Source organism: Benincasa hispida, chromosome 8 (genome assembly GCF_009727055.1).
Source record: "Benincasa hispida cultivar B227 chromosome 8, ASM972705v1, whole genome shotgun sequence".
In the NCBI taxonomy this organism is placed as follows: domain Eukaryota; kingdom Viridiplantae; phylum Streptophyta; class Magnoliopsida; order Cucurbitales; family Cucurbitaceae; genus Benincasa; species Benincasa hispida.
The window spans coordinates 1,998,430-2,070,518 of record NC_052356.1 but is presented as its reverse complement, the minus strand read 5'-3'; the positions used below and the strand labels follow the sequence as shown (position 1 = coordinate 2,070,518).

Here is a 72,089-nt window from a genome sequence, read left to right as displayed (position 1 = left end):
GGGTGTTGATACAGAAAAATCCCAAAAACTCTCCCTCTCCTCTCAGTCTTTCTCTCTTCCCCAAAATTCACAAAGCCCGTGATTTTCATCCAAAAGAGAATACAAGAAGCTCCAATTGGTGGTGGTTATCTTGGTTCGAGGGATTGTTTTGTTCGTGACCAATTTTGGAGAGGAGGAAATTCGAAGAAGATCAGTCTTCAAAGGTAAGGGTTTCTTATCCCTAATTCCTATTTTCCTTTTCTCAATTTTTTGGCATGCTATAAATTTTAATTTTGTGTTACTGCATAATTTTGTTTCTGTAATTCAATTTTGTGGAAACCAAAAATTGGGACGATCCATGTTTCCGCTCAGGTCCTTCACAGGTTCTTTCAATTGGTATCACAGCAGAAGTGGTGTGGGCCCATAACCCATAGGTCCCAAGATCATAACCTAGCTCTGATGCCAATTGAAAGAATCGGTGAAGGTTCGCAACGAAAGGGGATTACCCCAATTTTACAATTTTCATGGAATCATAAATGTACAGAACAATCAAATTATCCATTACAATAAAATTACAACATGCTTTTAAGAATAATTAGGGAAGATGCAAAGACCCAATCCAACCAAAATCTTAAACTAACTCAACCTAACCTCTTATAATTTGGGTTGGATAGGCCAAATTGTTTGGGTTGTCGGGTCATTTGAACACCCCTAAGTTGTGCTATTAAACTAAGAAAATTTAAATGGAAAGTATCTCCCCATTTTCTAACTGCTCCCTCCATATCTCTTTCTTTTCAAATTTTCTCAAAATTTCCCTCTATTTCTCACTCATCTATTCCCGTTGTCTCAACTATCTCCATTCCCTCTATAATAGTTGAATTATATATTGAAAGTGCAAAAAGGATTCCTCGATTTGGCAAATAAATAAATAAATAATAATAATCGTGCAATTAAAGTACATAACCAAAATAAGCACTTAAATTGTTTTATTGAGAATGTTTGTTTTCTTGAAGATGTTACCAATGGTCCAATGAAAGTGTTAGTGATTAGCATTATAACTTGACAAGAACGAAAAAAAAAACAAAAAGCACACATGGTGGTTACCTTTGTTTTGAAGGGATGAATTTCCCATAAAATCTCTAATCCCTCCTCACGAGATTAAATACATTATTGAATGAAAAGATGCTTTGTTGGAAAGATGAGTGACACTTTTGATACGTGAGTTTAAATAACTAACTAGGGGTATAGAAAAGGTATAAATCTTGTTTTGCTAGATGAAAGGTTGCTTTGTTGGAAAGAATGAAGGTTCACGTATATATAACTAACTAAAGGTATAGTAGTTATATATTTAAAAAGGAGGGGCAAAAAGGAAACATTAAGATTCTCCCACTTTGCCCCTTTGGGATATAGTATAGATATATGTATTTTTATTTGTTTGAGAGCATATGAGTGAAGGATCCCATTCAAGGAATCTTGAGAGGAAACGGGATCGTCCCAAATCCCATTTGTTTTGAAAAACAAATTTTACAGAAAAACAAAAGGAGAAAGATCATGCGTTTACAAAAATAATATAGCATGCCACAAAAAGGGAAAAAGAAGGAAAATAATTTAGGGTTTTAGAAACTCTTATCTTTGAAGACTTTCTTCCAAGATACCTTTCGATTTCCAACCGGCACTACCACGAATGCAACCTCGGTATCCTTTAGGATGAGGGATTCAGGAGTGGTGGGTTCTGGCTAATTTTTGGATTGAGGGAATGAGAGTCAAGAATTACATAGAACCCTTTTCTGCGTATAAAAAAAAAAAAAAAAAAAAAAAAAAAAAAAAAAAAATCTCACCCTTTTTTTTCTTGCAGGAGAAGGAAGAGAAGTTTTTTTTCAACTTTTGTCAACCACCCACATTATACGTGGGTTGGAGAGAAAAGAGGGGAGAGAAGTCCAATAATTAAATTAAATTAATTTTAAAAACAAAATTAATTTATTTAAAATAATATAATTATATATATATTATATAATATTTATATATTATATATATATATATATATATAATAAACTAATTTATCATATAATATATATATATTTAAACTTATATGTTATATCAAATATAACATATAACCTATAGTTTTAGTGTATCATATACAAATATAACATATAGTTTCTTTTATTAACAAATGACATTTAATATAAATCACATTTACAATAAATTCAATTATATGAACCTAATTCACATAATTAATATTGAATTATATTCAAATATCTATTTTCTCTCATAAATGATACAATGTATCAAATACATTGTTATAATATCATATATTAATTAATTTAACTTAATTATATCATATTAATTAATTTGAAAAAATTCAAATTAATCCAAAAACTGATCCTCATTAAATCCGTTGAGCTACTGAGGGGACCTCATAAACGTGTAACTTGAAACTCAACTTGTACGTGAATAATTAACTAAACTCTTTTAATTAAATTATTCACAATCTGTTAACTATCGGGTATTCCACTAAAGATCGATAGTTGCACTCTTTGCACTACAGATATATTTCTTTTTCCATCGAATATAACCAATCAATAGTACGATGACCCTTTATAAATTGCTCGTAAGTACAGTTGGGCCAAACTTACCGTTTGCCCTTGTAGTTAAATCTAACTCCTTAAGTACCACTGATCCCTCTAATGAACAATAAATCATAGATCAACTATGACTAAACCCCTCGGGCTAGGAGAAGGTGTGGTGCCAATATGTTTCAAGCCCCGGAATCAGCCCTTAAGGGAGTAATTTATCTACTTACCCTAACATTGGGGAAAGAGTGAATTCCTTCTTATGTAGCTGTGTTCCCAACTCCCCAATCAGATGAATCCCCAAAATGGTAGGCTGATTGAGTCGACGATCTGGCCACTCTTACCCATACAAATCAAATGACCGCTGTCATAGGTAGGAGTTCAAACTCACTCAGGATTCAGGTCATGTTACCTATGGTCATCTTGGTGAAATGTAAGCCTTTATTATGAACGACGTTATATAATGAGACTAAACATTTTGTGGTCCCGTCTTATACAAACTCCTTTGTATAGAATATCCCCGCTCACATGTCTCCACACGAATGATCAGGATCATACCATTTGTAACACTTTACAACAATTGTAACACCTACAAAGCGGGCCATACTCGTAGTGTCACTAGGATAAGGTATCCGGTCGTATCCATCTACTAGATCATTTAAGTTATTACTTAAACATGATCCACTCGTATGTCTCTACATACATGTTTAAGCTACAAGATAATCCTGGATGTTAGTTTATTGGTTTGTGATTAATGCAACTAATTTAGAAATAAAACATCATATATTTTATTAAATAAATAATCAGTTTGTACAATACAATTACAAACTATAGGACCTATGAGATTTAAGGCATCAACCCCAACAATCTCCCACTTGACCTAAAGCTAATGGGGTGTACAATGTAAAAGTCAAACTATAATACAAAGTACACAAAACAATAAACTAGGGCACAAATCATCGAGTACAAATCTCTCAATTGCCCTAGTCTAAACATGGCCTGTCCATAGACCCATACTCTACAGGTGACCCTCAAACACCTTAGTCGTGAGGGCTTTTGTAAATGGGCCAGCAACGTTATGCTCTGAAGAGAATTTCCTGAGCTAAATAGCTTTCTTAGCAGCTTCACAAGCCGCTACATACTCGGCCTCCATAGTGGAGTCAGCAATGTACCCTTGCCTGATGCCTCTCCAGACTACTGCCTCTTCGTTAAAAGTGAACACTGATCCTGATGTGAATTTCCTAGAATCCTTATCAGTCTAAAAATCAGAGTCTCTGTATTTAGTAAAGATCAGATCCTAAGAACCATAAACGAGCATGTAGTCCCCCGTTCTCCATAGATACTTGAGGATATTCTTAACGGCAGTCTAGTGATCAAATCCTGGATTAGACTGATATCTACTGATTATCCCCACCACATAGCAGATGTCAGGTCTCATACATAACATCGCAAACATCAGGTTGCCAACAACCAATGCATAAGGAATCCGTCTCATTTCCACAACCTGTTGAGGTGTCTTAGGACACTATTCCTTAGACAATATAACTCCGTGCCTGAAAGGTAGTAAGTCTCTCTTGGAGTTATGCATCAAATACTTGAAAAACATCTTGTCAATATACGATACTTGAGGCAAAGCTAGCATTTTGTTCTTTCGATCTCTAAAGATCTGAATGCCTAGAACAAACTGAGTTTCTCCCAAATCTTTCATTTGGAATTAGGTCGCTAGCCAATTCTTAACTTCAGTCAGTAGACCTACATCATTCCCAATGAGTAGGATATCGTCTACATATAACACTAAGAAAGCTACTGAACTGTTAATGATCCTCTTTGATATACAAAGTTCATCAACATTTTGATCAAAGCCATAAGATTTTATCGCAGTATCAAACCTTATGTTCCAAGATCGAGAAGCTTGCTTCAGTCCATAAATGGATTGATTAAGCTTAGAAACTTTTTGCTCTTGACCTCGAGTTATGAATCCCTCAGGCTACTCTATATAGATGGTCTCCTCAAGATTGCCATTCAGAAAAGTAGTCTTAATGTCCATTTGCCAACTCTCATAGTCATAATATGAGACAATGGACAGGAGTATCCGGATAGACTTCAACATGACAACAGGTGAAAATATCTCCTCATATTCGACTCCCTCAACCTGGGTATAACCCTTTGCCACCAGTTTAGCCTTGAAGGTTTGCACCTCTCTATCCGCACCCCATTTTCTCTTGTAGATCCATTTGCAACCTATAAGTTTAACCCCATCAAGTAGATCTACAAGATCCAAACAAAATTAAAATACATTGATTCCATTTTGAGATCTATAGCTTTGATCACTCATCTTTGTCAACATCCTCCATTGCCTTCTTGTAAGACAATGGATCCTTGACATCTCTGTCAGCTACCATAGCTAGGATTTTGGTTAAACCTATGTAACGGATAGGTGGGTTCGCAACCCCCCACAGCGCCGAGGTTCCCTCAACACTTGAGGTGGATTGGACCCATTAGATGATCCAAGCTCAACAACTCTTGTTGAGGTGTTGGGTTCTTCATCAACTCTTGTTGAAGGTTCAGTAGTTTCTTTGGAAAGTTTTTTCAACATAATTTTACTGCGGGACCTGTGTTCCCTTATATGGTCATCTTCAAGCAAAGTAGCATTCGTCGACACAAGCACTTTATTTTCTTTAGGATCAAAGAAGTAACCACCTCTCATTCCTTTGGGATAGCCGACAAATAGGCACAATTTTGAACAAGGTTCTAGTTTCTTAGGAGTTGCATCAAGCACATGTGCTGGGCAACCCCAAATTTTGAAATGATGTAAACTAGATTTATGACCATTCCATAATTCTAAAGGTGTTCTAGCAACACACTTGGATGGAACACAGTTCAAGATATACGCAGCAGTCTCTACTACATAACCTTAAAACAAGTCAAGTAAGGAAGCATAACTCATCATAGACCAAACCATGTCCAACAGGGTTTGATTTTTCCTTTCTGATACACCATTTTGCTGAGGTGTATTAGGTGCTGAGAGTTGGGATACTATTCTATGCTCTATCAAATAATTCTGGAATGTTAAATCCATAAACTCTCCACCTCGATCATATCGAAATGTTTTAATCATTTTGTTTAATGCATTTTCAACTTCGACCTTGAATTCTTTGAACTTTTAAAAAGATTCAGACTTATGTTGCATTAAATAAACATACTCATATCTTGAATAATCATAAGTAAATGTGATGAAATACTCATAACCTCCCCTTGCTTTAACATTCATCAGATCACATAAGTCTAAATATACTAGCTTTAGAGGTTCTTTGGCCCTGTGACCTTTTTTAGTAAAAGGTCTTTTAGTCATTTTGCCTTCAAGGCAAGTCTCACACACTGGCAAAGAATTTTCTTCTAATTTGCTTAAAAGTTCATTCTTCACCAATCTCTCGATCCTATTGAGATTGATGTGTCCTAATCTTAGGTGCCAAAGTTGGGCATTTTCTTTGGGAGAAATTTTAAGTCTTTTATGTTAAGTTACTACAGTCATAAACAATTCAGTGTTATGGAGTGCCTTAGTAGCTAACGGTCTTAATACATAAAGGTTGTTTTCCAGTTTTGCAGAACAAATATCAACACCATTTTTGGAAATAAACACTTTATTAACAATGAAGTTGATAGCATAACTTTGTTCAAGCAAACACTTTACAGAAACAAGGTTTCTTTTTAAATTAGGAACAACATATACATTTTCTAAAATAAGAAATTTGTTCTGTAAAGTCAATCGGTGACCTCCCACTGCCACAGCCAAGACGACGTGGCCATTTCCAACCCGCATCATCATCTCACTAGTATCTAGTTGTTACCAGGAACTAATTCTCTGAAATGAAGAACAAACGTGGTTAGTGGCCCCAAAATCTATAATCCAGGTAGAATCATCATTCTCCATTAAGCAGATTTTCAATACAAGTAAATCATATTTACCTTGCTTGGCCTTCTTGTTTTCTGCCAAGTATTTAGGGCAGTTCCTCTTCCAATGTCCATCTTGGTTGCAATGGAAACAAATTCCCTTTGCAGCCTTGACTAGCCTTCTGCCTCTTTATGCAACAACTGCAGGGCTAGCTTTCCCCTTCCCACCTTTCTTGTTCTTCCACTTTTTGGCGTCGGAGGAAGAAAGTACAAACTTAATTCTAGAGGTCAAACCTCTGTGGAACTTCTTGAAAGATGAAGTAACATTTGCCTCACCTTTCTTATCCTTGTTTTTATGCAAGGATTGGAAGGTCTATAGCTCATTGAGTAAGGTGGTCAAGTTGTAGTTAATCCTATTCAAAACAGCACTACTACAAAAGTGGAGGAAACTTTCAGGTAAAGATTCCAAAATAAAGCTAACCTGACTGGCTTCATCGATGCTAGATCCATTCATCTCTGCCACGTTGAAGTGGACCATCATGTTGAGAACATGTTCCCGAACAAATGCCCTTTCTTGCATACAGGATTGAAGATGTGTTTCAGAGTGTCATGCCGTGAGTTGTGCTGACGGTGTCCGAACATTCCCTCAGGACTCCATGATCTTCAACGGGTCGTGAGGCATGGCTCAATGCTTCTTGGCCAAGACTTCGGGTAAGACTAGCTAAGATATACCACTGGCCTTTTCATTCGCCCCTTGTCCAGTGTCCGTATGCTCTCGAACGTTGCGAGGAGCATTTAAGTAGAGAATGGGAAGACAATCCTCCATCAGGACGGAATAAAAGATCATCAATTGATCAAATTGTGTTGATCGTATTTTTTTCTAAGATGTATAGTTTTCGCTAGTTAATTGATCAATGGCAAGCAAGTTTAGAAGTAGCAGAAGCCATTGTAATAAAAAAATGTTGAAACCATACAAATATATAATTAGTTTACTTGCATTAAAACCACTAAGACAACTAATTATATCTTTAGAAAAATATTTATTATGTACCCTAAGTGACCATCCATTTGTAATGATATTTCAGTGAGGCAGGACAAAAGTCACCTTTAGGATGATCAAGTGCTCTTTCACTTTGGGTGAAATGGAGACATTCTCAACCATTAGACAGAAACAACACCTTGTCATGCAACTTACAGTTACCATTGTCGTGAAGGAAATCAGACATGAGGATTTCCATGGCAGGGACATGATCATTCTAAATTCCATTCAAAATTGAATTATAAACCAATTATGTCAAGACAATGGAAACTAACCAATTCATGCAGTAATTACGAATAACATTCATGCTTTACAATAAGATCAAGGGATAATATACATTACCTTTGAAGACTCATGCTTCAAACTCCCTCGATCACGAATGCTCGTTCAATCTCCAAGATAGCAACACATGAACGCTCGAACACTACGACTACAATAGAGCACGATCAACAGCAAACACAAACTCAATGATCTCCATGATCACGAACCCAACGAACGACCTCCAAAACCTCGAACTCAATCGAGTTGAGTGAGGACACCACCACAATGGCTACCTTGGTATTCTCGGTGTGAGAATCCAGAAGTGTGAGCTCTGTGTGGATTTGGTTAGAGGATGAGATCAAAGGAATAACAATTGTGTAAACGATTGAGCAAGTAGGAGATGAGAAGAGTCTATCTAATAGACAAATGCTCAATCGTTTAGGCAGTCTATCATATAGCAAATGCCCCGCGATCGTTTAGCTACGACCAACTGAGTGAACTATCGTATAGTGTCACTCCAGATCGTTTAGTCTCTCTTTCAGCTATCGTTTAGTGAAACAATTTTCACTTGACAACAAACTGTGAATTTCTTTCCGAGAATAATAACTCTTCTCAATTTAAGAAAACATTTTTCCTTTTTATCTCACGGTTACAATAAACCACCAATAACTTCCCACTCAATTAGTTATTAGAGAAAAAGAGATAATTATCCAATAATTAATATCATTATAAATATATATGCTAACCAACTTACCATGTTATATTTATAACCTATGGTTTTAATATTTCATCTCATGAAACATATAAACCATAGTTATTTTTCTATTTTATGGTACTTAATGTAAATCTCATTTACATTAATCTTCCACTTGATGTATCTCATACATAATATTGATCATATCATATATAATCGAATTTTCTTTTGTCAATTTGAACATTTCAAATCAATCCCAAGAACTTATTCTCAACTTGAATCCATTGAGCTACCAAGGGGACCTTATGGACCTGTAGCTTGAAGATCCAAGGGTACATGAATAACTGACTAAACTCTTTAGTCACGAGATCCACCATCCGTTAACTTCCAGGCACTCCACTAAACACCGACAGCTGCACTCTTCTGACTACAGATATATTTTGTGTCCATATTTACCAATCAACAGTACGATAACCCTTCATAGATCGTTCGTAAGTACAACTGGGCCACTAAACCGTTATGCCCCTGTAGTTACATCTAACTCTTTAAGTACCATTGATCCCTCTAATGAACATAAGTCATAGTCCTACTATGACTGAGTCCTCCCTTCCAAAGAGAAGTTGTGGCCACTATATTCAAGACCCGGAATCAGCCCTTAAGGGAGCAATCTATCTACTTAACCCTGTTTCAGGGAACGAGTGAATTCCATCTTGTGTAACTGAGTTCCCATCTCCCAAAAAGGTAGGCATGTTGAGTTGGCAATCTGGACACTCTCACCATACTAATCAAAGGACCGCCCTTAAAGGCAGGAGTTCCCAAAACACTCATGATTAACGTCATGTTGCCTATGGTCGTTTAGGTGAGATGTAAGTCTCAAGTATCAACGGCGTTATATGAAGAGACTACTCATCTCATGGTCCGACCTTATACAAACTCTTTGTATAGGACACCCTCGCTCGGATGTCTCCACATGAATGGTTAGGATCTACGATTTGTAGTAGTTCACAGCACTTGTAAACCTTTACAAAGCGGGTCGTATCTGTAGTGTTACCAGGATCAGGTATCCCTTCTTAATCCTTATACTACAAACTTATTTAGGTTATCACTTAAGGCATGATCTACTTGTATATCTCATATACATGCTTAAGTTTACATATAATAACCATGGAGCTTTGTTTATTGGATATGAGTAAATGCCAAATAAAACAACGTTTATTGTATTCATAACAATGTGTATAGTTTACAAACTACGAGCCTCTGAGAAAATTAGGACACCAATCCCAACAATCTCCCACTTTTCCTAATGCCTCAAGAGACTAATGTACAATACATGAAAAATACAAGTACAATATACAATAAACTAAGGCATTCTCTATACCCCAATATCATCTCCCACTTGCCTTAGACAAGATGTCGTATGTCCCATAAACCCAGACTCTCCAAATGACCCTCGAACACTTTAGCCGTGAGAGCCTTTGTAAACGGATCGGCAATGTTGTGCTTCGATGTGATCTTTGTGACTATCACATCATCGCGATACATAATCTCCTTGATCAAGTGGTATTTTTGTTCGATATGCTTGCCCCTACGATGACTCTAAGGTTCCTTCAAATTTGCCATAGTCCTACTATTATCATAATAAAAAGTGATTGACAAATCCATATTTGGAACAACTTCCAAATATGTAAGGAATTTCCTCAGCCGGCTTCCTTAGCTGCTTCACAAGCGGCTACGTATTTGGATTCCATAGTGGAGTCCGTGATGCATCCTTGCTTGATGCTTCGCCACACTACAACCTCTCCATTCAGAGTGAACACTGACCCCGATGTCGATTTATGAGAATCTCTATTAGTCTAAAAGTCAGAATCTGTGTATCCTATAAGGATCAAATCCTTATCTCCATACACGAGCATGTAGTCCCTCGTTCTCCGAAGATACTTGAGGATCGTTTTGACCACCATCTAATGATCTAATCTGGGATTGGACTACGACTGACAATCTCTATTGAATAGCAAATTTCGGGTCTAGTACACAATATTACATACATTAAGCTTCCAACAGCTGAAGCATAGGGAATCCATCTCATCTCCTCAACCTCTTAAGGTGTCTTAGGACATTGATCCTTAGACAAAACGATTCCATGCCTGAAGGGTAATAAACCCCTCTTGGAATCCTGCATCCTATACCTGATCAACATTGACCGATGTACGATGCCTGAGACAAGGCTAACTTCTTATTTTTATGATCCCAAATGATCTGGATCCCTAGAACATATTGCGCCTCACCCAAATCTTTCATTTGGAACTAGGCAGCTAACCATTTTTTAATGTCAGTTAGAAACCCTACATCATTCCCAATGAGTAGGATATAATCCACATACAGTACCAGGAAAGCTACTGAGTTGTTGATGATCTTCTTGTAGACACAAGGCTCGTCAACGTTCTGATCAAAATCAAACGATTTGACTGCACTGTCAAACCTAATGTTCCATGATTTAGACGCTTGTTTTGGCCCATAAATGGACCTATTAAGCTTACAAACTCTTTGCTCTTGATCTGAAACTACGAACCCTTCTGGTTGAGCCATGTAGATGGTCTTCTCAAGATTAACATAAGAAAGGTAGTCTTGACATCAATTTTCCATATCTCATAATCATAAAATGTGGCTATGGACAGGAGTATCTTGAGACTTTAACATGACAACAGGTGAGAAAGTTTCCTCGCAGTCCACTCCCTCGACCTGGGTATAACCCTTTGGCACGAGTCTAGCCTTAAAGTTTTGCACCTTTCCATCTACACCTTTCTTTCGCTTGTAGATCCACTTACACCCTATAGGTTTTATCCCATCAGGCTGATCCACAAGCTTCCAGACTTGATTGAAGTACATAGACTCCATTTTCTGGTTCATGGCCTTAATCCACTCATCTTTGTCAACATCTTCCATTGCTTGCTTAAAAGACAATGGATCCTCAACCCTATTATTAGAAATGACATTCTGGGCTTCAGTCAAACCCATGTAGCGATCTGGTGGGTTCATAACCCTCCCACTACATAGAGGCAGTCTCAACTCTTGAGATGGTTGACTAAATGTACCAACCTCAACAACTCTTGTTGATCTGTCAATCTGTTCAACAACCCTTGTTGAACTCTCAGTAGTCTCAGTCTCACTAGAAATCTCACGTAAAACAAGCGTACATCATGGTTTGTGATTCCTTATGTGGTCTTTTTCCAAGAAGATAATATTTGTAGAAACAAATACTTTGTTCTCACTTGGATCATAGAAATATCCACCCCTCGTTTCCCTGGGGTAGCCTACAAAGAGGCAAACTTTCAAACGTGGTTCCAACTTCTTCAGGTTAGTCACAAGCACGTAGGTAGGACACCCCCAAATCCTGAAGTGGCGTAAACTACCTTTATGGCCTCTCCACAACTCAAAAGGTGTTTCAGAAACACTTTTCGAGTGAACGTTGTTCAAAATATAACATGCAGTCTCCATTGCAAAACCCTAAAACGAGTCTGAAAGATGAGCATAACTCATTATAGACCGAACCATGTCCAATAAGGTTCTGTTTCTCTTTTCTGAATCACCATTCTACTAAGGTGTACCTAGGTACGAGAGTTGGTACGTAATCCCATGTTCTATTATATAGTTCTGGAATTGGAGGTTCATATACTCTCCACCACGATCAGATCGTAATTTTTTTATCTTCTTACCTAACAAGTTTTCAACCTCAGCCTTATACTCCTTGAACTTGTCAAGGGCTTTAGACTTACATTGCATTAGGTAGAGATACACATACCTTGAATAATCATCTATGAAAAAGATGAAATATTTATACCTACATTGAGCCCTAACACTCATGGAACCACAAAGGTCAGAATGTACAAGCTCCAAGGCTTCCTTGGCTCTGTAACCTTTTCCAGTTAAAAGGTCGTTTGGTCATCTTGCCTTCGAGGCATGATTCACACACTGGCAAGGAGTTTTCTTATAAACTCTTTAGAAGTCCACATTTCACCAGCTGCTCAGTTCTATTGAGGTTGATGTGACCTAACCTTAGATGCCAAAGATGAGTGTTTTTCTTAGGAGAAACCTTTGGTCTTTTAGTTATTGTCGCTGTACTGAACATTTCAGTATTTAGCGAGGCTTTTATGACTAACAACCTTAGTATATACAAGTTACTTTCCATTGAACCAAAACCAATCTTCATACTATTCTCGAAAATAAACACTTTACTCTTAGAAAAGGAGACGGTATAACTTTGTTCAATGAGACAAGAAACCGAGATTAAATTCCTCTTGATATGAGAAACTACAAAAATATTATCCAGTAATAGATAATGTTTCTTGTCCAAAAATAACTTCACCCTGCCTACAACAACAGTTGAAACAACCTCACCAATACTGACTTGAAGAGTCAACTCTCCCCTTGTGGCAATGTTGGCCAGGAACTAAATCCTTGGTAAGAGGAACTGACGTGATTAATAGCACCCGAACTAAGGATCCAAGCAGAATCATCATTCTCTACCAAACACATTTTCAAGGCCAATAAATCATATTTACTATCTTTAGACATCATCCTCTTTTGGAGAGCAGTGTGATCAGGATCATAACCTAAATAAGCTCCATGTTCAATGTCAGAGAACACTTCTCGTCGATGAACTTCAACAGAGTCAACAACACTTGCTTTCTCTTCCTGAAGATTAACTTAGGAACTGACACTACTAGTATTGTCATCCATCCGTCTGTGCTCGAAAAGTAAGAACTGACGTTCAAACAATTTCTTGCAACGAGTCCATGATCTCACGTGAAATGACCATGTTGTCAACCCTTTTAGCCAAAACATCTGGTATGCTAGCCAATATGTGAAGTCGGACCAAAGAATTAGCCTTCATCTACACCTCATATGCATTATGAACACTTCATGGTGCATCAAGGGTCGAGACTTGAGGACATTCCTCAACCATGACAAACTCGAGGTCGTTTACCACGAAATATATTTTTCAAGACTCTTTCCACTGTATGAAATTTTTTAAACTAGAGGCATTTAACGGAAAATCAAACATGTTACTGAAAACAAAAACACATTGACCTACGTTAGGTTTTAAGCAAATACTCGTTGAAAAAACATACAACATCCAATAGGTTTAGGAAAACTAACATGAACCCTGTGTGACATCTAGTTTCGCAATGATGCTTCAAAGGTTTAGGACAAAGGCCGCCGAAGGGTGGTCAATTTATCCCTCCTCTGAATTGAGACATTCTCAACCACTTATTAATACCAAAACTACTCTTTCTCCTATAACGACTAACCATCATTGATTTGGTCAAGAAATCATTAACTTACTTAACAATTTCTCATAAGTGTGACCCTCCATTTTAGGCCCTAGAGTTCCACCCCAAGCAGCCAATCCGAAGGGAAAAAACTACTCTTACTCCTATAACGACTAGCCATCATTGATTTGGTCAAGAAATCATTAACTTACTTAACAATTTCCCATAAGTGTGACCTTCCATTTTAGGCCCTAGAGTTCCATCCCAAGCAGCCAATCCGAAGGGAAAAAACTACTCTTGCTCCTATAACGACTAGCCATCATTGATTTGGTCAAGAAATCATTAACTTACTTAACAATTTCCCATAAGTGTGACCCTCCATTTTAGGCTCTAAAGTTCCACCCCAAGCAACCAATCCGAAGGGAAAAAATCCGATTGGGGCAAAAACTAAAGTGACTCTATCCATTTATGGAGTTCACCTTGATATTAACCAACTACATAAAACCTATCTGAAGGGGGACGCTCTCAGGGCACCACGAGAGAGTGCAAGAATGATCTCATGGTGCGAATCAATGAAGGAGACCGTAGGACGTGTTGACACACACCCTTCACTCACTTACTATAAATACTTTCTCCATCCACCTTGATATTCACTCATGCAAACACCATCCAAAGGGGGATGCTCCCAGGGCACCACGAGGCCAAGCATGAATCTCACAGCGTGAACATCAGGGAGAAACGTGAGTGGGATCATTGACATATCATATATATCTCTTCTTCCCACTGAGTATTTTATAACCTAGGGTTTAGTTTACTTAGAAAAAACACAGCTAAGAATTTTAACTAGGTGACTTTTTAGGTTTGCCCAAGAGTAAGTTTTACCTTGGATAGTTGAACAACTTTTGATCATCATCCATTAAACTCTTTAACGAAGTCTTTGACCAACTGTCGCATGCTTGCAGAAAATTTATCTAATTAATCTTTACAGGTAGGTTCCCAGTTAGGGGTGTTCCATTTCCGTCAGCTTAAGTACCTCAGCCTAAACAGAACCCGCCTTAGACAAAAGGTCCCTTATAGATAGATTTAATACAATTTTAATCTTTTATGCCAATCAATTTAATCCTATTAAACCGATTTAAAAAGATTAAACTAGGTTGCTAATCCCATTAGAATCTTGAACTTAGGTCTATCTCAATCCAATTTTAAAACCCTTTTAAAACATGAGTTTGCCTAAGTCCACATGCAACTCCTTCTTATCGATTTTAGTTCTAATTTTCATTATAACGCTTATAATCGGAAACAATCAAAATCATTCACAACACAAAGCAAACACATACAAGGCATTCATAACTTTTACAAAAAGGCTAAGTATCATGCTCCATGCATTGTTCATACATTGCTATGTTTATATAACTCTTATACAAAACAGCAACGAACCAAGCAAACATGCTTCCATTCACTCTTATACTATAACGCCTATAATATAAAGATGATGCATGAATATACTTACTGCATGCATAAATATAACTATTATATTTCATGATGCATGCGCATGCTCTCTTGTAATTTCATCATGCCATATTATAACACTTATAATACATGATGCATGAATAATTGCACAACTTAGGGTGGGTTTCAAATCTATATGTCATACACTATGCCATATAAACCACACACATCTCATGTATATTAAACAAAAGTTAATGAACCGAGATAATTAGCCTCAAATCCTCAAAAACAAAAGCTAACTATTACAAAAGCAAAGGGTCTCCAATTCAAATAGGTGAACCAGGTCTTGAACCGTCCGGTCGAAGTCCGCGTCTCCACTGATCGTGTACCAAGTTCCTTGTGATCGTCTACACAAAAGAGTAAACGATTGAATCGTTTAACAATACTTCCAAAGCTAAACGATCGTTTAGCAACGATCGTATACCTTGACTATGTGATGAAGCATGAGGTTCGCGATCGTGTAGCGCGCAACGCATAACACAAACCTTAAACGATTGTCTAAAGGACAATGATGCGATGAAGCACAATCGTCTAAACGATCATTGAGCAAGCACTAAAATATTGTATACCGCGTGATCGTGTAGTCAGTGACTATGCGATGAGGCATGCTAACTACACAATTGTTTAGTGTGCGTACCTTTTATTAAATGATGAGCATCATATGCTCCCACTCGATCATTTACCTCCAGCGTCTACACGATCGGGCAACCAACGCTATGCGATAGAGTAAATGCTTTACCCCATCGTTTAGCATTAGCTAAACGATCGTTTAGTAAATACTACATGATCGCATAGAAAAAATCTACACGATCGTTTATCCAAATCCCAATGATTGTTTACTTGAGGCTACACGATACAACCAACTCTTGGTCTTCTTCCTCATTGAGAACCGCATCTCCATGCTTCGAAACGTCATCACGAACAACTCGACAAACTCAAACACATTGAATTACAGACTCGATTGCTTGTTACCCAAAAACATAGAGGCCCTTACAAATTAACACTTTGTAATTGCAAAAGAAAGCTTTTAAACAGAGGCAATTAAACTCGTAAACATTCATCAACGTCATCCATAAACGCATTTAACACTTAAACGCAATGCAGAAAACCCACCACGACTGTAAAAGAAGTTCAAAACAGAAGTGAAATTTGGAATATCAGAACAACCTGACTCTAATACTAATTAAAGGAAATCAAACATGAGGATTTCCATAAGTAGCGGAATAATGGTTCCAAATTCCATTCGAAATTGAACACTAACAATTACAGTCAAGAAACGAAAACTAACTGGTCATGCATAATACGAAATTACAGCATGCTTTACAATAAGATCAAGGGATAAAATATACATACCTTTGAAAACTCATGCTTCAAACTCCCTCTATCACGAACGCTCGTTCAGTCTCCAAGATAGCAATACACGAACACTCGAACACTACGACTGCAACAGAGCACGATCAACAGCAAACACAAACTCAACGATCTCCACGATCACGAACCCAACGAACGACCTCCAAAACCTCAAACTCAATCGAGTTGAGTGAGGACACCACCACAATGGCTACCTTGGTATTCTCGGTGTGAGAATCCAGAAGTGTGGGCTCTGTGTGGATTTGGTTAGAGGAAGAGACCGGAAAAATAACAATCGTGTAAACGATTGAGTAAGTAAGAGATGAGAAGAGTCTATCATATAGACGAATGCTCAATCGTTTAGAAGAAGGTAGTCTATCATATAGCAAATGCCCTGCGATCGTTTAGCTACGACCAACTGAGTGAACTATCGTATAGTGTCACTCCACAATCGTTTAGTGAAGCGATTTTCACTTGACAGCAAACCGTGAATTTCTTTCCGAGAATAGCAACTCTTCTCAATTTAGGAAAATATTTTTCCTTTTTATCTCACAGTTACAATAAACCACCAATAACTTCCCGCTCAATTGGTTATTAGAGAAAAAGAGATAATTATCCAATAAATAATATTATTATAAATATATATGATAACCAACTTACCATATTATATTTATAACCTATAGTTCTAATATTTCATCTCATGAAACATATAAACCATAGTTCTTTTTCTATTTTATGTACTTAATATAAATCTCATTTACATTAATCCACCACTTGATGTATCTCATACATCACACCAATCATATCATATATAATGAAATTTTCTCTTGTCAGTTTGAACATTTCAAATCAACACTAAGAACTGATTCTCAACTTGAATCCATTGAGCTAACAAGGGGACCTTATGGACCTGTAGCTTGAAGCTCCAACGGTACGTGAATAACTTACTAAACTCTTTTTAGTCACGGGATCCACCATCCGTTAACTGCCAGACACTCCACTAAAGGCCGATAGTCGTACTTTCTTTACTACAGATACATTTTGTGTCCATATCAACCAATCAACAGTGCGATAACCCTTCACAGATTGCTCACAAGTACAACTGGGCTAATATACGTTATGCCCCTGTAGTTACATCTAACTCCTTAAGTACCATAAATCCCTCTAATGAACATAAGTCATAGTCTTACTATGACTGAGTCTTCTTTTCCAAAGAGAAGTTGTGGCCACTATGTTCAAGACCCGAAATCAGCCCTTAAGGGAGCAATCTATCTACTTACCCCTGCTTCGGGGAAGGAGTGAATTCCATCTTGTGTAACTGAGTTCTCAGCTCCCAAATTAGATAAATCCCAAAAAGGTAGGCATGTTGAGTTGGCAATCTGGCCATTCTCACCATACTAATCAAAGAACCGCTCTTAAAGGCAGGAGTTCCCAAAACACTCATGATTAACGTCATGTCGCCTATGGTCGTTTAGGTGAGATGTAAGTCTCAAGGATCAACGGCGTTATATAAAGAGACTACTCATCTCATGGTCCGGCCTTATACAAACTCTTTGTATAGGACACTCTCGCTCGGATGTCTCCATATGAATGGTCAGGATCTACGATCTGTAGTAGTTCACAACACTTGTAAACCTCTACAAAGTGGGTCGTATTCGTAGTGTTACCAGGATTAGGTATCCATCCTTAATCTTTATACTACATACCTATTTAGGTTATCACTTAAGACATGATCTACTAGTATATCTCATATACATGCTTAAGTTTACATATAATAACCATGGAGCTTTGTTTATTGGATATGAGTAAATGCCAAATAAAATAACGCTTATTTTATTCGTAACAATGTATACAGTTTACAAACTACGAGACTCCGGGAGAATTAGGAGACCAATCCCAACAGTTCGGTCCATAATTTGTTAACTTGCTTAACGATTCTTATAAGTGAACCCCCCATTTTAAGTTCTAGAGTTCTGCCTCAATGAGCCAACCGTAGGAAAAAAATCGATTGGGACATGAAACTAAAGCAACTCTATCCATTTTTGGAGATTGAATAAAGCGTCATGCATAATTGCCATCATTTAGGGGGACACCCACGATGCCACGAGGCGATACATGAAACTTTACTTCAACCTAATGAGAGAGACCAAGTGATGTGTTGTCACACGTCCCGCTTCCACTTACTATAAACACTCTCTTCATTCACCTTGATATTGATCTATACAAATTCCACCCATAGGGGGACACCTATGGTGCCTCGAGGCCGAGTATAGACCTCACGATGTGAATTTTAAGGAGAAATGTGAAGAGGATAAAATGAAGTATCATATACCCCATTTTCCTCCCATTGAGTATTTTACTTAGGGTTAATTAACTTAGGAAAAACCTGGTTACTGATTTTATCTAAGTGTTTGTTTAATTTGCCCAAAAACAACATTTGTCTTTGGATAATTAAACAATTTTTATCAAAATCTATTAAACTCTTTAATAAACTTTAATCAAACTTGTATGCATGTAACAAATTTATCTAATTCACCTTTCCAAGTAAGTTTTCAGGTAGGGGTGTGATGTTTCCGTCATCTTAAGTACCCCAGCCTAGACAGAACCCGCCTTAGACAATAGGTCCCTTCTAGATACGTTTATTACATATTTAATCTTTTATTAAGAATCAATTTAATCCTATTAAACCGATTAAAAGATTGAACTAAGATTTATAATCTTATTAGAAATGTGATCTCAGATCTATCTTAATCATGTTTTAAAAAACAATTTTAAAAGATGATTATAACCTAATGTTTGCATGAAACTCTTAATTATTGATTTATTTCTAATTTCATTTAGTTGTAGTGATTATAAATAAATGAAACAATTAAGACATTTATTGCACGCTTGACATACTTCAGTTAATTATAACATTTATAAATTAACCTAAGGTAGTGTCATGCTTCATGCAATCTCAATTCATTACTAACATATATAACAATGATATAATAAAGTAATGAATCAAAATATAGCATACATCCATACATTCATTCAACCATATATTATAACAATTATAATATAAATAATGCATGGATATGTTATAAATGCATGTATACATATACTATAACATTTATACTATATGATGCATGTGCATGCTATATAATTTAAATCATGCATATACATATATTATAACACTTATAATATAAAATGATGCATGAATATAAATGAATAACCTATGGTGGATTTTAAATCTATATGACATACAATATGACATATAATAAAAAAACATACATCACATGTATATTTAAAACTAATAGTTAATGGCCGGGGTAGGACACCTAAAAGGAATTTAAAAGCTAATTATTACAAGAATAAGAGTCAACCGGTTCAAATACAAGCGAACCGGGCCTTGAACTGCTTGAACTGAACCAACCAGCCACTGAACCAAACTCGAACCCCCCGAAATGACTGAACCACGATCGAACCAGGTGAACCACAAACCGAACCGGACTAGAATCGGTTGGTTCTTTCTACATCGCAGTGTTGCAATACTGTGATGAAGAACAACAACCAATTGAAGGATCCCATTGAAGGGCCCTCAAATGGAAGCGGGATCGTCCCAAATCCTATTTGTTTTCAAAAACAAATTTTACAGAAAAACAAAAGGGGAAAGATCATGCATTTACAAAAACAATACAACATGCCACAAAATGGGAAAAAGAAGGAAAATAATTTAAGGTTTCAGAAACCCTTACCTTTGAAGACTTTCTTCCAATATATCTTTCGATTTCCAACTGACACTACCACGAATGCAACCTCGGTATCCTTTGGATGAGGAATCCAGGAGTGGTGGACTCTAACTAATTTTGGGATTGAGAAAATGAGAGAATCAAAAATTACAGAGAACTCTCTTATGTAAAAAAAATACTCACCCCTTTTTTTTTCTTGCAGGGAGAAGGAAGAAGAAGATCTTTTTTCAACTTTTGTCAACCACCCACATTATACTAGGGTGGAGAGAAAAGAGGGGAGAGAAGTCCATTAATTCAAATTAAATTAATTTTAAAAATAAAATTAATTTATTTAAAATAATATTTAATATATATATAAATATGATAACTAACTTATCATATAATACATATATTAAACTATATGTTATATCAAATATAGTGTGTAGATTATATTAAACTATATTTTATGTTATATTCATAAAACTTGTTTAATGCAAATGACTTTTTTAAAAACAATTTTTTCCCTAGACAATCTAAATAGATTTTAGTTGGCTTCCCTTATTTATCCGTGATTATCCCCTTATCTAGCTAATGTAGGACCTTGATCACATTTTCAATAACATATATGCATAATAAATCACAACCTACAATTTGACATAATATACTATAAAAAGTCTTAAACTTCTTAATAGCATACTTTTTCAATTTTGTGTAGTTATATTCATAAATATCACAAAGTATATGATAATCTTTTAGATAATATGTCGTAATTTCGTTGTTTATATCAAACAAGAGTATTTTGTCTAACTCAAGTACAATAGTTACATGTAAAAAATTATAAAATATATGTGAAAGATTTAAGTTGCATCTCAATTGAGTTTCATAAATTTGGGAAGGCAATTGAAGGGTTAAACAAAAAGTTACACCCAAAAATAACCAAAGAAAACTTATGTTTTTAGATTACAAAAAAATTGCACTATATACCCATTATTTAATAACAACTTTGTACTTAGACATAGATTTTCTAACTCCACTAACATATTAATTAAGACCTCGTTTGGTAATAATTTTGCTTTAGATTTTTTTTTATTTTTTTTGAAAATTAAGTCTATTTCCTCTTCATTTCTTGCAATGGTTTGTGCCTTTCTTGAGTATATTGATTGAATTCTTAGCCAAATTCTAAAAACAAAAATAAGTTTTTAGAAGCTACTTTTAGTTTTCAAAATTTAGCTTGATTTTTTAAACTGTTGATAAAGAGTAGATAACAAATAAATAGATTTTGAGGTAGAATTAGTGCTTATAGGCTTAATTTTCAAAAACAAAAAACAACAAAACTAAGGTCATATTTGGTAACCATTTGGTTTTTTTCTGTTTTTGTTTTTGAAAATTAAGCCTAAAAACATTACTTTCACCTCTAAATTTCTTCTTTAATTATCTATGTTTTACTAATAATTTAAAAAACCAAGCCAAATTTTGAAAACTAAAAGAAGTAATTTTTAAAAAGTTTGTTTTTGAAATTTAGCTAAGAATTCGATCATTATACTTGATCAAGATGCAAATCATTATAAGATTTAATTTTAAAAAATAAAAAAATAAAATAATTACTAAACGAGACCTAAATTGTTATCAAATGGACTCAAGATTGGAGAAGTGAACTAATTAGGTTCCTATTTAACTAAAAAACAAACGAATGAAGAACTTTTCTCCTTTAGGATCCGAAAAGGACAACAGCCAATTGGCGCGTACGCGAGGGAAAACGAAAATATACTCGCGACGACGTCGTTTAGATCTTCTGCTTCCTTCTATTACTGCAACTCTCCCTCCTCCTGTTCTTCGTGCATATATAACGCTTGGGTTTGATCTTTGCATCAATTTGATCGGAGCGAAGTTGATGATCAATTGACCATTTGACCTCTTTGCAATTCTCTCAGGTACTCTCTAAACTCTCATCTTTGCTTTGTTTGTTTCATTTCGTTAACTCATCTTCATCCACTTCCCTTTACATTTGCTTATTTCTAGGGTTTTACTCCTCATTCACCTTTCAATCTCTCGTTGTGTTACGCTGCTAAGTTCCTCATTCTTTGCCCGCTTAGATCGCTCGTTTTCTGAATCCATTACTTGTTTTTGCTGATTTCGTCCCCGACATTTGTGCGCCAGCTGGAGAAGTACGTCCTTTTCCTCACTTCTAACTTGTTTACCCCCATTTGATTTATGTGTTCATTTGGTGATTTTGAGAGTAAGTATTTTTTTCGTTCATTGTGGTTTATGAATTGTGGTTAATACTTATTCAATGTATGAACTCGGAGGAAAAAGGAATGTTGTGTATGTGGTGACAGAGGCTTCGAAGAATAGTCGAGAAGAAAAGGGGAAGATGAGTTATAAATATTTGGCTTAATAACACTAGTACTTGGTTCAGTCTTGCAGATTTTGTTTAGTTATACTCGATTTGTGATTGACTTTAATGGTTATTATTTTTTTGCTGCGATCTCCTGGTGGATAGACTTGTATTGTGATAATCTGTTTGCTACTTCGTCAAAAAGTTTCTGTCGGTTTTTATTTGTATATTTTTTAATTTTTGTGTCCGTATGTGTTGATTGGTGGCTATGACGCCTTACTGTAATAGCCCTCTTCATTGTGGAAAGTAATACTTTGGAAGTGGGTTTTTATTTTGTTCGTTGCTGCTTTCCACAAAAAAATATATTTGACTAATCAAGAGTCAAGTCTAAATTTAAAATGAACTACAAAAAGTCTTCAAGCTCTCCGTTTGACCACTCCTGTATTTTTGGGATCCTCCAAAAGTCGTATCTTGTTTACTGTATTACTGTTGGTGTTGCTCTCACAATCTCACTTTCAGATGGTTAATGAAGAATTTTTTCTTTTAATAAAAAAATTATTTTAAACAAACAAAAAACTACATGTGTATGTATGGTATAGTTTTTTGAATTAGAATTGGTATATTTTTTGAATTAGAATTTTTTGTTGTTTCTACTTTCATTGTGATTGTATAATGGCAGGAAGTTGATACTCAAGGGTTGATTTGTCTTAAAAGGAATTATTGAGCCAATTTGGATACTTTTGGAAGAAATTGCAAGTGTATGATGATAGGATCTGGGAATAATTTAAATCGAGGAAGTGCATTCCTGCCGTCAAATATGCCATCCTTGCCCCAGTGTTTACCGTTGGAGCCCATTACATTAGGTAATCAAAAAAATTGCTCCGGGGAGCTGAAAAGAGCTCTAGGTGTTTCTTCTGGAAATGCATTGGAGGACCGTCCTTTTGGAGTAATCCATCTGAAACGTCAACCTCCAGTTGCATCAAAGGAGCTGAAGCATTTTAAAGATAGTGTGCAAGATTCATCTAGAAGGGCCAGGTAAACTACTGTGAGCTATTTTCTTAGACCAGAAAAAGGGGGATGATTTTCCAAATTTCTTATCTAAGTAGTATAAGAGCAGGCAATGAAACAAATGTCAAGTTAAAGCTGAATGCCTTAGTTTTGTTGTTTCTTTGAACCCGAACTCCTAAAGAGTAACCTTGACCTCATTTTTATGCATAATCTTAACTTTATCTTTGCTGGTGGTACGCAATTAAATTAAAACAAGATCCTTAATGCAATGTGAAAACCTTGAGTGATCATCTTAATAGATTGGAGAAAGAGCGTAAGCTGAAGAGATGATCTAAGAGCGTAAGCTGAAGTGATGATCTCTTGCTCGGTTTGGAAATTAAGAAGGAATAGGAGAGTTTGTAATGATAAAGAGACAATAGGATTGACAATCAATTTTGATAATGCTATCATCTAATATAAATTTGTTAGTATTGGCTTAATTTATTTATTTATTCATGTCTTTTTTTTTTCAGGGAAAGAGCAGACATGCTGAGTGAATCCTTGTTCAAGTTGGATAAATATAGGGAAGCCATGAGCTCAAAAAAGCGACAATGCGGTGAAGTTTCACCAAGTGAGAGGCTAGGTAGTGGGAACTTATCTAAAATGGGAAGCCAGATTCACAGAAATGGCCATGATGTGGTTATTTATAGATTGGAAGACAGAGCAAAGAGTGTAGGCTTGAATAAGCGTGCTCGTTCATCCATATCTGATGTTCAGGTTTGTAATATGTGATAATATCCAGTATCTAATTTGCTCGTCGTCTTTTCCCTATTATTTAGGTCTTCATATTCAATATGAGAATTTAGGGCTTCGTTTTGATATCCATGGTGCTCTTTAAACCATGCTGGGATAATCTTGGTAGTCATCAGAGCTAGTGAACAAATAGTACCACTCAAAGGGATGAGTTCAAACCCATAGTTGCCACCTACTTAGAATATTGAACTCCTATGAGTTTTCAAGTAGTTAAATATTGTAAGAGTTAGGTAGTTGTCTTGTAAGATTAGTCAAGGTGTGTGCAAGCTTGGTTCATACACTACATCGGGATGGGGACTTGAACTGTTAATTAAGTATAACAATAAAATGTCACTGGAATTTGATCATAGTTGACCATTCTAGTTTTTTACTTAATTTTCAATTAATGCTCCACCAAATGAGGAATGCAGTTCCATTTCATCGATTTAAGTGCATTGTTTCTAGCAGCCAGAAGCCAGGTTCACCACGTTCTTAGAGAAGGATAGTGATGATGGTTCTTTTCGAAGTGAAGAAAAGACTCGCAAATTGCTTGCTGGAGGAGAGGGATTGGATCAGAAAATTAAAAAGAAAAGATCCGTTGGAGCTGTTGGTTATAGGGTCAATAATGGCGATCGAGAAATAAAACGAGCTACTCATACAAAGCTGAATTCTGATTCTAAGTTACGGTCTTGTGATGCTCAAGGGCACAGGTATCCCTCATTCTATTGCATGCTTGACTTAAGATTTCTGATACTGAATTGATGATTGACACTTGGCATTTCATATAAACTAAGGAGGATACACAAAAATGGCAAGGAGATAAGGCATCTCCTCCTGAGAAACCAGAAGGGTGAATCTATAAAAGGACCCCAGTTCATATAGATCTTTTAAGAAACAAAGAAAAATTCTTATGAACTTCAATTCAAGAGGAGACTCTGCAGTCTTCACTGTACAACCTCCCAAAAGTTTACCGTCTCTTTGATAATAATATTTGATTTTGTACATTCATTCTTGTAGATTGAAATCTTCATCTGGAGTAAATGGAATGAACAGGTTGGATGGTTCTTGCGATCCCACTCGTTCAGATGCAAGTACCATATCAAAGAATGAACTTGAAAGTGCTCTCCCTTTGAAGGGTCGTACATATATATTGGAGCAGAGGATGCTTAAAGGGAACAATAGGTATGTAGTTCTGCTATGATATTTCCATCATCTTGATATTGTGTTGGGTGCATTTCTTATAAATTTTCAGGTCTAGTTAGTCGTTAAGAAAAATTTATGCTATTCAAGAGTGTTGCATTTGATTTTGAGTGACTTAGAACATTAACTGTCCGTTGTATTTTATTTGGAAATCATGAATACAGTGAATGGAGTTTAGCGGCATTGAAAGTGGAGAAACATTAAATTTGGTTTTTAGATACAATTATGAAGAACAAAAATGATTTTATAAAAAAAGCTGATTTCTCCAAGTTTTCAAATTCAATTTTTCTTTCCACCATTTGTTTTACTCTCTTGTGAAAAGATTTGATGATTAAATATTTTAAATTGATAGATCTATTATATTTTATGTATTAAACTTTAGATTTGTTTAACTAAGGTGGAAAAAAGAGTCAATTAATCATTCGTTCACTTACTTGCTAACCGTTCAATAATATGCTTAATAAATTTATTGAGAACTATAGATAATAGTAAAATATGGGAGTTGATGTTTCAACTAAGTGCATTTTGAAGTTCTAAACCTTTTTTTTTTTCTGTGTGTGTGTGTGTGTGTTAAAGTACGCTGTGTTTTCCTTGGTTGAATTATTTCATTAACTAGATCTCAAACTAGAATTCAAATAATATATTAAAGGTTAATTTTGTTTTGTGTCTAATTTTTTCTTTTTCTGTTTTGTGGTACAATCTTTAATTTTTACATGCATTACCTTGTCAGGCCAAGTAACCGAGAAGACAACTCAGTAGGTAGTCCTTGTACCGTGATTAAAGCAAAGGTCTCTAGGGGACCAAGAACTGGATCAGTTGTGGGATTAGACTCATCCCCAAACATTCATTCTTCATCTGAAACTCATCAAACCTGGGAATCTGCAAGTGTTAGCAAAGCCCAATTGACTGGACTTTCAAGTAATCCAAAGCATGCGATACCAACTGGTTCGTCTTTGTATCCTGCTACCCAATGGGTTGGCCAGAGGCATAAAAACTCTCGTACTAGGAGATCAAAGCTGCTGCCACCTGTGCCAGACCATGGTGAAATTCCAAGTCCATCTCAAGACTCTGCAGCTTCTGATTTTGGTCCGAGAACAAATATGACAGATGGGTCAGTATTGGCTTGTAGTGTTGACAACAATACCATGAAGTTTAAAAAGGAAGTAGATAATGTATCTTCTCCAAGTGGGATGTCTGAAAGTGAAGAATCAGGACCTGGAGATGACAAAGTGAAACCAAAAGTTACAAGCAGTGGCAAGTTTTCTTTGAGTGCAGGAGATGAAGCTGGGTCTTCTATATTGCTGGCGAGGAAGAATAAGGTGCTGGTGAATGAAAAAGGAGATGGTGTGCGAAAACAGGGAAGGAGTGGAAGGGGCCCTACCCTAGTTAAACCTGACAGCCCTTTGGTGAGAGATAAGTCAGAGAGCCCATTTGCAGAAAAACCACTCCAGAACATGAAGCCTATCACTGGGAAAGTTAGAAGGTATCCAAACTAATTATTTTTGTTCCTAAAGCATTATGGTTGCGTCATAATCTTATATTTCATTTTTTATTTTTATTATTAGCAAATCTGGTCGTCCACCATCTAAAAAACTGAAAGATCGCAAGGGTTCAGCTCATGTGGGGTTAACTTGCCGCTCCTCAGATATCACAGGTGAGCACACCAGTTCAGTGAATTGATCTTTCTTGCATTTGGTCTAAGTGTATCAGCGCTAAATTTCCTTTGTGCTGTTTTATGTTTCTAGTTTATAATACTGCTCCTTATGAACAGAACTTTTCCCTTTGAAACTTCTATTCTGGTTTATTTTTCTGGTTCATCTTGATTTCTTCTACTGTTATTAACTGTTTATAAGATGCTGATGGGGAAGACTTGTAGCTTATATTATGTAGCTATATGACAGTGGCTCACTGGTGGATATTAACATTGTTTTCCAGGTGACTCTGACGATGATCAAGAAGAATTATTTGAGGTAGCCAAGTCTGCTCGCAATGCCAATAGTATGCTTCTTGATACTTTTTAGTTGTTTTTACAATAACTTCATTTACCGTCCATGTCTGTGGCTCTATTCTGTCTACATTCTCTCTTTTGACAATAATACCGGGGGTTTGTGTATGCAGTTCGTGCTTGTACTGGTCCATTTTGGCATAAAGTGAATTCCATCTTCATTTCTGTTAGTCCAGCAGATGTATCAAACTTGAAGCAACAGGTAGACTATGCTATGTGATGACATATTTTTCATTTCTAAGTTATTTTGGTCAGAGATTAATAATTTTTGCACCTGGGTGATTTACTGGATCAGCTAAATTTGGCCGAGGAGCTTAGTGAGAGGTTGTCTCAGATGCAGGACATGGAACACGATAACTTGGTATTGTAGCTTTATTCTCATCTAGTTTTCTGTTTATCCTTATTGTTCAAACGAATTTGTTGCTTGATCAGTCCACTAATATACATGTATATCATCCCTATAAAGTTGATTGGACAACACAACATACCAGGAAGTGGAAAAAAAAAAAAAAAAAAAAGAGATCTATTTCTACTAATTCCATGCTGGAATTCTCAGGATCTTGGTGTAAATGTAATTGAAACCAATTGTTCTGAAGAAATTCGAGGATCCAACTTTAGTAAGGAATTTATTCAGTCTGGTGCAAAAGGTGGCAGCTTTGACGTGGGAAGACTAGACAAGGCTGTACCCCTGTACCAACGAGTTCTTTCTGCATTAATAGAAGAGCATGATTGTGATGAATATTACCACCAAAGTGAAGGGAAGCACACGTTTCTGCAATCAGCAAGTGATGATTCTTATTGTGGTTCTTGTAATCTTAATGATTATGAACACAGAGATAAAGTGGAATCTGAGGCTGAGTCAACGATCGATTTTCAAATCCCAAAGAACAATATGTTTGACAGATTCTCATGTGATAAAAGTGCTGTGTCTAACTCATATCGGAACCCAAGCATGTCTAGCTTCATTCATGGTGGCGAGCAGTGGCAAGGAGACGATGATATATCAAATTGTGATGTTGGACACACCAGTGAAATATGTTCAAATGATTCTTTCCAGCTACAATCTGGCGATTTTAACGTACCTAGTATTTCTTCCAACTGCCAGTATCAGATGATGCGACTGAATGACAAACTTCTATTGGAACTACAGAGTATAGGGTTGTATCCAGAGACCTTGGTGGGTTTTTTTTCTACTGCTCTTTCATGCTTAGAACTTGTAGGCTGAGTTTTGTTCAATACATACCTCACAGTTGTGTTATTTTGTCCCTTACATTATTTTCCATTCTGTTTTGACTGTAGCCTGATCTGGCCGAGGGAGAAGATCTGATTAACCAAGAAATTATGGAGCACAAGAGAAGCTTGTGCCAACAGGTTTGCACTTATATACATTTAACTGGTTTCTCACCATTTTCTTTTTTCTACATAAAAATTTTCTTATATTTTGTTTACTTGATATTCTTGCATCTTTTGGGTTACGAGCCTTTAAATAAAGAAACGCTATACTGTCTTCAGAACATCCTGGTTGCAAGGCCAAACAACTCGATACATATTTTCGTGGATATTTTCCTTACTGTTATTGTTTCATCATTTAATAGATTGGGAGAAAGAGGCGCCACCTGGAAAAGGTGGAACAATCTATCAAGAGAGCAAAAGAGATGGAAAAACGGTAAGGCTCGTGCAGCTGAATTACAAAATTGCAGAAATTAGACGGGACTCTTGTCCAGCCTCTAGCATGCTTTATTAGTAGGACCACTAGTTCCGTTGTTTTTCAAATATATTCGTAAAGAGCTATTTTACATAGTTTTTTTATGCACGTGCATATGATATATTAATCTTAGGTTAGAGATTTACTAAGGGCCTATTTGGATTGACTATAGAAAAAAATATTTTTCTAAGAAGTTATTTTTATTTAAACTTTTTTGATAAAAACTGTTTAAAATAAACTTTGAAAGTGTTTTTAAAAGCTATTTTGAAGGGCTGCCAAAAACATTTTTTTTTCTTTCTAAAATGACCTGTTTTCATAATTAAACACTTGAAAAGTTAAACCAAACACATCCTACTACTATTTTACTAAACTTGTATAGTTGTATTCGTTCGTTTCTCAACGAAAGTTTAGTTTCTTACCCAAAAAGGAAAAAAATTATTTACTAAACTTTGATACTCGACCCACCTGCAACGTGAGTGGTTAGAGTTTCTTTCTTTTTTCTTTGTACAATTTGATCACATATATTTAAATATAATAATTAATGATTATTATTTAGGATTTGTTTATAATATATTTTCAAGTGTTTAATTTAAAAAGTAAGTCATTTTGGAAGAAATTGGAGTAAATAGCTTTTCATGTGTATTTTAATAAGTTTTTATCAAAAGTGTTTAAATAAAAATGAGTTTTTTTTAAAAAAAATGAGTTTTTTGAAAAACACTTTTTTCTTAAGTCAATCCAAACAGGTTCTTAGTTTTACCGTCTTAAAATAGAGGTACTATTGTTAGTTTTGATATTCAATGGAAGTGTGAAGATATTGATGTCTTCTTTTTCTTTAGCATACATAGATAGTTTAAGTTACTTTTCTCCATAGTTACAGGTCTTCGAGTTACATATTCCATTACATTTCTGCTTGACCTTGCAATATCTCGTATTTGGTGAAGATATAAATATCCTAGGTAGATAACTATATTAAAGAGTGAACTCATATTCTAAAGGTTTGCGTGGACACCATGGTCGTTTGCATTTTTTTTTAAAATAGAAAGTTCAGCCTGACTCTCGGGCAGATCTTCTCTCTTCGAGGTTGAAATGATGGTATTTTACATGCAGGGAAGTTGAGGAAGTTGCGATGGACCAACTTATTGAGATGGCTTACAGTAAGAAAATGGTTAGTTGCTAGACGCTAGTTCATTTTCTTCTGCCATTGGTCATAAAAATTTTATACTTACAATTTCATGTGATGTTTTCAGTTAATTTTTTTTGTATTTTAAAATATATTTGCTTAAAAGTACGGTCATAAAAGTAAGCTTTCTTGGAGGAATCACTTTGTCAATAGTTTTTACATTTACACTTGCGTTATCATTTTCAACTCACAGGATGAGTTGGCAGATCAAATAGCTTGGAAAACGAGAAAGGGGTTGGAGGGGTTCTAGTTGCTATTTTGTATTCAAGTCTTTAACCTACATTGCGTTCTCACAAATAACATATTGACAGGGATATCGTGGCAGTGGTGCCTCTAAAAGTACGGTTCGCAGGGTCTCAAAATCAGCGGCCCGGTCCTTTATGAAGCGCACACTCACCAGATGTCACAAATTTGAAGATACTGGCATCAGTTGTTTCAGTGAGCCTGCATTGCGGGATATTATTTTCTCTACACCTTTGCAGCAAAGGGATGCAAAAACCATTGACTTCGGTGGCTCTACAACTGCTACTAATGCATTCTACGAGTCTTCCCGTCAGATGGACGACAGGAGATTGGGTATGTGAATGTCACTTTCATCTTAATTATATTTGAGTACCTCTTGTCAAAGCTTTTAAAAGCTCTTGAGCATTTTCAACAAGCTTCAATTTCCGTTTTGATTGTTTTAACAAACTTTAAAATCATTTTATTTATTTAAAAAAAATACTGTAGAAACTTTGTAAAGTTTTCAGCCTCTCAAAATTGTTTTCTCACCCACCCTAACAGTTTCTTTGTGCTCTTTTTGGCCATTACAGGTGCTGTTTCTGGCCCATCTGAGAGATATGACTCACAAAGTGATACACTGGATAAAGGTTCTTCAAATGCTCAAGCGATTAATTCTTCTGAGCTAGGCTCGATGCGTGGATCCATGATGATTAAGCAGAAGAAGAGGGAAATGCGCATCGACGAAGTTGCTGGAAGTGCTTCCTCCAGGCTCACCCCAGGCACTAAAGGCAAGAGAAGTGACAGAGAAAGGGACCCGAACAAAAACCATCCTCTTTCGAACTTCTTTGGTTCATCATTGGATGGCTGCCAAGGTGTCCGAAAATCAAGGCCAAAGCCCAGGCAGAAAGGTAGTTGTTTGTCCACTTCAGGAAGCAGATCTGAGAACCAACTTTCGGAAGTCCCAGAGTCTTTGACTTCTCAATCTTGTAAAACGGGAGCAAGATTCAGTGACAGAACAAGAGGAAACGACCCGGATTTGCCTGCTAACTTTCTGGTAGGGTCATCTAAAGACGCCGATGAGTCAACTAGTTTGAGGAACTTACAATTGCATGATTTAGATGTCATCGAAGAACTAGATGTGTCGAAAGACCTTGGCGATCATCAAGACCTCGGTTCTTGGTTGGATATTGATGAAGATGGGTTACAAGACCATGATGCTATCGGTCTCGAAATTCCAATGGATGATCTTTCTGAGTTGAATATGNGTTCTTGATAACTGGCTTTGTTTCGTAGCATTTTGCCAATATAACGTGTATATAATTCTTTAATGGTGGTTTATTCTGTAGCTATTGGCAAATTCATTTTGTATCCCGCAAGTTTTGTCTCAAAATATTTGGCTTATTTGTAAAACTCTCGTGATAATGTCGTTTTCTTTTTGAGATGTAAATAGACACAGAAATTCTATTTGTAAAACGTGTATATAAAAATATCGACCGTGAAACTTGAATGGAGATAAGGAAACATTTATTCATCGACAAAAAATTAGTTTTTACACACAGAAATTGGAGGCAAAAATAAAATGGAAAAGTGGAGTACTTTTGACACAACATCTATTGCTAGGCTTTTAGCCTACAACTCATCTAAATGTTAGAGTTGATTTCTTTTATAATTCTTTTTTAAGATAGCCACTCCATCTAATAGGAGACCCTTATCTAAATAGACTTTAGCTTTGCGTATCTCTTAAATCTTCCCCCACAAAAGGAGTTTACTATCATTCTTTAGAAAACCACCTCATCTAAATCCTTTTAGATCATCTAATCTACCCAAAGTTCCATCAACAATCCAACAATAAGTCTAAAACTTTTAGGTAAATATAAACATTTTAAAGCTCTTTTTCACATTGGTCTTTGCAAACACTACTTGGAACCTCAAGCAATTCTCTATTTTGCATGCCATTGAATTACCAACAATAAGATCAAAAAACATCTATGCTATATTCTTCTTTACACTATGGGTATGTATAATGTTACACCTAAGACTTGACTAAAAAGGAAGTCAATTTTTATTCTACAAATAATTGATTTATGCGTTTGATGAAATATTTTTGAGTCACCATATGTTATTTATTTTTCCTTTTTTCTCCATCAATGAAAAAAATATTATGTTTACCACTATTCAACTATAATATCAGATTTTTTTATATACATATCTATTCATTTTTTATCTCTTCGAATTCAACAATTTGTGCTAATGTGAATTCAAATTTTTGGTCTTGAGTCGATGACATATGTTTTAATCAATTGAACTATGTGTTTACAAGGGGTGGTGATATCTCTTCATTTAGAAAAACAAATAAGAAAAACATGATTTGAGTGAGAGATGTGAGAGAATAGAATAGAATAATAATCTGAAGGAATCAAAAGTCATATAATAAAGCTATCATTTTCACATTCTTTTGGTTAGGGCTTTTAGAAAGAAAAAGTTAAGCACCACATCAGCATGAATGCACCCATGCACTGATCTCCTCTTCTATTTTCTTTACCTACAAACTTTCATGCAACTTGCCTTCTTTATTTTCTAAATTTTTATCATCTCTTTGTACACATATTATAATATAAATATAAATGGATAAGGCCACAATTTCTTTGTCCTTTTCATGGGGAAGAGACCATTTATGTAACCACTTGAAATAAATGAAGTGGAAAACCTAACTTTCATAATTCAATCCTTGACACTAAAATTGATATTTATTTGTTGTGTATACAAACAACTTTTGAGTTTTATTTTTTCTTCTCTCTTTTTTTGTCCTTTCTACATTATTATACACTCTCATCACTCCAAACCACTCCACATAGAATATATACAATGCCTCCAACTCTCTCTCTCTCTATTGGAATGATAAAAAAGATGACAAATTCATGTATTCAAAGATGGATGGATGACAATAAATTAAATGGATTTTGTTGACATAAAGAGGAAGAAGCTTTTAGGTATTGTCCCACATGAAAAGTTTTAGGAAAAATGTCCTTTTATACTTCTAGACTTTAGAGGTTAGGTCAATTTAAATCTTGAATTGATAACTGTATCAATTTAAACCTTCTATTACGTACTATTTGAAAAAGATCATGTGAAACTTATAATTGTATCAATTCAACCCTACTTTCATATATGAATCAATTTAGACTCTTTAATCATAATTTTCTTTGATAATTATTCATCTATTTACTTGAATTGTCAATTTTATAAACCTACATTTGAAGAAGTCTACAGTCGTTTGAGCATTAATACATGGATGATTTTCAAAAGTAATCGTTATGAAGGGTCAAAATTAATTGGCTTATAAAAATTTAGCAGTTTAATTGTCTCTAAATTATGAGTTTTACATGACATTGGTTGAAAGAAATATAGAGGATGGTGTACATTGATACACTTACGAAGGTTGTAGGCTTAAATTGATATAATTATTAATTCAAAATTTTAATTGTTACTTCCAGTGGCGTATCTAGGAGTTTTATATAGGAGGGCATTATAGCAACTCAATAGCTAAAAAGTCTCTCGAATAAAATTGTGCAAATTGATTTAGTTTTTGTCTATCAAAAGTAACAAATGAATTATTTCGATTCAAACAAGGCAGTCAAAGAATCAATTCAATATTAGTTTCAGTAAAACAATTATTCTAACTCTTGAAATTGCATATTAGTGATTGCATGAAGGGACTCATGTTGGTTTAGAGGATACTCTTCACTTTTGAAAACAATTTAAGACAAGCAAACTAAGATAACGTTGCAAGGACGCATGGGATGCAGAGGAATGTCAAGGTCATCATGTGCCAAATTCGAATTCTGAATCATGTAATGTCCGAGTTCAGAATGGGTACATGAATGAACTGAGATCACATCTGAATGAGTGGGATAGTGAAAACATGAAAGTATGGTTAAGAAAAGCGCTTAACATAATCGATGACCAACAAGGTGTACCTTTCTTTTTAGCGACTCAATCATAGAAATTCTAAAGTTAAGTGTGCTTATGGAGTATATATTGGTTTCTATATATACTAATGACAATAGCATTTTTTAAACTTTTTCTAAACGTTAAGAATACTAATGCAACTTTTGAAAATTCATGAGTATTTTTTAAATGAGGTATTTATGGTTTTTGTCCATATATTGATGGTAAAAATACTTTTTAACACATTTCTTTCTTTTTTAAAAAAAAAAAAAGTTTAAGAGTATTGTTAAAAAATTTTAAAAAGTTCAAAAGTATTTTTAATACAAAGTACTAATGGTTTCGATCTAAAACTAATGATAATGATATTTTTTAAACTATGTTTATTAAATTTTAAATAATTATTGAAACTTCTAAAAATTCAAAAACACTTACAAAGTTCAGGACTATATTCTATATTTTAGAAAAAAAAATAATTATGCAAGTTTCAAAGCATATTTTAAAAAATTAGTAATAATAAACAGTGGAAAGTTGGAAGATACCCCTCAAGAAAAATTCCGCATTAGGATAAAATGAAAAAAAAAAAAAAATCACAGTACCTCAATTTAGGGTTGTTTTCACATATAACAAAATGAACCAAAATAGTTATAAATATAATAAAATTTGTTAGACTATGATAGATCCCGATAAACTACTATCTATATCATTGATGACACAGATAGTAATCTATCGCGATGTATCACTGATAGATTGTGATATTTTACTATATTTATAAATATTTTCAGCAATTTTGTCATTTAAAACAAATTTTCTTCAATTTATTGTTTGCCACAGTACTATGCTTTTAAAAAGGGAAATTGAAGCATATAGTATAATTTTAGGTTTCAATTGATAAAACGGTAAAAACGAAATTTAGTAAGAATTTTAACAAATCTGTTGTGGAGCACGTGATCCGACTTTTTCTAATTCCTTATTTGCCCTAAATCTGACTTGTAATAAATATAGTGTAATTATTGAAGACTGAGTTATTAACATTTATATATACAGTGCAATTATTAACTATTGAGTTATTAGTTTTCATCTGAATTTGATTAAATAAAAACCAAAAAACAAAACAGTGGACGCTATATATTCTTGCATTTAAACGAATAATCTTTCCTAGTTTTTCTCCCCAAATATCTCTGTTCGAATATAACCCCAAATTTGATTAATATTTTTATTTATTTAAATAAATAATCCCTCCTGATTTTTCTTCCCAAATATCTCTTATTTATCATCTTTTCTTTGCATATTTAGTCTTATCTAACTAGTTTTTTTTTCCTTTTAACTTTTTGCTAAAAGATTCAATGTTTATCCAATCTTTTTTCATTTATTTATACATATTGTTATTTATTTGTTTTCATCTTTTTTCAATGTATTCGTTTGTATTCTTATCATGTTTTATTTCATATTATAGTAATATGAAGTTATGAGATTTAACTAATTTGTATTTACACATATAGTGCAATTGTAGTGTGAAGTTATAAGGGTTTTAACCTTCATTTTTCATGATTCTTAATTATAACACTATATTGGATCTTTCTAAACTCTACTAATATCATTATATTATGATAATTAGCTAATATACATTTACAAATATAGTGTAATAAGTAATATAAAGTTATTAAATTTAACTAAATTACTTCGACACATACAGTGCAATTATAATGTAAAGTTGTGAGGTTTTATGTAACACCACAACCTTTCAAAGACAAATATTTTCCATCAATTCAAATTTAATCATGGATTTTATGTCTTTGTTATTTACTTTTGGAATAAGTGTGAGTTCAATAAAATCAAAATTTGACTTACTTTGGTTTTGATAGATGTTTGAGATCTAATATATTAAATTTACAATAGATTAAATTAAAATATTTTAGTTTTCAGAATTTTGGAAATTTAATGTATTTCTTTTAATTTTAAATTTTTAGAATAAAAATTGAGTTTATTGGAAAAAATTATTTGTAAAAGGTACAAGAAACTATCGATATATTTGGAATTTAAGATGGAAAAGAGAGAGTATTATTATTGATTATATAAAAATAAATATTTAAATAAGTTTTTTTAGGTTAAAATAACATATAAAAATAAAGAAAAGTAAAAAAGAAAAAAAAAAAAGGAGAAAACAAAAACTCTAGTTATCTAACCGCTGCACAAAGCCCCTGTCCCCCTCTCCACTTCTCCTCCCCGCGAGCCTCGCCTTATTCTCCTCACTATCATTTTTGTCATTTTGCTCGACTACAGTCCACCACACGTCATCGACCACTTCACACTGTCGTTTTTGTTGAAACTGCCGCTATCGCGAAAATTAGTTTTGATAAGTGCCATGGATCTTACTATCTCATTCACATGGATCTTCCTATCTCATTCACATGGATCTTCCTATCTCATTCACTTTCCTTTTCTCATTTCCTCTCACTCTCCAGATCTCTTTTCCACCACTATTTATTAGACATCATCACTACTGTCGCCGTGTGGACCTAAGAGGATTGGCCAGCAGTGTTTAGGTGATATTTAGGTGAGCATCAGTTTTTTTTTTTTTTTTTTTAGTTTGTAGTTTGTGTTAAAGTGTTAGTTTTTCTGTGATATGATTGGCTTCAATTAAATTAAGGATCGTTTTTGGAGTTTAGTGGTAATTTTAGGTACTGTCTAACAAAGGGTGTCGAGGAGGTTTGATTTAAATGTAATGCAATATTACCTTGTATTTGCATAATAGTATAGTGCATTTGCGTTGAATTAGTTTTTTAGTTTTGCTTTAGTTTGTGATGTATGATTTTATCAGGTTGAGTGTGTAGGGATAATTAAGATATTTGCTAATTAGTATTTTTTATATTAAAAAATCTTTTTGCTATTTTTATAAATTTAATTTTTTTTTACTATTTTTCTAAACGAAACTTTAGAATTTACTAATCATCTTGTTAGCCTTTTTAAAAATATTGTGAGTCCCATTAATAAAAAAAAATATATATATATATTATATTTATAAAGGAAAATTTTTAGTATGGACAAAAGGAATATAATTTCAAACATCCCTCTCTAAATCCCATGCCATACCCATCACATCAAACATGTATGGATTTTAAAAAATTAAAAAATTAAAAAGTTTGAATTCACCAATTAAACCAAAATGTGTGTCATTCCGTACCTCCATTGCTTGTTTTAAATTTATAAAATGCGGTAACCATTTTATTTCTTGTTTTTTGTTTTTTATTTTTGAAAATTAAGTTTATAAATATTACTCCACCTCCAAACTTTTTCTATTGTTATCTACTTTCATTAATGATTTAAAAAATTAAGTCAAATTTTGAGAACTAAAAAAAGTAGCTTTAAAAAAAAATGTTTATGTTTTTGAAATTTGGTTAAGAATTCTACCATTGTATTTAAGAAATATGCAAATCTTTGTAAGAAATGTGGATCAATATAATATGCATAGTTTAAAAGAAACAAAAAATAAAAAATCAAATGGTTATCAAATGGGATCGAAGTAAACTTTACTATTTCATATCATCTCATGCAATCAACAATTTCTTGATACTCAAATGTCACATTCATATAACAATTTAATTATTTTAAAAAAGCCAAAATTTCTTACAATGTAATAATTTCTAAATTAGATAATTAGTAGACTGCACAAAAACAAGTGTAGCGACCTAACACTCAAATTTTTTTGTTGAGAAATAGAATCCAAGTTTCTTGAGAGTGAAAAGTAAGCTAATTATATTTTGTTGGGGAAATTGGTGGCAATAATAATAATAATAAAGTTTAAATTTAAATTTAAATTTTTTTAAAAAATGTAGGGACCACTTCGAATAGGGATCAAAGAGAGAAAAATTATTGGAGTAAATTACTTGCCTTGAGGTGAAGATCAATTTGAGCTTAGTTCGACTAATTAATATCTATATCTCAATTAAAAGGTTATAAATTCAAATTTTTATCATCGCATATAGTTGAACCAATAAATAAATAAGTAGAGACAGTTGTAAATATAGACATTAGATCCAAAATATTAGCATATAGAACATAATGTAAAAAAATTGCAAATATGACCAAATTTAAATAGTGTGATAGACCATATTATTGATAGGAGTCTATCTTTGATAGACCATATCATTGGTAAGAGTTATAGAAGCCTATCATTGATAGACTTGTCTATATTTGCAATCTTTTTTAAATGATGTTATATACTTGGTTATTATTTCTAAAAATGCTACCAATTGCAATTACCCAAATAAGTAAGATCTATTTTGATAATCATTTAGTTTTTGAAAAATAAGCTTATATATAAACATTAATTCACAATTCCACCCATAAATTTCTTGTTTTATTATGTAAATATCATAAAAAATCAAATCAAGTTTTGAAAAATAAAAAGAAATCATTTTTAAGAAGTTGTTTTTTATTTTTAGAAATTGGCTTAGAATCCAACTCTTAATGAAAATTATTGTAAGAAATTGAGAGGATATAAGTTTATTTTTCAAAAATGAAAAAAATAAAAAACTAAATAATTATGGAAGCAGCCACCTAAATAAACAAAATGAGAAAAGTGATTTAATAATGTTGGGGGGAGGGGGAGTTGTTTTCCCCTGTGGAAGATGCTATGATGAATGTTAGATATAGAAATGTATAGCTAAATGTCAAACATCTTGTGTTTGGATAAGTTGTTTTTATCTAGAAAATATCTTTCCTTATTTGGTACAAAATTTTGATATCGTTTTCATTTCGGTCGTTTAAAGGTTTATTTCCTTTAAGAAGCTTTCCTAAAAAGTGCATCTTAGTTTTAGGTAAACTCGACAATTGAAAGGTTTTCATGACAGTTTTTAAAAAACACCGAGATGGTATTTTCGAATTTGTATGTAATTCTGATTCTAATGCAATATTTCCTTTGTAACTCGTGTCCGGTTTGAAGTAGACAACCATTTAGACTAGACTGGTTTTGTACGCGAAGAAAAAAAGTTTATGAGAGTTGAAACATTGTATTTAATCGACTGAAATTGTAACATCGGTGGAAGTGAGAGGATCTCATACTTAAAAAAGTGTTTGGGGCAAGGAATTGTTTATTATTATCTTAAATTACTACAGTTTGTTTATAATAGTTTGTGCTTGGTGTGTAGATTATTTTGGTTTAGATTATAATAATATGTGTTTAAGGTGTAAAACTATTTTAGTTTGTAAAAGAAATTAGTAAACGTTGTAGTAAAGAATAAAAAATGATGAAAGTAAAATGGTAAAAACTATAGCAAATGGAAGTTTTTTAAATAGTGTGTTTACTGTAGCTAATTGGGAACTAAAAAATAATATTTACATTTCTTAGGATAGTCCCGGCCTCAAACGTCCCCTTAAAATGAGCCTAAGTTGAAATTAGGAGTTGACTATTCATGAGTCAATGTTAAGTGTCTCTAACATATAAGAATTTTATTGTAATTGCTGCACTTTTATTATTATTATTATTATTAATAAAGTTTCTTTTCATAAGGTAAATCTGCCCTCTAGATTTAGGTGACTTTACATCGAATTGGGTTACCAACTCTCGTGTCCTATTTTGTTGTTTATTTATTTGCTACAACTTATTATACATTATGCTAAAACTTTTTGTGCAGTTAGGTACTCACTAGAAATGTCCACGAGGCAGGACAAGGACAGGGAAGACTTCTTTGTCCCCATCCCCACCCCCTTATTTCATTCCCCATCCACAAAATTCCCGCAGGGATTGGGTTCTCAAGAAAAATTTCCCGTTTGTTTTTTTTTTAATATATTTATTTTTAAAAATTTTATTTATTCTCAATCAAATAAAATTATATATATTAAATGAGTTATTTCCAATAAATTTTTTATTAAAAAAAAAATAGTTATAAAAATAATATTATTATATGTCTAAAATATAATTTAATTTCCTATTAATTCTAAAAGTTAAAATTTAAATCTTACAATATCATAGTCAAGTTTTCCATTTAAATACTACAATATTTATGGTTTAAGGTAGAAAATTTTATATGTTTAAACAATTTAGAAATGTATTAAATATGAAAATGTTGAAATTGAAAATTAGAAAATAACTAAGTTTTTATATCACAACTTTTGTAAAAAGTATAAATAAAAATAATAATAATTATTATTATAAACTCATATTTTGTTTAGGTAAAATATAATAATATAATTTAATAATAATAATAATATAATTTTATAATATATTCATCGGACGGGGATGGGGAATATAATCCCCGCATCTGTCCCAGTTTAGCCAATGGAAAAAAATTATCCTTGCTTCTTCCCCATTTTCCGTCTAATCGAGGATTCTCCGTCCCGTTTGGGACGGGTCCCGTGGGACCCCAGCCTCGCGGGAAAATGGACATCCTTAGTATTCACACATTTTTTTTAGTTTTTATTTTTTATCTTTTTTTTTTGGCTATATATATAGGATCAAATTTATTTTGTTGAGATTAATTGGAAAAAAAAAAAATGAATAGTAATTTCGTACAGATTTCTTGCAATTTTTTTGTGATGAATCCTAACCTTGATCCGCACAAAATTAAACAAAAAAATTTCATGGGGATAAAGATTTTAAATGGGGTAAGGGTTGAGGATAGAGAAGCCATTACTCATCAATACATTGGATTTTAATTAAAAGAGACGTTAAGAATTTGAATCATAACGAGAGAAAAAACTTCACCAAATTTGTAAAGGTGAAGATTTTGTATTTAAAATTAGTCTATTTAGAAAAGTTTCTTAATAATTCAATATAGAAATGTTAGGATTCATTGTTTTGTTAGTTTTGGGGGATGTTTTGATTTTGGGGTTTTGTGAAACTTTGGTGAGATGTGATACTTTAACTCGAAGTTTTGGTTCATGTTTGGTTGGGGAGAAAATATGTTCTTTTCCAACTTAAAATAATTTCAATTGTTTTGGTGTTCGGATTTTTTACATCTATGTTTGGGTATACTAAAAAAATTAGATAATACTCTTTAGGTTTATTTAAGAGCAAAATACACTTTTGGTCTTTGAGGTTTGAACTTAGTGTCTATTTGGTCTTTAAAGTTTGAAAATGAGCATTTCTAGTCTTTGCCGTTTGGAAAATAATTTTAAATAGTCCCTAGGCTCCTTTGACGGCTAGCTAACTAATTGTGAGATGATGTAACTATTAATTTTGGTTGATTCTGTTGCTGATTTGGCAAAGAAGTCTCTAGTGCTATCGGTTATAAACGAAGTGTTTCTTTGATGGCTTTACCAAACACCTTTCTTTTGACGAGAGCGACAAGGACTTCCGACAACAATAGCTGTACAAAGAAGGGAAGAAAGTGAGAGAGGAGAAAAGAAGGAGACAAGAAATTCTAGTTGACAAAAAAATAACAAATTAATTATTTGCCAAATCAGCAACACAATCAGCAAAAAATTAACCACGGTAAACAAACGATCAAAGAAGTTCAAGGATCATTTAAAAACATTTTTCAAACCTCAAAGACTAAAAAATGTTAATTTTTAAATTTTAAATACCGAATAAACACGCAAACTGAGTATCCATTTTGCAATTACCCTTTTAATTCGTTTCTAAGAGGCATCAAAAGTCAAGTTCTTCACCTTAATTTCAGCAACAATTTCAACCATAGGCCTATATAAAATTAGCAACAACCTTCGATTGGAAGAAAAACAACCATGAAGGAGAGAAATTAAAACCTAGAAAAACAAGCTTAAGCTTCCATTGGTCTTTGTAATCAAGAAAACTTCTTAAAACTTTTTAGCTTTCATTTCAATTATGTGAATGCCAAAAAAGATGGACTTACTTTTTCCCATAACCCGAGAACGAAGTTTGTTTTATTGATTTTAATAAGTATTAGATGATAGATTGAAGTAGAGACGAGAGAAAAGAACTTAAAAAATAAATCATTCTCATTCATATGTGACGATAAAAGATATTATCTAACCCTAACCCTTTTCTTAAGCTTAATAGTATTAATACAACTTACTTAAATATATTATTGAAACAAGATACAAATTTTACTTTGCTAACTATACCAAGGTCCAAGGTAACAACATATGAGAAAAATAGATAGGTTTTTTCATGTGAGGAAAAAATGGTTCAAGAATAATGTGTAAGATTGAGCTAAATCCCAAAATTTAAAACCATAATTATAAGAACTAAATTGAAGTTGTACCCAATATTTAAAAACCTTAAAATTTTCAAAACTCAGAAGCTAAGACGGCCCAAATTTATAATTCTAACTATATTCAAAAAATAAAACCAAGTAGAGATTTAAGCTCCCAAAAAAACTAATTTACTTCGCATACTATCTCAATTCATTATTTGTGATATTTAAGAATTATATGAAGTCGACAAAATAAATAAATAAATCATTTAATAACATGTCAATAATGAATGGAAGAAGTTGGTATTACGGTATTACTAGATTTTTTTTTCCCACTTATTTTAAAGGACCAATGCACATGTATGAAAAATGAAATGAGAGCTTTTGAAAGTATAACACTAACAGTCTTACTTTTTTGAGAACTTACCTTTTTTTTTCCCCATTGGATTGATTTACATTGAGAGGATAACATGGTAAAAAGCTAGGGAAGGGGGGGAGAGAGAGGTAATAAAAGTTAAATTTCTTCTAAATGATAATAAATATGATATAGCAAATTAACCCCAAATGGATTTGGTTTTGAACAAAAAAAAAAAGATCAAAAGTTTGGGAAATGGGTGTGGGAATTCTGAATCATCTGTAGCTCTGTTGTTGTTTGGCATGAATTTTCATCATTCAAGCAGCTACTCCTGTTCAATATTATTCATTTGATTATATTTTACATCAAGAAAAGTTTATAAATAGTATCCATGATAATAAACGATGGAATTATTTAACGTTAGATCTTACGTACTCTCTTGGTCGAGATACCCACAAGGAGCTAAGAGCTCGAAGTCTTCCATAGTACTCTCCAATTACCACAAAACATCGAGCTGCTTGTCGGATTGTCAGTATTCGATGTAATTGATGAAGTGTTTGTTTTCTCAACATATCAGCCTGCATTATTAATTCAATTTTTTTTATATAATATAACAAATGGAGATGTGAGAATTATTTGAATATTTTTGTATCACCTCTAATAATTATGCTCACTACAACTTCTACATACCCAAAAAAAAAAAAAAAAAAAAAATCCATTTATTTACTTTTTTATTTGCAAACAGCAAGACTTCAAATGATTCTACTTTGTTTTTTAAGATTTTAGTTGATGGGTCACCCAAAACATCCTTTTCTACCCCCAACCAATTGATTGAGACTTTACAAATTTCTAAACACTGAGAAATGTTTCTTATGTATTATTTATAACCCACCTTTAAAAGAAAAAAGAAAAAATAAAAAATAAATCGATGCATCCCGAACTACACCCATTTTTGTGCAGTTCACCCAAATGTTAAATCACAAGTTGTCACGTAACAATATTTTTTTCTCTCTCTGTACTTAAAAAGAAGATGCATGAAATTAGGTGTAGTCCGTTACTCTAGCCATTATTCTTTTACTACTATTATTATTATTATTATTATTATTCTTTGGGAGTAAAAACAGTTCTTTTACTCAATGTTACACTATTGGACATCAAAATAGAATGGGTTTTATTGACTTTATGAACTTTTTTCCCCCCACATTTCTTTCAAGTATTGATTTTGATATTGGAAATTGTAAAGGAGAACCAAAGCACTGAAAAACATGCTCTACTTGGGAAATATTTGGTAAGTCTTTGTGGTCAACTTTAGGCTGAATTATCATTATAGATTAAATTTCCATTTCATCCTTCTTATTTTAAAACTTTTAATTTTGCCTATAACTAAATCTTCAAAAATATTTATTTTTCCATATAATATTTAACTTATAACTTCTACACTCCATTAAATTACAATTTGGTTTTTAACTTTCACTTATAAATTTCTACGTTTTATCTACATTTTACGAATGTTGTTAAAATTCAAGTTAGATTTTGAAAAAGTAAAATAAAATAAAATTTAGAATACATATATTCCCCTTGAATATCTTTACGAACAATTTTCAGAGACCAAAAACCATTATTTCCTTCACCAAATCCTACTAGTTTTCTAATTCAAATACTTTTCTTCTACTAAACCATTATTTCTTAATTATTGAGGTTAAGCTTAAGTTGACTACAAAATGTTATTTCTTTTACCAACCCTTACAAGTTCCCTTATTAAAGTATTTTTCTTTGGGTCACATCTCATGTTCTTTCCCTACCTCATTAATTCATAGACTCCCATGTTTCCATCTTATTAAAAATATTTCGAGCATAAACTCAACTAAGTTATAATATATATTAATGATTATAAATATGAAAGAAGAGGGTAAAATATGAATATTTACAAGAAAGAAAAAGTGAGTAACCTGGCGGATGAAGCCTTCGAGATTGGAGAGCTTGCCGGCGGCAAGGGCCATATGGTTAATCCCGTCGACGACCGCGGTGCCGGCAATGGTGATTATGAGAGAATGCTGCAGCTGCTCAAGCCCCTGATAGAGAGCATCCTCTGTTTCTTGTGAAGATCTTTGCAAATTACATATTCCCATTGCTTGTTGCTCTGTTAATGTGTCTAATTGCGGAACTAGCATCTGTGTGGGTTATTTCACAGCAAAAGTTACCAACTTTTATCACAAAAAATAAAACTCACATCATTTCATTTCATTCAAACTTGTTTTTTAAATTTTTTCAGACACCTCTATGAGTTTCGATGGCCGGAATCCGCCGATCCACAGGAAGCAACGCTCCGCCGGAGTCATCCACATTCCCGTGATTAAATGGAACACATCCGATTTCGCTGCCACGCCTTTCAGGTGAAATATTTCGTCGTAGTGAGAGATGTAACTGTCTACTATTGCTCGGAGATCGCCGTCGGGAAGATGCCCTTGCAACGCCGCCCGCAGCTCCGCCATCAAACGGTGGTCCTCGTCTAGCCACCGCGCATATTCCATGTCAAATATTGCAGCTCCTAACAATACAATCATATTACATTGTGATCAAAATTGAAACAAAAATATTGATTTTTTCTTTTCTTTCTTTTCTTTTTTTTTTTTTTGAAAAAAGCCTTTCAAAGTAATCAAGATTTTGAAGGAACCATTTTGCCACATTGTCTAGAACACCAATTGGTGCCAATTTGTCTTGTTATAAATATAAAAATCCCATTTCCATGAGAAAATGGCCTTCCACCAAATTGTCCCCTTTTATAAATTAAGCCATTACTTCAATAAAAGGCAACATATATATATATATAATAAATGTATGTATGTATATACCTGAGCTGATATTGCCACCCATTACACCACCACAAGCACCAAGAAACAATCCCTGTTCAACACAAATAATTCCAAAATCACTAATATAATATTAAAAAAAAAAAAAAAAAAAAAAAAACAATAATAACATGTGAACTTCGAGACTGTAAATTATAGAAAAAAAACTTAAGTTAATGGGTTATAGTAACCTGAGAACGTGCTCGATGGAGGTCTTGTTCAAGTTGAGAGAGCTTGATTCTACTAGACTCCAGCTGCTGAATATAAGCCTGTTCACAGAAAGAAAAAAAAAGAAGAGAGAATTTATGTATATATTTTGAAATTTTCCAAGTGGGTATCTCTAAATTTTCAAAGAAAATTTCTGGGTATGGAAAAAAATTGCTCATTGCTCAAACCTTCTTCCTCAAACGGCTCTTTCTTGCAGCTTCTCTGTTTTGAGCCAATCGTCTCAGTGTCTGTAAAGTTTTTTTTCCCCCTCAAATTTTCAGAACCCAAAGAAGAAAATAGAAATCAAGCTTCAAATACTTTATAAAGACATAAAAATAGAACCTTGGCATCAAGCTGTTTCTCTGATGTTGAACCAGTTCCTTTCCTCTGTAAAAAGAAATTGAAGAACAATGTTAAATTACACCCATTTTTGGCAAAACAAAGCAAGATTGAATTGAAAAAAATGGAAAAATTAGATTGCTGACATAGTTTTGAGGGGAAATAGAATTGTGATTATGAAATTGTTGTTGAGTTTGAGTGTTATCAAATTGAGAAGGAAAGCAAAACACATTGTTTTCTTCCATAATTCGTATGGTAATTTTTTGATTATGTATTGAAGAATGAGAACAGTTTGGTCATTTTATAAAGCCAAAGCAATGGTAATAAAGATTCTTTATATCTCTCTCTGTTTTCATATCAATTAATCCTCAGAAAATCTGCCAGAAGTCAGAAAAAAACCTCTGCCCATCAATTGAATTTCCTTTTAATTTATTGGGATCAGAGAAAAAAATAATAATTTAAATGAACAAAAAAGAACCTTTTCTTTGGGAGGAGATTGATTTGGTTGTGATGATTGTTCTGTTCTCAAGACATCATCTTCAAATTCTGATTGAAGATGAAGAAGTTGAAGAAGATGATGATGATGATTTTGATCAAATAACAATTCTTGATTTGAAGAACATCCTCTTCTTCTACTCATTGGTGATTCACTTTCCATTTCCAATTCTATTTTGCTAGTGAGAGTATTGTTCATATTTGCTGATCCTGAATCTGTACTCTCTGACTTTGAATTTCCACCCTAATTCAAAAACAAGAAAATGAGTTAATTTTTTTAAATTTTATGAGATGGGTATTAAAGAGTTTTACCAATGTTGGGGTTTGTTGAAACCTTACTGGCCAAGAAGGGAACATTTCAAGAGTAGCAGCAGGCTTTCCTGTAAGAAAATCTGCAATGAAATCATACAATTAGAAGGAATCAAAGAGAATCAAAACCAAATAATTAATAATTTATCTTTATTTCTTTGTAAAAAAAAAAAGAAAAAAGAAAAAAAATGAACCTAATCCAACTTTTGAGCAGTTATGGAGTTAGTACAGAGAAGAAACAGAATGGGTCAGAATTTTTACTCTGTTTGTAGCCTCATGCAATTCAACTCTATACCTCTTTCAAATCTTTTCCCTTTTAAAATAGTAACTTTTTTATTTTTTTTAACATCTCTCTCTCCTCAGTAAAGTTTAATAAAAATTACAAAAAAACAATTTTTTACGTGGAGATTTGTTGGGTTCATCATTTCCAAGCTTAACTTTGAAAAACAAGCTTTCGTTCTCCAAAATTCAAAATGAACTTCTGAATTTCTACAAAAAAAAAAAAAAAAAAAAAAAATACAAAATTAATTAACCCAAAAGAATAAAAAAAAAATTGTTGATATTGTTGATCTTAGGAACTTACATGAAGGAAGAGAAGGATTATGGTGGATTATTTCCATGGAAATTAGAGAGATTAGCCATGTCCAAAAAAGCTCTATTTAATTACACCATTTTTGAGCTTTGCTTTGAAGAAGAAAACAGAGATTTCAAATTATTATGAAAGTGAAGGAAATTTATTTATTGTGAAAGTGTATGTGTTATGTATAGAGCCAAGGAGGAAGAAACAGGGTGCTGTCTTTTTCTTGAGATATATATCAAATCTTAAATTAATTAATTTGTGGGTTTTTTTAAAAAAAAAAAAAATCTTTTTGGTATTATTATTATTTATCATTATAAATAAATAATAAATTGTTTTGGTGGAATTGGAGTTTCTATTTGTGTGCTTCATCACGAAGAAACCTCGATTTATCATGTTTTTCTAAATCTCTGTCTGTCTGTTTATCCACAAAGAAATTGCTGTGTTGAAACTCATCCCAAGGCACCACACAATTTTTTTTCCTTGCCGACCTGTTTCTGCCTTTGATAGCAACAATTTTCCAAACAATTAAATTTTACCATATATATATATATATATATATTATATAAATATATATATTATATATATATTTAACACGTCGTTCCACCAATATCGTAAGAAAACTTATGATGTGAGTCAATTAAATTATAAATTTTTATTAGTTACTCAATTTAAACTTTTCATTCTGATTGATTTTATAAAATAGACTATTAGAATAAATGCATTCACGATTCTCAAAGGAAATTTTGATTAAGAATTGAAATTGATTTTTTATGAGAGTTTAGAGGTTTAGTTTATAGAATTACAAGTTTCACATGAAGTTTTCTCCAATGAAAGTATGGATGGTATAAATTGACATACTTACAAAAGGTTGGAGGTTTAAATTGATATCGTTATTAATTTAGAGTTTAAATTTATACAATCCCTAAAGAATACCTTATATTTTTTAACTCTTGAAATTATGTGATTTGTGTCTAATGACGTGTTAGGTAAGTAAACAAATCTAATGTATACGACAAGTAAACTTGAGAGTTAGAACTAGTGAAAAAAATATTAACGAAAGAATAGAAAATTGTGTGCGTAGGATTGAAATGAGGAGAACGACAAATGATAATAGTAGGCCCAGAAAAAAGATTGATGTTGGTGCGATCTGACTCATTATTAGAGATCAATCCTGACCCCTCTAAACTGAAATACGATACAATTTCATTTCTTCCAAGGTAGTGAGAAAAGAGCGCGGTTAACGGAATACTGACATATTCTAATTCATGAGACATTACGTATTGTTTATTATGTGCTTTTATTTTTTGTCATGTATATATAAGTAGATACAATCTCTTATATTTATAAAATTAGGTACAAGGTTGTTTTGCAATAAAGTACAAACTAAACTTTTAATAGCTAGAAAACATAATTAAAATCAACTTTTTTTTTAATAATTTAATTTATAACGATTTTATAAGTTACCATTTTAGTCCCCTTTTCTCCTAGTTTCGTTTCAATTTGGCTTGGTTTCAAATTTTCAATTTAGTTTTCAAAATTATCCATTTGAATCTTATGATTTCGTTGAATCCTTTCCATTTTTTGGCTTTTTTTTTTCTTTTTTTTTTCCCATTTTATTATTATTATTATTATTATTATTATTATTATGTTTCTTTTATAAATAATTATTTAATACGATTGGAACCTACGTCAGTATTTTTAAATAATATTGGCTGACAAATTAATGAAAAAGTGTACCTATATATAAACTCATGTAGTAGTAGAGACTTTTTTTTGTCAATTGGGAATCAACTAATTGTATTAAGCTAGTTTATGTTAAATAAAAATGTTGAAAGACATGTTAAATTAGCATAAACCCTAATGCCCAATTTGCAAATTTAAATTTCATACACATATTTTACTTCAATATTTTCTCATTAAAATCATATGAAAGTTATTTATAGAGAGCATAACAAGAACGGAAAATGATATATATTTTCCTCAAATCATGAATCTTATGGTTTCTAACACACATTTGATGTCAATTGAGTTATACTCGATTTGATGATATATTTTTCCTTTTATATATATAAACATAATATAAACTTTTAAATTTAGAAGATTAAAATATTATATATTCATTACGACGTAAAATCTTAGATCATCCTTATGTTTTTCTTTTTTCTTCTTTTAGATTATTTTAAAAATATGTGAAGTGGAAGAATCCAACCTCTATCTTATCTCAAAATTGGTAGTTACAGGTTAAGGTATTGGTGAGTTGAGTTGGGTTAAATACTTTTAGAAAGAAGCAGTTGCATTGCCCAAAGTATTAATAGATATAAAATAATGCAAAAGAATTTATAGATATAGCAAAATTTAGATCCAACTCTCGGTGTCTATCAATGATGGATTCTGTCACGGATAGAATGATAGAAATTATCACTTATTAATTTTACTATATTTACAATTCTTTCAAAATGTTGTTATACACTTAATTATTAACTCTAATGGTGTTATTCAATGCAATTACCTTTTTAGAGTTCCATCTTAATTGTTCAAATTGTAACTTTCTTTTAACTCATGAGTCCAATCCAATTCAACTATAAAACATTTGGGTCGGTACAAATTACTCGAATAATTTATTAAAATTTTTGTTTTAAAAAGAAATAGATGTTAATAGGTAAAAAGTCGATTTAATTTTTCTTACCAATTGAATTAAGTTTAGCAACTCAATTTCAATTTTTATTATCAAATTTTATTTCCAATCTTAAAAAAGTATTTCTTTTAAGGAGTCGTTGAAAATAAAAAAACAAAAAAAACAAGAAATTAAATTATATATATATGATTTTAAAAATTAATATTAACTTTGGTCAGTTAAGATTAATTATTCTAATTGAACTATAACAAACCTGGATTATTTGAATATTCGAATTTTTTGAACACAGGTATAAGCTATGACAAATTTTCTGGGTTCTCATATGCATTTGAGAGCAGTAATAATGTTTTAGGAGATTGAAGAGAGGGAATTGAAATCGAGGTAGATAATAACGACAGTAAATACCTTTTTGTCCTCGAATTTTAGATCTAATTTCTATTTAGTTCTTAGTCTTCAAAATATTATTCTTTAAATTTTGATTTTAGTTTCAATTCATGAATGTTATAATTTTATCTTGAGATTTGAATTTTGTTTCAATTTAGTCTCTGATTTTATAACTTTAACATTGATTTTTCATTAAACATTCACTTTTAATCATTGAAGTTAATGTCTATTAATTAATTATAATTTAAAAGTGATAAAAAATAGTAGAACTTAATTAATTATAATTCGTTTAATTATTTTAAATTTATTAACCTATATTAATAATAAAGATGAAAATTTAATATTTAAAAAATCAAGGGTAAAAATATAAAATTTAAAATTTAAGATCAAATTAAAACAAATATATATTTTTTTCCTAATAATAAAATATGCAAAAGAAAACAAAAACGTAAATTAATAAATAGTTGGGGGCACTTGGAGTTGGAGGAACCCACTCGAATCACTGACTCCAACTCCACTCAATATTCTCTCTCATGTAACCGTCTGAGGTGTTTTATTGGATGGTTTTAGGGGTGAAAAAAAAAGGGGGGAAATCAGAAGGGAGAGAAAATAAATAAATAATAATTATAAAAAGGGGATAAATACAATAATAATAAACTATGTTTCAACAAAATCAGTAAAGGATGTGAAATAAAATAAAGAAAAATGAGATAAGGCTTTGTTTGGCTTGGCTTGAATTCAGAAATAGGTAATTTGAATGTGGAACAAAAAAGCAAAAACCCCCAATCATATGGTTTTCCCTTTTCATCCTTTTTACCTCAATTTTCCAGATCCTTTCCCCTTGGAAAATATAGGGTTTTGTCTAAAAATTATTTTAAAAAAAAAGGATACACATGATACACCCGATACCTATTTGATACATACGATACGATTGATACAATTAATATGTTATTGATATATATTTGATAAATTTAAACATTTCATACACTAAAAAGTGTCATATTTGCAAAATAGGAAGAGTGTGTGACACACTTTAAATATCTTATTCTTAAATTGTCGCCTACTGCAATTTTCCTTTCTTTAATTGGTGACTCGACATTCACGTTCACCCTAACCAACATCGTGTTTATTTATTTTGAACTGCGTATAAGAGTAAAAACTATCTCGGCCATGAACCAACACGTGTTCTATTGGCATATTTTGTTCTCTCTCACAAAATTTTTGTAGGAAAACTTTCCAGAGAGATCATTCAGCATAGGTTACTCCAAGGACTTTGTAAGATCGAGTTATCGAAAAAGAAGGTACACCTTATTGGTATATGTAATAGTAATTATTGATTATTTTAAGTATTTCTTATTATAATTTTATATATCTTCAAGATCTCTCTTATTTGGATTTGGTCTTCATTCATTCATGTACTCCTTTATTTATGCGTTGTAGAGTTGTTATTGTTGGGATAGGTGTCCTAAATCTCTCTCGTGTTCTCATAGTTTGTAAACATTGTATAAACAAATTATTATTAATAAGATAACTGTTATTTTATGAGCATACACTCAATCTAATAAACTAAGATCCTAGGTTATTTTATATAATTTAAATAAGTATGTAGAGACATACATGTGGATCTTGTTTAAATAATAACTTAAAATAGTTTGTAGTAGATGGATAAGGTTGGGTACCTTATTCTGGTGACACTACGGATACAACCCGCTTTGTAGATGTTACAAGTGTTGTGAAGTGCTATAAATGATTTGATCTTGATCATTCACGTGGAGACATGTGAGCATGAGTATCCTATATAAAGAGTTTGTATAAGACCAGACCAGGAAATGATTAGTCTCATTATATAACATCGTTAATAGTAGAGACTTACATTTCACTAGGATGACCATAGGTGACATAATCTAAATACTGAGTGAGCTGTGAAGTCTATGAAGGCGATCCTTTGATTTGTATGGGTGAGAGTGGCCAGATTGCCAACTCAATATGCCTACCATTTTGGGATTCTTCTAATTAGGGAACTGGGAACACAACTACACAAGAAGGAATTAACTCAATCCTTAATGTCAGGGTAAGTAGATTAAGGGTTGATTTAAGGGCTTAAACAATGTGACCACATCCTCTCTAGGCCCAAAGGGGACTTGATCATAGTTGGACTATGACTTATTATTCATTAGAAGAATCAGTGGTACTTAATGAGTTAGATGTAACTACAGGGGAAAAACGGTAATTTTGGCCCACTGTAATTACAAGCAATTTGTGAATGGTCATCTTGATTGGTTATATCCAACAGATACAGAAATATATATGTAGTGCGAAGAGTGCAACTATCCATCTTTAATGGAGTGACAGATAATTAATGGATGTTGGATAATTTAATTAAAGAGTTTAATTAATTATCTAAGTACCTTTAGAGCTTCAATCTACAAGTCCATAAGATCCTAGCTCAATAAAATTTTGGATTAATTTGAATTGCTCAAATTAATTATATATGATATAATTATTTAGATTAATTATATATGGTATAATTATTATAATGTATTAGATACATTATAATATGAAATTTTTTTAGAGGGTTTTGAATATGATTCAAATACTAATTATATGAATGAGATTCATATAATTTAAATTTAATGTAAATATGATTTATATTAAATGTCATAAATAGTTGAGAGGAATTAAATATTTGCATATGATTAGAATATTAACTTTATGGATGAGATTCATATAATTGAATTTAGTATAAATGTGATTTATATTAAATGTCATACATTGTTGAGAGAGAATAAAACTATAGGTTATATTGTATTTGATAAAATATAAAACTATACGTTATGTGTTATATTTGATATAACATATATATATATATTAAGGTAGTTATGATATATATCTGTCTCTTATACACATCTAGATGTGTATAAGAGACAGGTTATATACATATATATATATATTGTTATTAATTAGATTAAACTTTATTTTAATTTTTAATTTAATTAATGGGAGTGAGTTACAACTCTCTCTCCTGATCTTTCTCAACTGAGAATAGGAGTTGTATCTCTCATTTTCTTCCCACGAGTTTCACAGAGAGGAGGAAGCTCTCTGGAAAAAAACTTTCTTCATCCTCTCATCCTTTCTCCAAAAATTGTGTAGAGCCCCAGCACTCGTGCGATGAGATTCTCATCCCAAGAGAATACATAGGGTTCTCAAGTGGTAGAGACCAACTGAGTTTTCAAATTGGAGAGTAAAAAGTTCGCAATCTAGATCGAGGGACCACAGAGAGGAAGATTGGCTTCAAGGGTAAGTCAATTTCTTTCTTATTCTCAAATTAATAGTATGTTATAAAATTTCAATTCTTAATGTATAATCTTTATTTTGATTCTATAATTTAAAGTTTTATGAAAAATTAAAATTGAGAACGATTCCTACTTCTGTACACGAGCATAATTAAAATGTAAAGTCAACGGACAATCTAACAAACATAAAAATTATAATTTAGCACTATTGTTGAAATTAACTAATCTGATTTTTTTTTTTTTTCATTACGTTAAAGTTGATAACGTTTTAAAAATAATATATTTTTTTCTTAATTATATTTTCAACAAAATCATTGTTTGTCATTTATAACATAAAAACTGCAAAATATTTTGAAGTATTTAAAAAATGAATTTTCAATTATTTTAATTCTTTAATTGAAATTTGCAATAACAATAAGTAAAAAAAAGAGAGAGGATATCTTATTGTTTAACACAATGGTTCTTTTTCAATGAACAAATAAGTACTAATTAAATAAGCTTTCAATTTTCTTTCCATAAGATTAAAAAATAAGAACAAAAGCATAGTATTAAATTCCATTCGAAGTGTTGATATTTCCATCGATATTTTTACATTTCTATAAATTCGATATTGACATGAGGGATAAATCGATATTTTCATTATATCATAGAAAAATTCATGAAACACAATAATTAAACAACAAAATATCACTAGTGTAAATACAATATAAACAATATATATCTAACTCGTTTAAAAATTATAAAATGTTTACGTACTAATTTAAATTTATTTTTTGAATTTTGTTTCTATAATTTTTCTCGAAATATTCATTAAAATCGAATTTTTATCGACATTCCTATTAAAATTTTCATAAAATTAAGATTATAAAATGAGGTCAGAGTTGTCCCATCTCCCATCTCCCATCTCCCACTATTCCTCTGTTATCTTTTTATATATATATATATATTTTAATTTTTTTTCTAAGGAAACTCATAAATATTTTTTGTTAGGGTATCTGAGGACAGAGGTTGAAAAGAGGAAGGAGCTTTAATTGGGAGAAAGAATGGTGTTGGTTTTTAGGGCCAATTTTTAATATTATTTTTTAAAAGAAAAAAGAAATAAAGATTAAAACAGAGATAACAGAAACTCATTGCTTCCATTTGACAGCCTTTGGCTTGGTCTATTATGGATTGAAAAGGATGCAAAAAGAGAAGATTGTGAGAGGGTCTAAAATATAAATAAATATAAAGCAAAAAGGCAGATATGTTTTTCTTCATCTTTTCATATTATTAAATAAAAAATTTTTAAAATATTTATTCAATATCAATTTTTGTTTTTGCAAAAAGAAGGGAAAAAAATTAGTGTGAAAAAAGTAGTGGTGGAGGGAAAAAAAAAAAAAAAAAACTAACAAACAAGAGTGGAGAAAAGTGGGAGTTAGAGAGGGACCTTCATTACATTCATAGTAAACAAAATTTTTTAGTGGGTGTTTTAAAAAATATTAACTTCATTTTTATTCTTGATTTTTTTTTTTACCACTCCTTTTTTTAAACAAAATACTTATTTTGAAATTGTTCCAAAAATTATCTTTTCTATGAAATAAAGAATTAAAATTAAAATGATAGCTGATGTGTAAAAATTAGAAAATGTATGCGATATTATTTGTGAGGATTAAGTATAAAATAGAATTGACTTGGAACATATATGCACATAAAAATATTTACAAAAAATAGAACAGAAATTTTGTCTTATCAAATTCGGTCTTTTTAAAATACTGAACCCTTTACAATTCAGTCTTACAAAAAGATTGAAACATTTGGAACAATCAGTCAAAATATACCTCAATCGTAAGATGTAGATATGGACAACACATAGGTTCAGTCTTTTAGAGAGATTGATGTGATCTGATCCTCCCCTTTTCAATTTCTTTTCGATTTTAAGGTAAATATATTAATCCACCTACAAGAAAACAAATCGTTCTCAATTCTCTCAAACTCTCTCAAATTGGTACAAAAACAACGTTGATCATGAATGCATATATATATATATTTATATGATTCTAGGTGAAATTTAGAATTACCCAACCAATTTTGAAGTTGAATTCTTTTAGTAGATGAGATTTCGAAAGGAAATAATTGAAAGACCGATGTCAATTCTATATCATATTTGTGGTTTGAAGGGAAGAATTATTGATTTTGGTTTTTAAGGTATTTGAAAAAATAAAGTGTGCTGAAAATTATTTGAAAAGATAGATTTCATTATGTATGGATAATACCGTTTAATTAACCAATTTTATTTATTTTTGTTCATAATTCATGTTTTTTCAAATTAATCTAAAATATAATAATTGAAACAACATTTAGTTTTTTATGCTTCAACTATGATATAAAATGAGTTTAATAAATATAATGTTAAAAACAAAATACTTCTATTCATCTGTAGAAGATGATCTACTTTGATCACACCTAAAACACGCACGATTACTATGACCCCATACAGTTGATGTTTGACCTTCATCAATATCCTCATTACGTGATCGATAGGTCACACATATTGATCATCAAATCTAAATGAATTGTGAGAGGATTGATCTATGTCTATAGTGTTTATTCCTAGTTCCCGGTCTTCTTGAAAGATTGAATTTAAATGTATTTAGATCTGCATGCTTTTTGCAAATATTTTTTCAACCACTTGATTTTTGCAATTTTTTTTTTCGAAAATTTTCCTATTTCTACACTAAATTCTTATTTATGACAATATAAAATACTAAGATTATCATTTCACCATTCATTTCATCTCAAAAGATGTAGTTAAAATTATTTTCAATATCAACCGTCACATCAATTTACGTAAATGATAGTGTAAAGAATGTCCATTTATGCTTTCCATCTTTTAAATATTAACTACCTATCAAATATTTTCATCTTATTTTTTATTTCAAAGTTTATAGTCATAAACAAAACTTTTCAAAAGTCTTAGAGCCATAATTGAAACATACCTAATAATAATAATAAAAAAAAAAGTCTCTTTCAATATTTTAGCAATTTAAAAATTTATTAATGTATACCTAGCTTGATTGTTAAAATATTAGCAATGTCTAATGTTTTCTTTTAAAAATTCTAAATATAAATAAATATATTATTATTCAAAAAGTCAACCTAAGAGTAAATTTCAAATTTTGTTGGTGGTTTAAAATAATCAATTAGGATAATATAACAATTATTGTGAATAATTTGATGATAATAAAAATTTGTTAATAACTATTTTATAGTCAACTAACAGAAATAACCTTCAAATATTTCTCCCTTACAAAACTAGTACGATTTTTTGAAACTCATTGAAATAGTTTTTTCGGTTGTTCTTGACCGAGATTGACACTAATATTTGAATTTTAAAAAATAACTTTTCATCAAATATCCAAATTATCGATTCTTTTGATTTTTCTCGATAACATTTTATTTGAGATGAACACTAACATCCACATAATTTTTTTTATAAATATTATGCAATATTTCTAAATTTTATATATACTCTTATCTCAATTTATATTTTCAATAATTTTCAAATTGATTTATTGATTATCTAAATAAATTAACTAATTATCTTTTCAAAATTTATCCAAATTCTATAATCGGGCAATTTGAAAGATCATAAAAATTAGGTAAGATTTAAAAAAAGTTTGGCTCCCAATCTTTATCCTTCTCCCTATTTATATACTTCTATTAATCAAAATTTAGAATGAGCAATAAAATGAATACTTTACTATTGATGATTGACCTACATTATCAAAATATATTAACAATTTTGGCCATTTTAGCTTTCTTTTTCTTTCTCTCTTTTTTTATCTATTTATTTTGTCAATTTAGAGACCCTCCTATACTCATAAGCCATGAAAGTTTTCATTCTTAAATATATCTTTTCAAACTTATATATATACACACATATATAGGACTCTTTCTACATATTTATTTTAAGTTTAAACCTTATATTAATTTTTAAGGTCCTGTTTGATAATTATTTTATTTTTTATTTTTATTTTTAAAAATTAAGTCTATAGACACTAGTTCAATCTCTAAATTTCTTTCTTTATTATCTACTTTTCACCAATGGTTTAAAAAACAAAGCCAAAATTTGAGAATTAAAAATAGTAATTTTCAAAAAGTTGTTTTTGTTTTTTGAATTTGACTAATAATTCAATCATTATACTTGAGAAAGATGCAAATAATTGTAAGAAATGTGGATGGAATAGACTTAGTTTTCAAAAATAAAAATAAAAAATAAAAAAACAAATGATCACTAGACGAAGTAACTTTTATAATTATCATCTTTAAAACTTTGAAATACTTATTTAAAGTCTTTTTAACTGTTAAATGTTTGGTTCTAATCTTCCAATTTTTTAAATAAAATACTATATATTCCTGGATCCTTCAATGAAAATTTCAACTAATTTCGAAATTCAATAGCTATAACCTTAGTGTCATTTAGTAACTATTTTAGTACTCTATATCCTCTCATTTTCTTACATTAGTTCGCATCTTTTTAAGTATAATTATTGAATTCTTGATCAAATTCCAAAATTTAAAAGCAAATTATAAAATTTAGTTTTCAAGATTTGACTTGATTTTAAAAAAATTAAATATTGATAAAAAGTAGATAACAAATCAAGAAATTTAGAAGTGAAAGAGGTTTATAAACTTATTTTCTTAAAAAAAAATTAAAAAAAAAAAGAAATTGTTACTAAATGAGATCTTAAATTTCATAATGTTCGTACGAGGTTTCCTGAAAAACTTAATTTGTGGAATTTAAACTTTGTATTTATATTAATTTAAGTATAGTGAGCACAATTTCTAATACATAATCCTTTGATGCTTTCTAAATAAACTTGAATTTTTAAGCTGGTTGATCTTCTTGAATCTTTAAGCTGGTTGATCTTATTGGATTATCAGCCTTTGACCTTGTTGATCTTATTGGATGATCGACTTTTGAGCTTGATAATTGCCTCGACCTTAAGTTGGTTGATCTGATCGACTTTGGATCAATTGAACTTATGATGATGTAGATTTTATGCGGATGTGGTTCGATCTAAGTCTTCTAGTAGATAATTCAGTTTGGAGTGTAAAATTGCAACCCTTGCAAATGAGGAGAGTTCCTCTATTTATAGAGTTCTCAAGTGGGCTTTGGGTTTGATTGGTCCATGGACGGACCCTTGGCCCAACTAATTGGATTTGAGCCATATTTGACGGTTGGGTCAAATTAAGCCTATTTTAGACTCAATTGGACTTTAGCCCAAAATAATAATATCAAATTCGATTAAATTCTTTTATTTAATCCAACGATCATGATGAAACACGTGACATCATCGGTATTTGCCAATTTATATCTTCAATTTTAATTTGGGACGCATGTTAACTTCTAATTAATCTCAAATTCAATTATTGGAAATTTCACGTTAATTTGGAATCAAAATTCAAATTTTTTCTTGAATTTGACCTCAATTGATGTGTCAATCAAACTATAAATTTAGTACATAAGTTTAGCTAAAATTTGGGATAAACTCTAGAATATGACCAAATTTTAATTTGACAGTTTTACCTCCCAATTTGATTTGGATTGAGGATAAAACCTAACCTTGATTTGAATTTGAGATAAAATTTGAGATAGGGCCAAATTTTATTTTTTTGATAAATTTAAGAATTTATACCTAATTTAATTTGTTTCAAGGATGGAAGACTAAATTTGAATGATTTGAACTTGGGATAAAATTTAGAATATGGCCAAATTTTAGAGATTTTATTCACAATTTAATCTCGAACTTTGTACAATTTGAATTTAAGATAAATTTTGGCATATGACCAAATTTTAATTTTGAAATAAATTTGAGATTTTACCCTCAATTTGATTTGGAAGATAAATTTGATTTGAATATGAGATAAAATTTGAAATATGACCAGATTTTAATTTAGGATGAATTTGAGATAAAATTTGGAATATACCAAAATTTAAAATTGATGTAGATGGATTTTGACACCATTTGATTTAAGGCTAATCCATTCAAACCCACGAGAATCTTAAATTCAAATTTAAAAGATAAGATGTTTTGATTCAAATCTTATAAAAATCATTTGAGATAAGATTTTAGTAGGAAATCTAAATTAAGTTAGAAATTTGAGTCCATCCTAACCTTTGTAAATAGGGCTCAACATACATTTCTCATTCTCATCTTCCACTCCTACCCTATTCTCCTCTTCCTTTTCTTCCTTCTCCTTTTCTTCTTTCTTTCTTCTTTTTGTTTTCTCCTTCTCTTTTTCTTTCTTCTTTTTTTCCCCTTCTTTCTTTTTTTCTTTTTTCTTTTTTTTTCTTATTCCCTTTTTTCTTTACGTTTTCCTTTTTTCCCCCTTTTCTCCCTCTTTTTTCTTGCTTCCTTTTTTTCCTCACATTTTTTCTTTTTTTCCTATAATTTCCTTTCCTTTTCTTTTTTCTTTTTTTTCCTTTTTTTCTTTTTTCTTTTTATTTGTTTTTTTAAACTATTTAGAATCTTGTTTATTTTCTTACTAACTTGACCCATTGTTTTGTAGTTATGAATGAAACAAGAGGTGGTTAAAGGCTTCAACTTTAGTCCCTCCTACAATAATGATCTTAGTCCGCGACTTGAGGATTTCGTCGATTTTGGCTTAAGCCCTTGTTCTAACTCGAATGTTTCATTAGTTTCAAGCTCAATGTTCTACTAGCTTTGATCTCATAGTTCTGTTGGCTTCGATCTTAGTGCACGACCTGAGGATTTCGTCGGCTTTGGCTCAAGTCCTTGGCTTGAGCATTCTGTCGATTTCAAACTCAGTGCTCTATCGACTTTGATCTCAATGTTCTGTTGGCTTCGATCTTAGCGCATGACTTGAGGATTTCGTTAGCTTTGGCTTAAGTCCTTGGCTTGAGCATTTTGTCGATTTCAAACTCAGTGCTCTACCGAATTTGTTCTCAGAGTTCCATTGGCTTCGATCTTAGTGCACGATCTGAGAATTCCTCAAATTCGGCTTAAGTCATTGGCTTGAACATTCCGTCGGTTTCAAACTTAGTGCTTTACCAACTTTGATCTCAGAGTTTCATTGGCTTCGACCTTAATGCACGATCTGAGGATTCTGTTAGATTTGGCTTCAATTCTTGACTCGAGCATTCTGTCGATTTCAAACTCAGTGCTCTACCAACTTTGATCTTAGAGTTTTGTTGGCTCTGGTCTTAGTGTGCGACCTAAGGATTCCGTCGAATTTGATTTCAGTCTTTGACTCGAGCATTATGTTGGATTCAAACTCAGTGCTCTACTGGCTTTAATCTCAAAGTTTCGTTGGCTTCGATCTTAGTGCGCGACCTGAGGATTCTGTCGGATTTGGCTTCAGTCCTTAAGTTGAGCATTCCATCGGTTTCAAACTCAGTGCTCTACCGGTTTTGATCTCAGAGTTCCGTTGGCTTCGATCTTAGTGCGCGACCTGAGGATTCCATCAGATTTGGCTTATGTCCTTGGCTTGAGCATTTTTTTGGTTTCAAACTTAGTGCTCTACCGGCTTTGATCTCAGAGCTCTATTGGTTTCAATCTTAGTGTGTGACTTGAGGATTTTGTCATATTCGGTTTAAGTCCTTTGCTTGAGCATTCCGTCGGTTTCAAACTCAGTGCTCTACCAGCTTTGATCTCAAAGTTTCGTTGGCTTCAATCTTAGTGTGCTATCTGAGGATTTCGTCAGATTTGGCTTTAGTCCTTGACTTGAGCATTCTGCCGATTTCAAACTCAGTGCTCTATCGGCTTTGATTTTAGAGTTTTGTTGGCTTCGATCTTAGTGTGAAATCTGAGGATTCTATTGGATTTTAGCTTCAGTCTTTGACTCGAGCGTTCTGTCGGTTTCAAGTTCAGTGTTCTACTTGTTGGATTTAGCATGCAATTACTGGAAGCAAATAGAATCATTAAGCACTCTAATTCAATCAATTTTAGCATCTAAGCAAGCATGTTCATAAACTAAAAGTAGGGTTGGATGATATATCTTTGAAGACCTTCTTCATTCCATGAATTTAGATTCAATCTTGACTCCAAAAGCTTGTAGACCACTATTTGATCTTTCCTACTATTCTCTAGGACCTTAGTTTGAATTGTGGGATTCAAAATGAGCTGAATTTTGGAAATTTAGAGAGAGGAAGAACCAATTTCTGTTGAGAGAGAAGAACTTCTTCAACATCTCAATCCTAAAAATCTAGTTTGCATGGCTCAATTTCAGTTGAAGTGAAATGATTTTATTCAGATCAAGCATGCAATCTTATTGCATTGAGGCTTGACACCTCCTACTTGGAGAATTTGAGTGGGAATTAAGTTTCCAAGTGGGAAAAACCCACTTTGGTGGAATTTTCACATTTTTAATTGAATTCATAATTCAATTTAATTAAAATTTGAAATTTATAATTATATACATATATATTAATTCAATAAAAAATATGTAATTTCATTAATTTTATACAAAAGTAAAATTAATTTTCAAATAAAATTAATTTTTTAATAATTAATTAATTAAATATCAAATATTAAATTAATAAAACACCAATTCCTTAATCATGAATCTCAGTTTATGTAATTAATATTTAAATCAAATTTAAATATTTTTTAATTCTCCAATTTTCGTTTACTTCGATAATTAAACGTGCAATTATATCGTATTGAATTTTCAGATAAGTTTATTGTTTACAAACCACGAATTTTTAGGACATAAAATTCCAACAAACTTCCACTTGGACTAAAACTCCAATGGTAACATACATATGAATATATAATACCGAGTTTATGAGTTTTACGGAGAAATACAATGAATTAGGGCATCACATACCTATAGTTTACCTTTAGGTATCACATACCATGGATTTTTCTCCCACTTGTCCTTATATTCTTTGTAGTCTTAGTCTTATTAGGAGATTTTTTGAATACTTTAGCCAAGAGAATCGCTGTAAACATGTTAGTATTTAATAGACTTCTTATTAAACTATATAAGGAATGCATCTTATTTTCACAACTCTGGTTTCTCGATACTGTCACCAAGATTTGATGACTTGAGTTTTCACTAAACCCAAATAATGGCTAAGAATTCATACATTCCTCCCACTACATCGAGCTACCCTGAGCTCTGTGAGCAAGATGTATCTGACATGTCTAAACAACTTTTGTTCACAATGTCAACTTTAATCAATAACTCTTATTGATATACACTTGCTTTTATGGAAACTAAATAATACATGGTGATCTCGTATACTTTTCTAGGAAAAAATTTAGTATTTGTTATCACAAACACTTGATTTTATTTTACATGAAAAGTATACTACTTTTGGATTGCCTACAAATCTATTTGAACGATATTCCAATACTTAAGGTTTCAACACTAACATATGTGTCGATCTCTTTCAGATTTCTGAACTATGTAAACATCTTTTACATATCATAAATAACTTTTATAAGTTCTCCGCATCTCATATGGAGTTTTAGAAAATACCTTAAAATTTAGATTGATGTTCAAAATAATTAAGGCAACAAGGTGTAGAGAGTTTTCATTGAATGTCATGTTCAATCGAAAATAGCCTTAAAAATCTCAAACTCTCTATACTCTTTACTTTGATCCAATCGAAGTATTTCTGATTTATTTTGCCTAACAAGTTTTACACACCTTGAACCTTTCAAGTATTCTAAACTTATTACTTAGATCAAATAACTCTTTGCCTTATTCATTTGTAACCGTTTGAATATATTAATATTTACAAATGACTTTTAACTTGGTTAGGAATGAAATCGGATATGAGGATTTCCGTGGTAGTGGAATGATGGTTTCAAATTCTAGTCGTATTTGAACACACACAATTACAATCAAGAAATGGAAACTAACTGGTCATGCAACATACAAAATTACAACATGCTTTTTAAAACAATCAAGGGACAGAATAAACATACCTTTGAAGACTTATCTTCAATCTCCCTTGATCATGAACGCTTGAACAATCTCCAAGACTGCAACGCATGAATGCTCAAACACCACGATCGCGACACAACATGATCAATCGACAACCACCATAGAACACTGCAAACTTAACGAATGGCCTCCAAAAACCTCAACTACGTCAAGTTGAGTACAACACCACCACAATGACTACCTTAGTATTCTCGGTGTGAGAATCAAGAAGTGTGGGCTCTGTTTGGACTTGGTTAGAGGACGAGACTGGAGGAAGAATAATCATGTAAACGATTGAGCAAGTGGGAGTTGACAAAGTCTATCGTATAGACGATGCCCAATTGTTAAACAAATGTTATGCGATTTTTTAGCAAAAGCTCTGCGATCGTTTAACTAATGGCCAACTGAGTGAACTATTGTGTAGTGTTATTCCACGATTGTATAGTCTCTCTTCAGCTATTGTTTAATGAATGTAACACTTGACAGCCAACCGTGAGTAATTTCGAGAATCGAACTCTTTCAACAACACCTAAATTTAGAAAAACATTTTTCTTTTTATCTCACGGTTACCATGAAACTACCAATAACCTCCCACTCAATTGGTTATTAGAGAAAAAGATATAATTATCCAATAATTAATATTATTATAAATATATATGATAACCAACTAACCATATTATATTTATAACATATAGTTTTAATATTTTATCTCATAATATTAATCCTTCACTTGATGTATCTCATACATCACACGATCATATCATATATAATCGAATTTCCTCTTGTCAATTTAAACATTTCAAATCAACACTAAGAACTGATTCTTAACTTGAATCCATTGAGCTACCAAGGGGATCTTATGGACTTGTAACTCGAAGCTCCAACAGTACGTGAATAACTGACTAAACTCTTTAGTCACGGGATCCACCATCCGTTAACTGCCAGACACTCCACTAAAGACCGACAGTTGAACTCTCCTTACTACATATATATTATATGTCCATATCAACCAATCAACAGTACAATAGCCCTTCACAAATCGCTCGTAAGTATAGCTAGGCCAATAACCGTTATGCCCCTGTAGTTACATCTAACTCCTTAAGTACCACTGATCCCTCTAATGAACATAAGTCATAGTCCTACTATGATTAAGTCATCTCTTCCAAAGAGAAAATATGGTTACTATGTTCAAGACCCAGAATCAGCCCCTAAGGGAGGAATCTATCTACTTAGCCCAGCTTCGGGGAAGGAGTGAATTCCATCTTGTGTAATTGAGTTTCCAGCTCCCAAATCAGACAAATCCCCAAAAAAGTAGGCATGTTGAGATGGCAATCTGGCCACTCTTACCCATACTAATCAAAGGACCACCCTCAAAGGCAGGAGTTCCCAAAACACTCAGGATTGAGGTCATATCACCTATGGTCGTTTAGGTGAGATGTAAGTCTCAACTATCAACGACATTATATACAAAGATGAATCGTCTCGTGGTCCGATCTTATACAAACTCTTTGTATAGGACACCCCCGCTCGCATGTCTCCACATGAATAGTTAGGATCTACCATCTGTAGTAGTTCACAATATTTGTAAACATCTACAAAGCGGGTCGTATCCGTAGTGTCACCAGGATCAGGTATCCTTTCTTAATCCTTATACTACAGACCTATTTAGGTTATCACTTAAGGTATGATCCACTTGTATATCTCATATACATGCTTAAGTTTACATATAATAACCATGGAGCTTTGTTTATTGGATATGAGTAAATGCAAAATAAAATAACTCTTATTTTATTCATAACAATGTGTATAGATTACAAACTACGAGACTCCGGAAAAATTAGGACACCAATCCCAACAGGTTGTTCTAACAGAAGTTGCTTTACAGTAGAACAAATATAACTTTTGTTAATGAACATTTCATTTATAACCACAGTTTATATACAATATGTTTCTAACAAAAGATAAAAGCACTTTCATTACAGTAATAAAAGCAAACAAATTTATCTTCTAACAACATCTTCTTCTGGTTGTTCTAAGAAATATACCCCTGTTCAAAATTTGGAGTTTACAAGGAACTAGTTTCCTTATCTTGCTTTCTCTACTCTTTTCTCTAAAAGGTATTGTGGGTAGTTTCTCTTTCAGTGCCCTTTTTCACTCCAATGGAAACATTTTCCATTATCTGCAGCATTTGTCTTGCCTTTTCTACCAATAGATTTCTTTTTTCCTTTCTCCTTGTTCTTCTTTACTGGAATACTTTTATTTTTTTGAAGAAGAAACAATGTTAGGCTTCTTAGAGGACGATCCTCTTTTGTCAGCAGTAGTAACATTTACTTCCGATTCTAGTCTTTTAGTCCTCATCATGGTCTGGTAAGCCTGTAGCTCATAGAGAAGTATAGTCAAGTTATATTCTATTTTATTCATCAGTGCGTTCGTACAGAACTACAAGAAACTCTTCGAAAGAGATTCAAGAATAAAACCAACTTGACTCCTCTCATCAATGACAACACCGTTTACTTCCGCCACATTGTAATGAATTAGTTATGTCCTAAAACTCGTGGATTGCAAACAATAAAACTTATTTTGAAAATTCAATAAAATTGTTATTGAATATATGAATTACTTATTTCGTTTTAGAAATAAATCCAATAAACTAAAAGATCCATGACTATTACATGAGTACTTGAACTTTATATGGAGGTATAAGAATGGATCAGGTTTGAGTAAATAGTCAAAATGATCTATAGTATATGAATAAGGTTGGGTGCCTTATTCTAGTAACACTATCGGATGTGGCTCATTCTGTAGTTGTTACAAAGAGTTGTAAAGTGCTACAGACAAAGTGATTCTAATTTGTACATGTGATGACATGAGAAGTGGGGGCATTCTATGCAATGAGTTTGCACAAGCTCGGACCACGAAATAAGTCACTCTTACTTTATAACACTATTTACTGTTTAAGACTGACTATTTCACAACGATGACCTAGGTTATAATCATGAGCTAACTATGAACTTCTTTTTATTTGGGATCATCCTTAGATTTGCATGGGTGGGGGTTGACTTATTAGCGCTGGTTCAATAAGCCCCCATTTCAAGGGTAAGACTAGGTAGATAGCTGGGGACATAGGGTGTAAGATGAAATTCATTCTTATCCGCTTTCAGGGATAATAGAGAGGTTGTTCCCTTAAGTGCTGACTCTGGGTCTTGAGCAAGGACCTGCCCCTTCATTGGCCCAAGAAGGACTCGGTTTGATGATCAGTCACAAACATATTATTCATTAGAGGATCAGTGGGACTTAAGGAACAAGAGGTAATCTTGGGGGTAAACAGCCATTTGACCCAACCGTTATTACGAACAATATGTGAAGGGTTAACTTGCTAATCATAGTTATTTCGAGTGGACACAATATATCTACAGTGAGAGGAGTGCAACTCTGGGCTTTAGTGGAGTAACCCAGTAGTTAACAAATGAAGGTTAATTCGGTGTAAAGAGTTTAACTGATTAATCTCGGATCGTTGGAGCCCATGATCCGTAGGTCCACTAGGTCTTCCTACTAGCTCACAAATGGATTAACCTTAGAGTAGCGTGATAAGTTGATTCAAAAGTTCAAATTAGAATTAAGGGAATTAGTAATTATATGTGATATAATTACACATTTAATTTTAGAATTAAACATAATTGGAGAATCAATTAATATTTAGATATGATTTTATTAAATTTCATGAATAGGGATTTAGTAATGTGGAATTGGTGTTAAATTGATATTAAATTAATTAGATTAATTAAATTGTTTAATTTATTATTATTTATCAATTTTATTAGAAAATTAATTTTGTAAAATTAATAATATTTTAATTTTAAATTAAGGAATTAAAAATTGAATTGAATTTTGATTTTGGAAATCAAAATTAAAAAGAAAATCTAAAGGAAATTTGAAAATGGAAAAAATCCCAAAAGTTGGATTTTCCACTTTTAAATCGTAGTAGCTCACACATAATTCCACTTTTCTTCAGCTCAATATTCAAGCATGAGCTATGATTCATGTAGAGATTCAATTTGTATGATCTTCATACAATAAAGCTCAGAAGGTCTGCGTGGAAAGGGCATGCAAATCACTGAAAATTGTTGAGAATTTTCAGAGGTTGAAGAAGGTCTTCAACCAAAGCAAACCAATAACCTCTTGTCCTTTGTTTCCTAATTCAAGCTTACTTTGAGTCCCACAACTCAATCTAAGGCACTAAGAGGATAGTAGGAAAGTGCTTGTGGTGGTTCACATCCAAAGGAAGAAGAAATTACAGCTGACATTCATTATTCAAGTGGATCTTCAAAGGTTAGTAATGAAACCCTCTTTTGAACTCATGTGCATGCTGAATTTGAAGCCAAAATTAATGAATTAGAATACTTAATGATTATATTTTCTTCCCTTGCATGTTTCCTAAGTCCAACAATATTTATACTAACTCTCAATCTCCATTATTTCTTAATCAATTAATTAACCATTAATTAATCAATTAAATGACTATATTAATTCATATTTAATATGGAGTTAATTAACGTATATATATCACATATTTACATGTGTACATCTCTTTATGAATCCAATTCATATAAATCTAATATTTGAATCTTATTTAAATATCTCTCTTTTACACAATTTGGATTATAAATCATATCTTTAATTAACCATTATATATTAATCTCATTAATATAAAATTCCATCATTTTATTTGAACAATTTAAACCATTCCTTATTACTATCCTTTAGTGAGCTAACTAGAGGACCTTATAAACCTATAGATTAAAAGCTCCAATCATATGAATTAATTGATTAAATTTCCTTAGTTCAATTAATTAATATTCATTAACTACCGATCACTCCAGTAAAGACCGATAGTTGCACTCTTCGCACTATAGATATATTTATGTGTCCATGGATATAACCAATCAACAGAACGATGACCCTTCACAAATGCTCATAACTACAGTTAGGTCAAAATACCGTTTTACCCCTACAATTACATCTAACTCCTTATGTACCACTGATTCCTCTCACGAACAAATAGTTTATAGTCCAACTATAAACTAACATCTCTCACGCCAGTGAAAGGTTGGGGCCTCATTGTTCAAGACTCTGGACTAGCTATTAAGGGAGCAATTTATCTGCTTTCTTGAGGAAAGGGAGGGAGTGAATTCCATCTCGTGTAGCTGTATTTTCGACTCTTTAATCAGACAAATCCCCGGTCACTTTCACCCATACAGATCAAAGGACTGCTGTCATAAATAGAAGTTCACAACTCATTCAGGATTAAGGTTAGGTCTCCTATGGCCGTTTTAGTGAAATATCAGTTTTTTCAAGTAACGGTGTTATAAAGAGAAACTAATTATTTCGTGGTCTGGTCAATGTATAAACTCCTTTATACAGGATACCCTCAGCCACATGTCTTTATATGAACAATATGGTTCATTTGTTTGTAATACTTACATCTCATATAACAATTACAAAATAGGTCATATCCGCAGTGTTACCAGGTTAAGGTACCCAACCTTCATCCATTCATTGCAAACCTTTTAGGTTATTACTTGAACATGAACAACCTATATGCCAACCACATATTATTCAAGTGACATCATATAACCTTGGATCTAAATTTATTGGATTGAATTAAGGCTGTCTAAATGTCAAATAAAATACATCTGATTTTATTAGATAAATAATTTGTGTTAACAGAACTACAAATCACGAGATACACAAGATTTAGGACATCAATCCCAACACAAATGAGGCAACACAAATATATATAGGGCTAGAAGTTTAATTAGCCCATGAACTTTTAGTTTTTTTTTGTTTATATATAATTCATAAACTTTTTTTAAAAAAGTCTAATAGGTCTTTGAAGTTTTTATTTTTGTGTTCAATAAATTCTTAATACATCAATTTTGCATCGAATACATCTTAACATATTTAAAAAGGTTAAAAATTAAACATTAAATTAGATATTAAATTGAACCTTGTGCTTAATAGGTACGATTAAAGTTTTTTCTTTAAAAAAAAATAAATTAATGTATCAATTGGCTACAAAATTTTAAATTTAAGACTCAAATTGACCAAAAAAACCTTTTTTATTTTTTTTATTTTTTATAAAATGGTTACTTTTTTGAACATTTTTACTATTGTTGAGATCTATCAGATATAAAATTGAAGTAATTTATAGATTCAATAGATAATTTTTTAAGTAGTAAAAATTGAAAGTTTAAAGATTTATTAGTCACAATTTTTCAAAATTTAAGGACTAAATTTGTAATTTAACTTTCATATAAATGTAATTTTCTATGCACTTATATATATATATATATATATCAAGCAATACTAATTACAAAATTATTATAACATTTATAGAATTATTCACATAGTACATGAACAATCATTCAATCTATTTTTGTAAGATAATTTTATAAAGATCCAAAAAAATACCTGTTTATTTGTGTATGGGAAAAATTAAAATGAAACTAAGTTTTCCCGACTTGTTTCAAGTGTATTAAAAATTAAATATTATATCTATTTTTCAAAATAAAAATAAAAACCTTATATAAAACCTTGGCTTGATGAGTGATATTGATAACTTGTAAAAATACAAGTTATTATCTCTTAAAGGTTGAAACAATTAGGATTTGTAGTAATAAAGACACATTCATCATAAGGAAAAATGCATGAAATTCCTTAGCACATCACTAATGCATACAAAAATAGCCTTATTGTTAAATCTGCATCATTAACGCATTTGACTGCAGGAACTCAAGAAATTTCACTGACCAAACTAACACAAGGGCATGTGTCCAAATATGTCCGATGCAGAAAAGATATATTAGCTCACGCTTTTTCTGTCAAATCACCACTTGCATGTATGGGCATCTAACTGTTGGGTTTTATGTCCTAAAATCGTTGTTTGTAAACAATAAACTAATTTTGTAAATCAATAAAGTTGTTATTGAAGTTTGAAAATTCAATAAGCTGTTATTGAATATATGAATTGATTATTTCGTTTTAGAAATAAATCCAATAAACTAAAAGATCTATGACTATTACATGAGTACTTGAACTTTATTTGGAGACATAAGAGTGGATCAGGTTCGAGTAAAGAGTCTAAATGATCTATAGTATATGAATAAGGGTGGGTACCTTATTTTGATAATACTATCGGATGCGGCCCACTCTGTAGTTGTTACAAGGAGTTGTAAAGTGCTATAGACGAAGTGATCCTAATTTGTACATATCATGACATGAGGAGTGAGGGCATCCTGTGCAATGAGTTTGCATAAGATCAAACAACGAAATAAGTCACTCTTACTTTATAATGATGTTTACTGTTAAGACTGACTAAACGATAACCTAGGTAACTTAACCTTAATCCTGAGCTAACTATGTACTCCTATTTATTCGGGATTATCCTTAGATTTACATAGGTGAGAGTTGGCTTAACAACGCTGACTCTATAAGCCTTCTATTTCAGGGGTAAGACTGGGTAGATAGTTGGGGACATAGGGTACAAGATGGAATTCACTCCTACCCACTTTCAGGGATAGTAGAGAGGTTGTTCCCTTAAGTGCTGACTTCAGGTCTTGAACAAGGGCTCCCACCCTCTCATTGGCCCGAGAGGGACTCAGTTTGATGATTGGATCACAAACCAATTGTTCATTACAGGATTAGTGGGACTTTAGGAATAAGAGGCAATCTCGAGGGTAAAACAGCATTTTGACCCGGAACAACTTGTGAAGGGTTAACTTACTAATCATGGTTGTATCGAGTGGACATGATATGTCTACAATAAGGGGAGTGCAACTGCGGGCATTAGTGGAATGGCTCAGTAGTTAACGAATAGGGGTTAATTCGATGTAAAGAGTTAGGCCAATTAATCTCGGGTCGTTGGAGCCCATGATCTGTAGGTT

General features: G+C 32.2%; 2 protein-coding genes across 3 annotated transcripts; one reads left to right on the top strand and one right to left on the bottom strand.

Moving 5' to 3' along the window:
- The first annotated feature begins 22,059 nt into the window (after positions 1–22,059).
- LOC120083103 lies at positions 22,060–31,972 on the top strand. Its single transcript, XM_039038657.1, has 17 exons — positions 22,060–22,204; positions 22,293–22,438; positions 23,288–23,643; positions 24,129–24,372; positions 24,856–25,097; positions 25,405–25,569; positions 26,318–27,070; positions 27,153–27,241; positions 27,523–27,585; positions 27,706–27,794; positions 27,888–27,953; positions 28,149–28,769; positions 28,892–28,963; positions 29,188–29,258; positions 30,405–30,462; positions 30,789–31,053; positions 31,290–31,972. Exons 3-17 carry the CDS (start codon positions 23,369–23,371, stop codon positions 31,970–31,972), a joined length of 3,756 nt encoding a protein of 1,251 aa, XP_038894585.1. The 5' UTR covers positions 22,060–22,204; positions 22,293–22,438; positions 23,288–23,368.
- An 11,297-nt stretch (positions 31,973–43,269) lies between these two features.
- Positions 43,270–47,478, bottom strand: LOC120083357 (transcription factor TGA9-like). 2 transcript variants are annotated; one of them, XM_039039087.1, is made up of 10 exons: positions 47,319–47,478; positions 46,990–47,250; positions 46,515–46,559; positions 46,361–46,420; positions 46,157–46,234; positions 45,969–46,020; positions 45,393–45,664; positions 45,066–45,287; positions 43,548–43,694; positions 43,270–43,447 (listed from the first exon to the last, which is right to left on the bottom strand). In XM_039039087.1, the coding sequence occupies exons 1-10, from the start codon at positions 47,361–47,363 to the stop codon at positions 43,442–43,444; spliced, it is 1,188 nt and encodes a 395-aa protein (XP_038895015.1). In that variant the 5' UTR covers positions 47,364–47,478; the 3' UTR covers positions 43,270–43,441. The 2 variants fall into 2 exon arrangements, with proteins under 2 accessions (XP_038895015.1, XP_038895014.1); XM_039039086.1 differs by having other exon boundaries at positions 43,552–43,694.
- Between the last annotated feature and the right edge of the window lie 24,611 nt (positions 47,479–72,089).

Excerpts from the sequence above, each read along its gene's own strand:
- LOC120083357 (XM_039039086.1), bottom strand. The coding sequence starts at position 47,363 with ATGTTCCCTTCTTGGCCAGTAAGGTTTCAACAAACCCCAACATTG. Across the intron at positions 46,021-46,156 it reads TCCATCGAGCACGTTCTCAG|GGATTGTTTCTTGGTGCTTG; the intron begins GTTACTATAACC and ends TGTGTTGAACAG. Across the intron at positions 45,665-45,968 it reads GGGTGGCAATATCAGCTCAG|GAGCTGCAATATTTGACATG; the intron begins GTATATACATAC and ends TTGTATTGTTAG.